The following is a 72,089-nucleotide window of genomic DNA, read 5'->3' as shown; positions in this document are numbered from 1 at the left end:
TATTCCGATCAATTTAAAAAAGATATTTACTTTTTATATTAGAATAAAAAAAAATAATCGCCACAGAAGTAAAATTAACGAATGAGATTTGAAAATTTAAATTCAAGCTCCAAGTAAAAAACTACGAATAGTAGTTCAGGAATTAAATTTAAAAAAACTATCTTTTGATATTAGAGATTGTAGACACCCATTTGTGTCTCCCCAAAACCAAACCCAGTGATGAATACCTTTCGCGTCGAACCACAATCGAATGAAGTGAAAGTGTGAAAAGTCAAGTGTTGCGGTTAGTTTTTATTAAAATCCTTCTTTCTGTTTTCGAAAACCTGCTCTATTTTATAAAAACGTCCAATCCAGTTTAGTTTGGTCCTTGATAAGGGTCCAATAATAGTGTAGTTGGATGGGGCTTGAAAAAACCTTTCCAACGATATATTATAAGCCCAATTCCGATGAATAATGAGGAAGTTATGGCCAAAATACTAAACCGGACCCAAACCGGATTTTACCTACGACCCAATGATCATGCGGAGGGTCCAAAGGTTTAATCCTATTCCTAAACTAATTAGGATTGATTAGAATCTTCTATAAGATTCTAAAGGATCTTAATTATCCTTTTTTGAAAAGATAAGATCTTAGAGTTTGAATTTGAATAAAACTTTCCTTTTTTAAGTCCTAATTCTATTTGAATTTAAAGATATACAAAGACATTCATATTTTATTATTTTTTATCCAAATTTTATATGGTTGTATAGATCTTGAAATTATCTTTCCAATGATATATTATAATATTAATTTTGAGGTATAACGAAAAAGATATGAAAGAAATACGATACTCTATCCAAAACTGACACCCTTTTACTATTTCGGCCATATCTTTTTATCTAAAAAAATTTAATCTGATTTTATTTGCATTAAAAAGTAGACTTCAAGAGCTTTCTAACGACATATTATATGCCTTATTTGGACTTCTGGATCAAAAAATATGATAAAAACAAAATCCGCAAAAACTGTCTTTGTCGCCAAACGATAGGCTTGTCGCATGGCGACAGATGGCGACAAGTTCGGTTTGTTGGCTGATATGTCCATTTTATATAGTATTTTACCCCCGTCCCTTGGTCATAATTAGTAGTGTTTTTGGCTCTTTAGAGCCACTTTTATTACTAATATGCGTTTTCTAGTGTTTTCGTAGTGTTTGTTGAGTTTTGTAGGGAATTGCACCTTTGGAGCACTTTTCCGGGATTTTATGAAGCAACTACGAGCATTGGAGGAACATGACCGTCGTTGGAGCCCAAGGCCAGCTAGATCCATCGAGCCGGTGATTAAGGGCTCGGTATTTGGAATACCGAGGTTTGGACCGAGCATTCAAGACCCGAGGAGGAGATTTGGATTGGGCCGAGGAATCGAGCCCAATCGGAAGTCCAAGCCTCGAGGAGCCACAAGGGCCCGATCGGGCAAGCGTAGCCACGATCGGGCAAAGCGGGGCATTAAGGAGCTACGAGTGCTAGCTAGGCGCGCCCGATCGTGCGATGCTTAGCACGATCGGGCGTGGTGCACAGCTAAGGAACATCGAGCAAAAGGCGCGCCCGATTGGGCGACCCTTAGCCCGATCGGGCGCGTGTTTCTGAAGGAGTGTGTTTGACGAGCACTTAGTTTTTGTTTAGGAGTATTGTTTAGAAGTTGTTTAAGTACGTTTTAAGATAATTATTTTTACTTACTCTTTCCTTTTCACTTTCTCTCTCTACTTAATATTTCTCTCTCTAGACTTTTCTCTCTACTTTACTTTTGATCTCGACTACTTTGTAATTTCGCCGTCTTGGTACGATTTCTATTTCAATTAATTTCAGTAATTTCTTCCTTTCAATTTCCTTATGGCTTACTTTATTATTATGCATGTTTTAGATTTAATTATGCCCGAGTAGTTTAATTCTAGGGTTTATGGGGATCCATAATTAATATGAAGGGATAATTAATTATTGTAGATTGTTGATATTGCATGGTAATTTCTTATTGAATTGTTTTAATTCTTTGCAATTAGATTATGAATCGAGCAGATGTAATTTGATTGTGAATGTTTAGCAATATCGAATTGATGAATCGAGCAGATGTCAATTTGATATTAAGGGTTATTTTCAATAGGGACTTAGATCTAGTAAATTGCGAGAGCCTGTTAGATCTATGTTGGTTAATAAATTGCGAGAGCCTGTTAATCTTGTTATCTGTGCAATGTTGATTAATTGATTGTTATGTTTTATCCCGGAATATTAATTATTGGTGAACCTACGACCCTAGGCCTTCTTATTATCGACTTTCTCCCTAAACTTAATCTTCGTAGTATAGTTTCACATTAAAAACAACAATTCGTCACCTTAATAATTTAGATTATATTAATTAATTAGGAGTAGAAAGACCAGTTTCCCTGTGGATTCGACCCTACTTCCCTATCTACTTTAGTTAGAGGATTTAGGTAATACTTTTGATTAGGTTATAAGACTTTAGCCTGTCAAAATTTGGCGCCGTTGCCGGGGAAACGGTTTTATTTTTATTTCTAATTATTTTTTTAGTCTAGATTATTTTTCTTTTGCCTCAAAGGACATTAGTTCTTTGGGGTAGTTCTAATATCTGTCTTTTTAGTTCTTTGTTTATGCCCAGGTGTTCCAGATCAGGTTACATCCCATTCGATCCTGAGATCGAACGCTCGTTTCATAGACAGAAGAATTTTTATAGGCAGATCCTAGCAGGTTCTGGGAGTAACAATATTCCTGGAAATCCAATACCTACTTCTAGTGATTCGGAGCATTCTTCTGATTCAGAACTAGAGATGGGTACACCACCACCACCTCCACCTCGCAAGCTTAGCGATTATTCGCAGCCATCTCTGACGGATTTTCCGCATCTTTCTCCTACACCCGATCTCGAGGGAGTCCAGTTCGAGATCAAGCCCCAGTTCATAACGATGATAGAAAGAAAGCAGTTCAGTGGAGCTAAGGGTGAAGATCCTAATCTTCACATTGCAGATTTCTGTCAATATTGCAATACTATTAGGCAGAATGGGGTAACGCAGGATCAAATCAGGGAGATTCTTTTTCCCTTTTCTTTATGTGGAAAAGCTAAATTGTGGTTTAATGGTTTGAATAGAGCTGCACTTGGTATTACTAACTGGGAGACTCTTGCTTTGAATTTTTATAATAAATATTACCCTGCAGAGAAAACAGCTTTATTGAGAAGTGCATCCAGAATTTTGCCCAGGAGACAGATGAAGCATTATATGAAGCTTGAGAAAGATTCAAGGATCTGCAGAGGGAGTGTCCCCACCACAACTTAGCAAAGTGGCAGCTAATTCAGGCTTTTTACAATGGATTAGGAAATGCATCTAGGACAATTTTAGACTCCGCAGCTAGCGGTAGATTTATTAATTTAAATGTTGATGATGCAGGTCGGGTTATTGAAGATATGGCAATTCATAATTCCCAATATGGGAATGCTAGAGGTTATGCTAATAAGGGCAAGCATCATGTTGATTCAGTAACCCTTATGCAAGCTCAGCTTACTTCTATTTGCCAGAAACTAGATAGCCTTACTACTAACAATTCTAATTCTGTTGCTAATGTTTCTGCTGTTTCTAATAATGCTAATGATGCTTTCTGTGAAAATTGTGGAAGTGTAGGTCATTATGAACAAGATTGCAGGAGTTCAATGGAGCAAGTTAATGCTTTCCAGACTTATAAGCAAAATAATCCATACTCGAATTCCTACAATCCTGGCTACCGGAACCATCCCTACCTATCTTACCGTAGCACTAATGTTCAAAATCCTCCACCTCCACAACAACCACAACAAGCACCCCCTCCACAGCAGAAATATTACCACCCTCATGCTAACCAGAAACCCCCATCACAAGCCCCTACTACATCTTCTGACCCTGCTTTATCAGAAATTAGGGCAATGCTGACTAGTATGCAAAAACACATGGAGAGTAGAGACCAACAGATTGACTCTATTATAGCCCATAATAAAGTCATGGACACCCAAATTGCCCAATCGTCCTCTACCGTTCAATCTCGTCAGCAGGGAGCTTTACCAGCACAGGGAATTCAACCTACGGATCATGCTAATGCAATCACCCTAAGGAGTGGTTCACACTACGATGGGCCCCAAATGCCCAAAGAGGATGAACCTGATTTAATTAATATTGCTAATCCTGATTCCGTTGTACCAATTTCTCCTGCAGGGCTGCAGGGTAAAATTCCTGATACTAATATTTCTGATGTTTCATTGCAGGGTACAACCTCAGGGAAGGATGCACCCCAGGAGAAGAGTAGGGAAGCACCACCAGTTATCAAGCTACCTTTCCCCAACCGTCACTTGAAAACTAAGTTGGATAAGTAGTTTGGTAAGTTTTTGGAGGTAGTAAAAAATTTGCAGGTAACAGTTCCTTTCACAGAACTTATTACTCAGGTTCCTGCATATGCTAAATTCATGAAAGACATATTGACTAGGAAAAGGGCCTTTAATGAAGTAGAAACTGTAGCATTCACTGAGGAATGTAGTGCACTTTTACAAAATAAATCCCTTCCTAAATTAAAGGATCCCGGTAGTTTTTCTATCCCTTGTCATATTGGAAATGTTTTCATTGATAAAGCATTATGTGATCTAGGTGCTTCTGTTAGTGTGATGCCATCGTCTATTTGTGCTAAATTAAATATGGGTGATTTAAAAGTTACTAATATAACATTGCAAATGACAGACCGTTCTGTTAAATACCCCTTAGGTATTTTAGAGGATGTACCTGTTAGAGTTGGTAAATTTTTTATCTCTGTTGATTTTGTTGTTTTAGACATGGCTGAGGACACACAAATTCCCATTATATTAGGTAGACCTTTTCTCCATACTGCAAGAGCCATTATTGATGTAAAAAATAGTAAACTAACCCTTTCTGTTGGCGATGATAATATCACTTTTAATTTAGGGAAAGTTTTGAAAGGTCCAATGCTTGAAGAAAATTGTTATTTAATTGATGTGCTTGATGTAATGGATGATATTTGTGAGGAGAGCTTACCACAGGTTCTTGCAAGGGATCCCTTGGAGGAAATTCTTTGTGTAAATTTGTCTGCAGGTGACATGAGCATATGGAGCAAGGAGGTGGATGACATAGAAAGAGCTCTTGCCACCGAGGAATTTGATCCTAATGATTGTGTGAAGGTAGAAAATTTGGTTCAGGAATCAAAACCTGCAGAGGTAAAGAAACCTGAACTAAAACCTCTCCCTTCTCATTTAAAATATGTTTTTCTTGATGAGCAGGAATTGTACCCTGTGATCATTAGTACTGCACTGGATGACCCACAAACTTCCCAACTTCTAGAGGTTCTAAGAACCCACAAAAGGGCAATAGGGTACAGTATTGATGATCTCAAGGGTATAAGCCCTGATTTTTGTATGCACAGGATACACTTAGAGGACAACTACAAACCCTGTATTCAACCTCAGAGGAGGTTGAATCCTAATATGCAAGAGGTAGTCAAGAAAGAGGTTATGAAATTACTTGATGCAGGTATTATCTATCCTATTTCTGACTCTAAATGGGTAAGTCCTGTACAGGTGGTTCCTAAGAAGGGTGGGATGACTGTTGTTAAAAATGATAAAAACGAATTAATTCCCACTAGAACTGTTACAGGGTGGCGTATGTGCATTGACTATCGTAGATTAAATATCGCCACTAAAAAGGACCATTTCCCTCTCCCCTTTATTGATGAAATGCTTGAGAGGTTAGCAAATCATAAGTTCTTTTGCTATTTGGATGGGTATTCGGGATTTTTCCAAATCCCGATCCACCCTGATGATCAGGAAAAGACTACATTTACATGCCCTTATGGCACTTTTGCATATCGTAGAATGCCTTTTGGTTTATGTAATGCACCTGCTACATTTCAACGTTGCATGATGAGTATCTTTTCTGAGTTCATAGAGTCTATCATGGAAGTCTTTATGGATGATTTTAGTGTTTATGGTTCTTCATTTGATGCATGCTTATCTAACCTTGCTAAAATCTTGAAAAGATGTGAAGAATGCAATTTGGTTTTAAATTGGGAGAAGTGTCACTTTATGGTGACAGAGGGAGTAGTCATGGGTCACATTGTATCTGATAAGGGCATATAGGTAGACAAAGCTAAGATTTCAGTGATTGAGCAATTACCTCCCCCAGTTAATGTTAAGGGAGTTAGGAGCTTCTTGGGTCATGCGGGGTTTTATCGCCGTTTTATCAAAGATTTTTCAAAAATTGCTAAACCACTAACTCAGCTTTTGCTTAAGGATGCCCCTTTTGTTTTTACTAACGAGTGTCTTGAGGCTTTTGATAGGATTAAGCAGGCTTTGATATCGGCACCCATCATATGTGCACTCGATTGGAACCTTCCATTCGAGATTATGTGTGATGCGAGTGACTTTGCTCTAGGAGCCGTGCTTGGACAAAGGAAGGATAAAGTTCTGCATGCTATTTATTATGCAAGCAAGACTTTAGATGAAGCCCAAGTCAACTACGCCACCACGGAAAAGGAGTTTCTTGCTGTTATATATGCTTTAGAAAAATTTAGATCATATCTTGTTGGTTCTAAAGTCATTGTTTTTACTGACCATGCAGCTCTGAAATATCTAATAGCTAAGGCGGAATCCAAGCCAAGGCTACTCCGGTGGGTTCTTTTGCTCCAAGATTTCAATATTGAGATAAAGGATAAAAAAGGAGCAGAGAACGTAGTGGCAGATCACTTGTCACGTATCAGGTATGATGAGGGTAAGGATTCTCTTCCTATAGATGATTCGTTCCCTGATGACAACCTGTATGCAGTAGTAGAGAATCACCCTTGGTATGCGGACTTTGCTAATTATTTAGTGGGTGGTACTCTACCTCCTGACTTGTCCTACCAACAGAAAAAGAAATTCCTTTCTGATGTTAAACATTATTTTTGGGATGATCCTTTTTTGTTTCGTGAGTGTGCAGATGGATTATTTCGCAGGTGTGTTCCCGAATGGGAGGTTCACGGCGTTCTTACAAGTTGCCACACTTCACCCTATGGTGGACATCATGGCCCCACCAAAACGGTGGCTAAAATTAACGAGTCAGGCTTCTTTTGGCCTACCATGTTTAAAGACGCTAACACTTTTGTGCAGGCTTGTGACTCTTGCCAGAGGACTGGCAACATTTCGCGGAGGCATGAGATACCCCAAACTGGGATTCTTGAAGTTGAAATATTTGACGTTTGGGGTATCGATTATATGGGGCCGTTCCCATCTTCCAATGGGAATTGTTACATACTTGTAGCCGTAGACTATGTGTCCAAATGGGTTGAAGCCATAGCCTCACCAACAAATGACTCTAAGGTAGTCATCAAGCTATTCAAGAAGATCATATTTCCCAGGTTTGGTGTTCCACGAGCCATTATTAGTGATGGGGGTACCCACTTTCACGAGAGACAACTGGACAACTTACTTAGGAAGTATGGTGTGTATCATAGAACCGGGCTTAGTTACCATCCCCAAACTAGCGGTCAAGTTGAGGTCTCTAATAGGGAAATCAAGGCGATCTTAGAGAAGGTAGTACCCAAGTCTAGGAAGGATTGGAGTATGAAGCTAGATGACACACTTTGGGCATACCGAACAGCATTTAAGACATCGATTGGTACTTCACCATATAAACTAGTTTATGGTAAGGCATGTCATCTTCCCGTAGAGTTGGAGTACAAAGCTTTTTGGGCAATCAAGGAGCTTAATATGGATTCTAAGGCCGCGGGTAAGAAGAGACTTCTCCAACTCAATGAGTTGGATGAGTTTAGATTGTCGGCATATGACAGTGCACGCATCTACAAGGAGAAGACCAAGAAGTGGCATGACAAGAGGATCCTACCGAAAGAGTTTGCACCGGGCGATAAGGTTCTTCTCTTTAACTCTAGATTAAAGATTTTTCCAGGAAAGTTGAAATCTAGGTGGTCCAGTCCCTTCACTGTCACAAAGGTGAATAAGTTTGGTTCGGTGGAGTTGGTGAATGACAAGGGTGAAGAGTTCAAGGTAAATGGCCAAAGGTTGAAAGTGTATCATGAAGGTGCTACTATTAGAGATGTGGAGGAGACTCTCCTAACTCCACTTCCTAAATGAGCTCAAGGGTGGTAAGAAGGTCGTGCGGGATCTAGATAAACCAGCGCTTTGCGGGAGGCAACCCGTATTTCTTGCTTTCTAGACTAGTTTCCTTTTCTCTATTTATTTTTATTTTAGGAGGTGAGAAGAGTGATAATTTTACCATTTACAAGTGTTGTTGTACAGGTATGAATTTGACAGGTAAAGGACTTAGAAAAATTTGAAGAAGAAAAGAATTCGGAGTGCCCAGGGCTAGGTACGGGCCCGATCGGGCGAGGCTCGCCCGATCGGGCGCGGCTCGCCCGATCGGGCGCGCAAGTGAGGCGAAAATCGGGGCAAAAATTCGCCCGAACGGGCGAATAAACCCGATCGGGCGCGCAAGAAGAGCTGATTTCGGGGACAATTTCTCCTGATCGGGCGAAGCTTGCCCGATCGGGCGCATTTTTGTGGAAAATCGAGTGAAGGAAAAGAAATGTCGGGCAAAGCTCACCCGATCGGGCGAAAATTTTGGCGAAATTCACCTTCGAGTTCGCGCCCGATCGGGCGGAGTTCGCCCGATCGGGCGCGCATATATCATCCAAAAAATATGCAATTTCGCCCGATCGGGCGAGGCTTGCCCGATCGGGCGCGCCTCCAGGCCGTCAACCTTATTTCCCCTTCCTCTTCTTTCTTTCCTCATTTCCTCCTTACTTCATCTTCTTCATTTAACTTTCTCTCTCTAAAACCTCCATTTTCAAACCTTCAACTCTTACTTCAATCTTAGATCTTCCCAAATTCCTCCATCAAAACTCAAAAATTCTTACATTTTCCAACTCCTCTCATCTTCCTCTACAATCTACACTAAATTTTCAACACTTTCTCTCAATTTTCACCCAAACCCTAAGAGAGAGAAAGCTTCAATTCCTACCAATTATCAAAGAAAAATGGCATCAAAGAGGTCTAGAATGCAAAGGGGTGAAAGTTCAAGGCAACAAACACCAAGTGTTGACCCGGAGCTTCAAATTCCGGGGTGGGAGAGGGTGGTCATCACCACCCAAGAGAAAAGGCTAAGGATGCTCAACCTCATCACGAGGCAGGTAATTCCTACCCGTTTCATTCACCACCCTACATTATCTAGACTAGGAATTGATAAATATGTTGAAAAATTGTTTAAAGGAATAGGCATGAGTGGTTTGTTCAAATTACATTATGATACATATGATTATTTGACCTTAGAATTTATTTCTAGTTTCAATGTCATTAAATCAAATGCTTTAATCTCTCATTTTCAATTTCGTTTGTTCAATAATGATATTAGATTGTCTTTGAAAGAATTTGGAAAATTGTTTGATTTAAAATCGGATAGACCAATTGAACCACCCCAAGATAACATCACCTTTGTTTATCATGCTTTAACGGGGAACCCCAATCTAAACCTCCAACATGCCAAGGGCACTTGGATTCAACATCCCGTGCCAAAACTTTGGCAACGGTTTGTTGGCCTCACCATTTTTGGGAGGCATGAACCCGCGAATGTTAGGAGAGATGAACTAGAATTGTTAGGGTCTTATATGATCCCTAGGAGTGACAAGTTGAACATAGTTCATAGAATGGCCCAACATTTCCAACGGGTGGCCAATGCGGCCGAGTCGGGTAGGTCTAGGGTCCCGATTTACTTTGGAGGGTTAGTAACCCACATAGCGGTCAAACACCTAGGTTGGACCCCTAGCGGCGATGGTAAGGTGGCCGGCCCAACCCTTATGGACGGACTTTATTTAGGAGGGCTTAACTGGATAAATGTGATAGGGGGTGAGACTTGGTGGGTTATTCATAGGGAGTCGGGTAGACGGGAGAATGCCTTCACTTTGCCTAACCCGACCATAACTAAATTTGAGAAGGGTCTTCCCTCCTACACCTTCGAATTAGGAGACCTAGGAGAAGCCCATCCTCACCACCAAGCACCTCCCTCACCACCACAACATTTCCACCAACCATCACCCCAACACTACACACATAACATTCCCACTTCCTCAACCAACTACAACATCGACCTTAACGCCCCGTATGACTTCTCGGCTTTTAGAAGCCAATTAGACCGGATAGAGAGTGGGCAAGGGAGGATAGAGGGTATGGTTAGGAACTTGGACACTAGGGTAGGATCCCTAGATTCTAGAGTTGGGGTGGTGGAGAGGAACCTAGGGCGGGGTTTATACCCCATATATGATGATTATGCCCGTCGGGGGGCTATTCCACCCCGAATCACTAGTTCCCGATTGGTTCCAACCTCCCCAAGGGGGGTACGCGGACCCAAGTGCCTATGGTACCTATGTGGACTATTCATCGGTCCATGGATATGGGACCGATGCTCCTTTTGGTGGGCTTGGGGGGAATGTGGACCCTAACTAATTTGCAGGTGGTTCGGGTTATGGTGGTGGTTCGAGCTATGGAGGGGCTGGTCCTAGCCATGGTGGGAGCGGCTATTCGAGGATGGATGAGGATGAGGAGTAGGTTACACTCCCAAGTCAATGAGGGCATTGCTTGATTTGGCTTGGGGGGTAATCTTTCGCTTGGTAACTCTCTTTCCTTTCTCTCTTTTTACCTGCTTTTTAGTGTAGTTTTATTTGCTTTCTAGGTTAGTTTTATTGCTTTCCTCATATGAAAAATACAAAAAAATTGAAAAAAACAAAAAAATCAAAAATACAAACCAATGAACTGTAAATCATGCTTCCCTGTGCCCCATACTTGAGAAAAATTGTTTTGATTCTTGGTATTTGATTTTGAGCATTGTGGATTTGTTGATCATGATTTGAAGTTTAATTACTTGGATTCCTAAACATGCGTCAATTTTGTCCAACTACATGTGAATATGGTGCTTGACTAGTTGATTTGGTTAGGAATGTGTGATTAGTTCTTGGTATGTCAATGAATTTGAGTATTGGTTTGCAACGATGAGTAGTGTTTCATAACTTACTATTATGCACATGTGGAGGACGAAGGCATTTGTTCTTTTAGGTAGCCTTCAGATTTATTAGATACATTTGTTCCCTTCTTGCTACCCATGTTGTTGCCTTGACTTTTTATTGTTTTTAGCCACATTACAAGCCATTTTTGCCCCATTGGTTACTAGTCCCAAGCTTGGCTTGGGGGAGCTATTAGTGAGTGAGGTGAGGGAGTTTGTAGTGTGCACATTATTTGCACAGTTTGGGTGGGTTTGAGAAGTTATTTGTTCTTGATCATATTTTTGTTTTGATGAGTTTTATAGTGTATATATTTGAGAAAAAATAAAAGTGTGATGAAAAAAGAGAAGAAGTTCAAAAAAAAAAAGTGAGAAAATAAAAAAAAAAGTGAACTTCTGAAAAAAAAAAAAGGGAAAAAATGAGAAAAAAATGAAAAAAAAAGAGCAAAAAGAAAAAAAGTTTGATGTTCAAATTGTCTAAGTGAAGGTTTATGAAAAGGAAAAAAAAATTTGAGTTTCAATGTAAATATTTGAGTTTTGAGTTTAGAGTTTGTTTATTCACTCTAGTTTATATTATCATATTTTTATGAGTGAAATTTTGTAAGTATTGGGTTGGTTTATATTGTTTGGAGTATATTTGGTGGTTTGGGTTGGAGTTAGTTTTGTTGGAGATGATTATGATCACTGTTGGTCATGGGTTTATTAGGATATGGCTCCCTTTTTGCAAAGCTTTTCTCTCACATATTTCCCAAATATATCCTACCCCTTAACCTAGCCTTACATTACAAGCTTTAAAGACCTTCTGACCTTGTGCATAGAGTTGTGTAAATGTGAAAGTGTTGTTTATCAATGCAAGTTATGACTTGACATATTCCGAGTCGACTATTAGGTTGAGTGTATGTCTTTTTAAACACACGAGTGTTGTGAGTTTGGGAGGGCATTGTTCACATTAAAGGGGTTGGGACGGAGAGCGATCGAGTACATCTTTTACTCGCCACATAAATGAGAGTAGAGTGTGTGAGCACTAGTCTTGAATTCTATATGCTCTTGTGGTTTGCTTTACTTGACAATTGTTGGGGAGGAAGGGTGATTAGATGAATAAGATTGGTCGATTTTGAAGCATGTTCACTTGATTTGCCTTGAATCGTTTGTGCTTGATTTTTATATTGGGGTGAGGCATGTTTTATTGTTCATTGAGGAGCTCTTTGCTTAGGGACAAGCTAAGGTTTAGCTTGGGGGAGTTTGATATGTCCATTTTATATAGTATTTTACCCCCGTCCCTTGGTCATAATTAGTAGTATTTTTGGCTCTTTAGAGCCACTTTTATTACTAATATGCGTTTTCTAGTGTTTTCGTAGTGTTTGTTGAGTTTTGTAGGGAATTGCACCTTTGGAGCACTTTTCCGGGATTTTATGAAGCAACTACGAGCATTGGAGGAACATGACCGTCGTTGGAGCCCAAGGTCGGCTAGATCCATCGAGCCGGTGATTAAGGCCAGGGCTCGGTATTTGGAATACCGAGGTTTGGACCGAGCATTCAAGACCCGAGGAGGAGATTTGGATTGGGCCGAGGAATCGAGCCCAATCGGAAGTCCAAGCCTCGAGGAGCCACAAGGGCCCGATCGGGCAAGCGTAGCCCTGACGGGCAAGGCGGGGCATTAAGGAGCTACAAGTGCTAGCTAGGCGCGCCCGATCGTGCGATGCTTAGCACGATCGGGCGTGGTGCACAGCTAAGGAACATCGAGCAAAAGGCGCGCCCGATCGGGCGGCCCTTAGCCCGATCGGGCGCGTGTTTCTGGAGGAGTGTGTTTGACGAGCACTTAGTTTTTGTTTAGGAGTATTGTTTAGAAGTTGTTTAAGTACGTTTTAAGATAATTATTTTTACTTACTCTTTCCTTTTCACTTTCTCTCTCTACTTAATATTTCTCTCTCTAGACTTTTCTCTCTACTTTACTTTTGATCTCGACTACTTTGTAATTTCGCCGTCTTGGTACGATTTCTATTTCAATTAATTTCAGTAATTTCTTCCTTATAATTTCCTTATGGCTTACTTTATTATTATGCATGTTTTAGATTTAATTATGTCCGAGTAGTTTAATTCTAGGGTTTATGGGGATCCATAATTAATATGAAGGGATAATTAATTATTGCCGATTGTTGATATTGCATGGTAATTTCTTATTGAATTGTTTTAATTCTTTGCAATTAGATTATGAATCGAGCAGATGTAATTTGATTGTGAATGTTTAGCAATATCGAATTGATGAATCGAGCAGATGTCAATTTGATATTAAGGGTTATTTTCAATAGGGACTTAGATCTAGTAAATTGCGAGAGCCTGTTAGATCTATGTTGGTTAATAAATTGCGAGAGCCTGTTAATCTTGTTATCTGTGCAATGTTGATTAATTGATTGTTATGTTTTATCCCGGAATATTAATTATTGGTGAACCTACGACCCTAGGCCTTCTTATTATCGACTTTCTCCCTAAACTTAATCTTCGTAGTATAGTTTCACATTAAAAACAACAATTCGTCACCTTAATAATTTAGATTATATTAATTAATTAGGAGTAGAAAGATCAGTTTCCCTGTGGATTCGACCCTACTTCCCTATCTACTTTAGTTAGAGGATTTAGGTAATACTTTTGATTAGGTGATACGACTTTAGCCTGTCATTGGCGACAGCATGAAATTTTATTCCTTATCAAATTCTACCTATTTTCGGACTATTTTTCTTATAAATAGGGTCCTGAACCTCCGTTTTTATTCATCAACAATCAATTCAACAATCATCAACTCTCATCAAGAATTACTTGATTCTCTCTCTCTCTTTCTAAACCAACCCTTTTGCAAACACAATTCCGCATTCACAAGATCTAGACACACCTAGCCAAGTTCGAAGTTGCCTTCGCCCTAGACGTGAAAGGTTTATACTTTTCTGAGGGTTTGGTCCCAAATCTAGTCTAAACTTTATAGCTCTTTCCTTTAATTATTTAATTTAATTCTTTGATTTTATTATTTACATTGAAGTTTACTAACACGTGTATTTTGTTATTAGAAAGAGGTACGAGGCATCAAAGTATGTAATCTTATTGTTCTATTCTTGTAGAAAGCAAGCTTATATTGTTTTAATTCCTAGTATCATGTTAGGATGTTATTTATTGCTTTTTAGAATCATGTTTAGGGTGCCTTTTATTCTATCTAATAGCACCATGTTAGGTTTAAAGCTTTGATCTTTATTGCTTAGTGACATGCTAGGATTTGTTATTAATCTTGTTAGTATTATGCCTAGGATCTTGCTATTATTATTAGGCTTTAATTTTAATATGATGATTAACATGATTATTATGATTATGATTATTATTGTTATGTTGCTTGATATATATTTAGTGTTATTGCTCGATCACGCCTTTTATGCATGTTTAAAGGGAATTTGTACTTGAAATCACGCCTAATAAGATAATTAATAATTTAATTTAGGCTAATATGATTTTAATTCAAGTGCTCGCCAATAATAGCTTTATTTGTGCATTAATATTCAACCAACAAAGTTTAAACAGGTTTAGGATTAACCTAATGATTGCATGTTAGTCAAAAAGCGCACATGAATACGAGTAGAATAAAGTAGAGGCCTATTTTATAGGGCGGATCCTTTCTTTTGTAGATTGGATTCGTACCCTCATCCCCGAACCCTATTTGGTTCAAGACCTTATGGAGTTGACGATCTCATGGATCGTTAAGGGGTGTAACCTTCACCTCGTGAATGGTTTACAAGTTCCTAAAAGTTGTTGGCGACTCTTTTGCTCTCTTTTCTTTCCCTTTGCCACCATACTTAAGTGTATGATTACAGTGGGGTTCAAGCTTGGGGTTATAATGCTTGAAATATTCCCCACAGAGATATTATCCAAATATTCGATGAATGTAAAGGTATTTTTGAAATTAATTTTAAATTTTATTTATTCAAGTGTCATCAACGAATGAAATTTTATTTTTTTCTTATATATATATATTGACGCAATTTAAATTACTTATAAAATACAAATTATACATTATTTTCATAATGCAAAATCTACAAACCTTAGCCCAAGTTTCTCTTATCGTGACCACAGTCCAAAACCGAGCAAATCTGATTTACATGGCCCATTACTTTGATTCAACTCTTATTTGATTGGATGGGTCATGAACAAGCTTTTTAACGATATATCATAAGCCCATTTCTGTTTTAAGACGAATGACATATGAGCCTAATACTAAGTCCGGACAAAAACCGACACCCTTGCACCCAAACGGGCATATCTAGAAATTTAAAAAAGATTTTGACCTAATTCTAATTGGGTGTAAAAGTACGCTTCTAGAGGTTTCCAACAATATATTCTTCTGTGTGTATATCTTATTTCAAATTTTGCGTAAATACTGGCAAACTACCGTACATCGGTAACCTTGTCACGATGTGATAAAAGTTGGCGTGCCCCGACAATTTCCTACCCTTTTTTTTCCTTGTCACCTAATGTTTTATTGCTAGTATCATGATAGGATTTTTTTTATTTACTATTCTCATGCTCAAATGATTTAATTTGTGCCTATTAATATTTATTCGTTACTTCAAATATTAATGTTGTATGTTTTACTTATTTTGATCACCTCTTACATTTTTAATCAAGAATATGTAATTGAAAATCCTGCCTAATAAGATTAATTGAACAACTGGTTTCGGTTCTCTTGTAATCTTGTGGACTTAAAATGTGATCACTATATTAGAATTATGTGACATTTACATCTAACCAATTTAGTAATATTAGTTTTTTGGAGCAAAGTGAATGTTGTCTGTATGTCAATTGGATTGCAAATTTATTAATTTCTTGTCGCACTAAGAATCCGGTAGGGGCCGATACAGACGAAATTGTCTCCTTGCCTCAATTTCGTACCATTTTCCCCGATCCTCCGTTCGTGGCTCGTTGACCATATGAAGTTAGCAATCTCGTGGATTGTGAATGAGGTGTAACCTATGGATTAATATTCGCGGCTACCTACTTGCCTTTGTCCCTTTCATAGTTACCATGAATGGTTTACAAATTCCTCATTACAAACTTGTTAGCGCCTCTTTACTTTATCCCTTCTCAGTCTCATCCGTGTAATAATTAGGAGGTGGTGACACACAACGACCAATCCTGAAAGTAGATGCACTTCGAGCGACGCCTACAAGTACAACACTGTCAAATTTTAAACCAAAACCATTTAACTGCCCGAAACCAATCGACCCGAATGAAACCGAACCGATTAAAAACTGTTTTTTGAAAACGAAAACTGACTCGAACTGTATTTTAGTAAACCTGAAATCGACCCGATCCGAAAAATGTTAAACCGTATATATAAGAACTGAACCAGTTTTAAACCGAACTGAAATAAAACCGAATCGTTTCTAACCCAAAACTGTTTGAACCGAGATAAAAAAACATTTATACCGAACCGTCAACAAATTGCAACACGTTTGCACCGAACCGTGTACAAATTGAAATGTTTATAAATCAAACCACTTACTAACTAAACTGTTTATGAACAAAACCGAGATAAAGTGCTTCATAATTTGCTCAAAATTTTTAGAATGAGATGATTGGATCCTTTGATTTTTCAAAAACAAATAAAAGTCAATACAAAAATTATAATAAAGAATATTTATAATCAATTTATCAATTGAAAAAGAAACTCGAGAAATTCTAGCTTGAAAAATGAAACCCGTTAATGGACAAAAAGGTTAAACAGCGTCAAATTTCAAAACAAAATCGTTACCGACCCAAATGAGAACAAAACAGATTAAAAACCGAAAACCGGCTCGAATCCTATTTTAATAAACCCAAAACTAAATCAATCTAAATAATGTTACACATATAAGAACCGAACCCGTTCTAAACAAACCGAACTGAAATAAAATTAAACCGAAAAAGAACCGAACCGTTCCTAACCTAAAACCGTTTCCAACCCGAACCGTGTGAACCAGGATGAAAATCATTTACATCGAACAGTTAACAAATTGCAACCCGTTTGCATTGAACCGATTACTACCTGAATCGTTTACAACCCGAACTGTTTACAACCCGAACCGAATTAAAACCGTCTAAGAATAAACCGAACCAAAACTAACCCGTAAGGCACTTAAACAGATTTCCAACCGAATCCATTTTAAAATCGATTAATATTTAGGAAAAATACATTTTAATAATCCCAACTATTGGCGATTTACTTTTAATAATCCCAACTAAGGTTTATTTTTTAATAATCCTAACTATACTATGAGTTTGCTTCCAACAGTCCCAACCGGTCAACGACGAGCCAACGACCTGTTATAACAGGTAACTAGGACACGTGTTGACAAATGATTGGTTCAAAATAAAAAAAATTAAAAGTTAGTGGAGAAAATGCGAGGGAAATGCGGCGGCGGCGACATACGGGGTTGCTGGTTTGGTGCGTGAGATGATGAGGAAGATGTTGTGGTTATTGGCCGTGCTGCTGGTCGGTGTTTGAGACGCGGGCTGTTGGGTTTTGTGTAAGAAGCGGTGTGGTGGTGTACTGGTGTGTAGTGGTTTTTCGTGGTTTTGCGCGTCTGTTTTGGTGGCTGTTGTGTGGTTTAATTTCAAGGGGCGAGGATGGATGGTAAAGGCCGGCCGGCTGCTTAAGGTGGTTGAGGGGCTTGGCCGGCCGGTTTTCAGCGAGGTTGGGGGCTGGGGTTAGGGTTCCGGTGAGGCTAGTGGGCGTGGAGATGTGGCTGGAATTTTGGTTTTTTTTTTGTTTATTTTTTGTATGTTTAATTTTTGAAAAAAAATTCTTAATTTTGGACCACTCATGTGTTGACATGTGGCAATTAAAACAAAAAAAAGAAGAAAAAAACTTTTTCAGCAAGTCACCGGTCATTGGGACCATTGGAGGCAAACTGACCCCATAGTTAGGATTATTAAAAAATAAACATTAGTTGGGATTATTAAAAGTAAATCGCTAATAGTTGGGATTATTAGAGTTTCCTAATATTTAATGCAATTGATTGTAGATGTAGAATGAACCCCCATGGCTCTATCACAAAACTGCACAAATCTTAATTAAAAAAAATAATAATAATAATTTTTCATGTAGCATTAATAAACATAGCCCCAAACTCTCACAAAGAGAGAAATCAAACCCGATATACGAGTAGATATATTATCTAATAATTAGGTATAAAAACTATCTAATAGAGAGCGACATGAGATTTATTAAATAAAATTAGAAGGGAAAACAAGAGATCTAAAGGCGTAATCTACCAAAAGGTTGGTGGTAGCCCCCAGAACAACAAAATCTTGTAGGGTTTTTGAGGAGGAAGAGAGACAAAGGAGGGGAAGGCGGCTTACTCCATACATAACTTGGTCCCAGTGCATTTTACAAAGGACAAAAATCACAATTAAAAAAAAATAATAATAATAAAAAAATAAAATTTTAAAAAAGAGAGAGAGGGTCTAACAGAATCCAAAATAATCCTTGTGTGAACCCCTTAGATTAATTAATCTGAGTTTTCTAGCAGAAGCTTACATTAGCAGGAGCTGCATTAGGTATTTACTTTTGTTATTCTAATGATCAACATACTAAAGTTTTGAGTTATCACCATATTACAGTTAGAGCAAAAACTTGCACCAAAAGGTGAGTAGAAAATCACATGATTCTGGAGCATGGTTAAGCAACAAGAAAAGTTCTTAATCTATGTGCAGCCCATTCTCAAAATACTGTATTACTTCGTTGTAGAGACTAAGCAACAGGCATCTGGCAAAGGCACTCTATCTTTTTCACTCTGGCCTATCTTCCAAACTTTGAACTTTGAAGCATAGCTAGCAGATATTTCATTCCATTGCTTGAGCATAGACATTTTATAGGGTCCCCTAACGTCTCCACGTGGGCCTATGCAATACCATTCATCAGGATCTTTTTCTGTAGGTGCATGCCTTCTGATTTTCTTCTTTTCTCGCTCATCATCATCATCGCTTAAATCAATGATCTGCACCACCCCAGTCTTTGGTTCCACTTCTTTCGTAAAATTTAAGTGATCCGATCCTTGTACCACCCCAGTTTTTTGCTCCACATTTGTCTGATGTTCAAAGTGATCTGATCCTTGCACTTCTCCAGTGTTTTGTTCCACATCTGTCTGAAATTTGAAGTGATTTGATCCTTGCACCACCCCAGAATTTTCTTCTGCATCTGTTTGATATTCGAAGTGAACTGATCCTTCACTTTCCATCTCTGTATCAGGATCATGTTCACTTTGAGCTGCTGCAGAATGGAGCTCTTCTCCTTTGTAAGGTGACACAACAGGATTCTCTTTTTTACACGCTAACAAAAAACAAAAACCAAAAAAATCAAACTATTCCCCGACATTGTGCTAGGCAACTGGATTGCAATAAGAAATCTAGTAGACATTAGTTATCTTGAAAACAGGACAAATGAATGAACCATATATATTTCCCCACACAACAGGCTCCAAAGTAGTTTATCTATCAATCTAGCACCAGAACAAAAAAAGACAGGTTTGAAACTACTCCATAGTATTTATGAGCCAACAGAAACCACAATATTTGTTGTTGGTACCACCTGAATGACATATCAACTTCAAACTCAAAGCATATGCAATTTGAGAAACAATTGGTAGCTCGCAAATCTCAACAATAGATAAAAATGTAAAAAGCTTGCAAAACAGCTGAATTAAAATTTATTATATTGGTATTTTTTCATTGATCTACGCAGTTCACTTATGCAATGTACTAGAAAAGACACAACAGATGAGTGCTAACCTGCAGCATCTACTCCATTTAGATTTACGCCAGAGGAAAAAGTTCTTTTCCTGCTTTCAATTGCACTCATGGAACATGTTTCAAGGTCTACATCATCAACTATTACTTCTGGAATATTCTGTATTAGTTGTAATTGCTCCAATGGACATTCAAGCCGCCTTCTTCTTTCAGTATATTCCGCAAGACTAATCAGCTGTTAAGGTTGCAATGACAGAAGAAAGACGAGAATTAATTAGATTTTACCTAAGGTTTGGGAAACTTACAGAGCCAACACCAGGTTTTGCACCATCAAGTCAGTGAATTTCAATTTCATATGCTTTTATAAACAATCAGCCACCTTAGACACCCAATTTTGGAGGTAACATTTAAAATCTATGTGACTGTGCACCAGCTTACTTCAGTTAGCTGTTGCTGCTTATTTGGACAAGCATTTACTTAAAAATAATTGCACTGCCACTATAAACAACCTAATAAAACATTTGTAGAAAAAACTTCAGAATGACAACAGGAGAAGATGACACCAAAGCATAAGAATAGGTGTCAATCACTGATCATTTCTTTTTCTTTTTTCTCTTTTTTTTTTTATTTTATTTTATTTTTTTTTTTTTTTTTTTTTTTTTTTTTTTTTTTACAGTACACTGATCATCTCAAGGGCTCAATCGAGTGAGGTCAATTTCCACCAAATTTCAATCCAACCCGAATCGGATAAAAAAGATATACAGAAGGGTTTGGATGGCAGTAAAAAACTTTAAAAACAAACATGTTTTTCATCTAACAAAGCAAACTTATAGTTGATTCATCAATTTTTGCAAAGTTTGACCACTTACCGAATATAAATCAAGGATGTTAGTATAAATCAAACAACAGTCTTCCGAAACTATCTCCTCCGTTCCAAATTAGTTGACACGTACTTTTATCACATTTTCCAATACACATTCTTTGATCATAGCTCTAATTATCAAAAAGTAAAAGCTATAAAAAGTTTATATTTATAAATCACACACATTGAGATGAAACTAAAAAGATCCCACCAGATTGTTTTTTCTTTTTTATAAATCACAAAAGCTAGTTGAAGTAAAATTTGTAAATAGTGTCTAAAGTCAAAACATGTCAAGAGGAAGTATTAACTTTTCCAATCCTATAGTAAAAACAGATGATAAGCTCATTAAACAACAGAAATGATCAAAGCCACAAAGGATACTCTTTTCTCCATCCTTTCTCATTTGCCTTGTCAATTAAATTCTTCAATAATGCACGTTCCTTCACAATCCACTGGACAAAACAAGAGGTTTGTTCAATAGGGGTTGGAAAAAAAAGACAATTTATGGAATATGGATGAAAATATTGCTCAACTATGTATTTTGTGTCATGGCGTGTATATTAAAGATAATCTGATATAGGCATACACACTAACCAAGAAAACACTCTTTCATAGCAAGTCATTAATAAGTATTGTTTACTTTTTGCCCTTGGTTTCTTTCCCTTAACTTATCATTAGCCTTGTTTACGTTAAGCTCATGAGATTGTAGTTTAGATAATAAAGTGAATAAAAATAGCTCACTATAGTTGAAGGAGTAGTTCCCTAAAAGTAAGCTAAATGATTCTGTTGACAATTTAGTAGTGCACTCTAAAAGAAAGAAAGAAAGAAAGAAAGAAAGAAAATAAAGAATTAATGAGGGCATAGCCTTCCATCGTCAAGGTTTCAAGTTCCTTGAGACAATTGTATAATATAGTGCCTATTTCAATTTGCAAGATCTTCAAGACATACTTCTGAACATCAATATCATTAATTACATATTAACAAATAAATACAAAAAGTTATTTTTTGAAACTACACATCGAGACGAATCTAACCGTATCCAGATACCTATATTTTTTGTTTATATTAATGACAATATTTTGTTAAAGTTTAAAAAGCTTAACCATAAAGGTAGAAATAGGCACTATACGATGCGACAAAAAGAATAATTGACATGTATTGATATTGTAGATAAACTTCTTAATGATAGCTTAAGGGTAGGAGGATTTCTAGCTATCCTTTTGTAAATGGGTGACAGCGTAACACTCCCTTTCTTCTATAGCTTTGTATTATCAGCTATGCTACTCGGAGTGTGATGTGGATTCTAACCCCTTGTTTAGTCAAGTTTTTGGAAAACCCACAATCTTGAAATAAAGATCCAACCTTGAAAGAAATCTTTAAGATTGAATAAAAACGAACCAAAATTTCTCCTCACAAAATTACTCCTGAAACTTATGATTCAAATCCCCAAATTAATTAACCCACTTCTGGACACTAATTATTTTGAGAACTCTTAGCCTACTCCTAGACACTAAGTGTTCAATGTTTTAAAATTCAACCAACTCCTTAAATTAAAAACTAGCAAAAACGTTTGAGCAAAAAGCTAAACAAGGAACTTTTATTCAACTGAATTTTTGTGTATTTGTTGTAAGTCTTACAAAGCCACGAAAATCCCCTATTTATAGACTAAAAACTAACTAATTCTAAGCCTAATAGAACTAGTACAAGCCTTAGCCTTTAGCTCCAAGTAACCTAAACAAAATAGGAAAACTAATTCTACTTAGATTAGGAAACTAGTAGTAAGACTAGTTTACTTGGTCTATAATTCCTAAAACAAATCCTAATCAACTAAGGAGCCTTATTAAGCTAAAATAACATAAATTAAAAGGAATCTTAAGTTCTTAAACCAAAGTGAAAGGTAAAAACTTACAAGCAAAACTCTAGAAAAAACAAAGTAAAACAAGAAATCATTCATTTCTTCTCAGAGCCGAAACCTGGTGTACGCACCACCAAGGTAGTGCACGCGCCTGACCACCGTAAAGGTGGGTCCAAGCCGGAGCTAGGAAGCCGGCGTGTGGTTTCTGAGTAGTCGGAAGGAAACTGCTCCGTTTCTTCTTCCTTAATGTTCAAGCTTTCTTCTTTCACAATTGATCTACTAAACCTTTCCATGTTTATTTCTTTGTTTGGGCAGCCTCTAATGGAGTTATTTAGACCTTCTAAAAGTGTATCAGATCCTTCAAAAGAATTAGCCTCTTGATTCACATTAGAGTGTTCATGTTAGCCTCTTAATTCACATTATGGTGTTCATGTTGGATACAGGCGACCAAAAATCCAAGTGATTATTTTTGGAAGGGATAAAAATAAAAAATAGAATCCATGAGATAATCTCAGCTCTTGTATATAAAAATTCCATGAATTTGGATTAATAGTCAACAAGGATTTAACAAGTGAACTTAAGAAGAAATATATTTAACAAGTGTACTTAAAGAAGAAACATAAATTTTCGCTACTTCTTATTCCTGTCTTAATAGGTGCTATTTGTTATTAATTGATTTTAAAGTAAGAATCAGTACTGCCACACCAAATTTGCAGGTAGCATTCCACAACTAGGATGCTCGGACTCGGGTACGGGTGTCGGACTTGGGTAATGGGTCTAAGTGTCAGACTCGAAAAAATATAAAATTAAGGATCCGTGGACACATCTTACAAGAGTCCAAATTCAAATTTTGGACTCGGGGACACGACAATAAAAAAAAAAAAAAAAAAAAAAAAAAAAAAAAAAAAAAAAAAAAAAAATCAAAGTAAGAAAATTAGGAAAAGTTAATGTAGAATTAAAAAGTTTTTTTTTTTTTTTTTTTTTTTGAGGTAAAAAAATAAAAAGTATTTCATATTAACTATTTAGATTTAAATAAAGATTTTTTTTTTTTAAAAAAAAAGAGAATAAAATAAAATAAAATAAAATAAAGAAAACATCAAGTAAAGGAGTCACGTGAGCTCCTCCACCTACCCCCACCCACATGAATACTGAGTATATTCCCTACCAACCCCACCCCTTATTATTATTATTTTTTTTAATATGTCGAAGAAGCTTAAGAACCAGCCTCCCATCGCCGAGAATGAAAACCGGCAACCTCTTAGTGTCGGGCTACTCGCCTTTCACTTTCAAACAAAAGCCCCAAGGTTTAGACTCTTTTTTTATTCCTTTCTTCTATTTTAGATCTAGGGTTTATGAACGATGGGTCCACTTTTTCTCCCAAGCGTCCGACCCGGATTCCATGTCCACACCCGGGTCATGTCGTGTCGACACCAGTACGGTGGGGTGGTTGGCCGAGTTTGAGCTTCGCAGCTCCACAAAACATACATGGAAATTTGAAGTAGAAAATTAAACATATCGTTAAAATATCTTCAAATTTAGTTTTATTAGTTTATGATTAATCTAATCATAAGGAGATGCATGAAAAGAGATTAAATAAGTTACAAATGTTATTCAAAAAATAAGTTACAAATGGAAAAGGTAGAAAACCATACATGCTTGATGATGTCTTCGCGCAATTCCCTTGCCTTGTGCTCAAGCTCCACCTTTATAAGAAAAAATAGGTGTCACTTCATATAGTATTTCAAATCTCTCTTGTATAATCAAGGACAACAACAGTTTAAAATGGGCCTAGGCCACACCCGTCACGAATGTCCAAGTCCCTTAGTCTTATAAAGTAGACACAATTTCTTGTCTTTTTAAATGTATGGTCTATATCCTAATACTCGGTTTCACTTTTTACATTATTTCAATGTGGGATAACACTTTTGCTCACATGTGGGTTTGTTCATTGGCTAACACTGCCGTCACATGTGAGTTGTCCATAATACTAGCCCATCACAACACAACCCAACCCAATATGGGCGATATCATAAACGGGCTGGCCACACCCGTCACGAGTGTCCACTATACAAGTCCAAGGAGGTTGCACCTCAAAACCAAATGACAATGAAGGGAGTAGTCCCGTAGCCTTATAAAGTGGACACAACTTCTCTTTTTAATTGTGGGATATACATCCTAATACTCACTTTTACTTTTTACATTCTTTCAATTTAGGACAACACTTTCACTCACATGCAGGTTCGTTTATGGGCTCAACAAATATAAAGCATTAATAAACCTTTTATAGACATAGAAAGAAAACCTTATAAAGTATATTAATAACCATGAATTCCAACGTTTTAGACAAGAAATATTTTGCATCCATCTTTTAGGAATAGGTTTTAATATAAAGATCCTTTTCATTAGAGATAATAAGTCATAAAATTAATGAAAGGTTTTTTTTATCGAAAGGTTCAAAACTTTTATAGGATTCCTTTTATGAACTTATTTTTACAATTGTCAACATTCTTCCTCTTGTATCAAAAGTTAGACTCTATACGTTTTATAAGTCATAGATCATCCTAAATTTGTACTTTAATTGTAGAATGAAAAAAATTGTCAAATGTAGAATTATCAAATAGAGAACAAATAGGAGAACCGAGAAAAGAAGATGTTAGCACTTTGTAATCACATTACAAGGATTAAGTAGAAAACTTGTATTCTTATAGGTTTTCAAAGTTCTTCCCAAATCATGTCAACCCATGAAATTCATTCATTCAAATAAAAATATCTACTTCATAAATTCAATGACAATATTCAATTTTAACAAACTCGTAAACATCCAATATAAAATATCAAATTGATTACACATTGATGCATAGGAAATATAGGAGAGAAAAAAAAAAACTATATATATACATAACCTAAGATTAAGCTATATATCTTGTATATATTGCTATACATCAAAATACCGAGGAAAATATTCTAATATGGTATCAGATTTCTAGGGCAAAACGATTTTTGCCCTTTTGAAACACGCCCTAGCCTTCTTCTTCTTCTCCATTACACATTGATTACACATTGACGCATAGGAAATATAGGAGAGAAAAAAAACTATATATATACATAGCCTAAGATTAAGCTACATATCTTCTATATATTGCTATACATCAATGGGAAACGTTTTTGTGTAATTTGATGGTTTTGCAAACCCATCATTAACAATTTCCCATCAATCTTGTGTAATGCCGCTTTTGTGTCATTTGATGGTTTTTTAAACCCATCATTAACAATTTCCCATAAATCTTGGGACCAACTACTGCTTTCATTTTGATGCACCAATCTTCATATTGGTCTTATGAGGGGTACTTGTGGTTGAACAAAGTTTGTAGACATTTTGACTAGGGTTGGCAATCCCTGACCCGATAACCGATAACACGACCCGAACCCGACTTGAAGTTACAGAGGGAAACCAGAACCCAAACAACACGACCTGATTTGACCCAAATTCATATTTCATAATAACATTAAGTTTAACAATATTTTTGATAGTTTCTAAGCATCACGTGGCTCTATTACCATATGTAGGAATTACACAACTTACGAATTGCTAACTCAAATATTAAATGATAAAATAAAGGAGAAACAAACATGGGTTACAACCTGTTGAATAATTTAGAGTATTGTAGACAATAATCAAGTTGTTAATTAATTACTTAGGTTATGGTGTTGAGGAATTAAGCAATGGTTAAAAGGTTGAAACCATCACGTTGGAAAGAAAACAAGCAATGCCCGGTTAACCGCTCGGTCTGGATGGTGCTCGTCCGAGGCGCGAGGGTGGTTTTAAGATCTTGCTCCACCGCCCGGTCGAGCAGCTGGGCGCGAGGAGAGGAGAGAAATTCGAAGGTGTACTGCGTGATTCATTTCCATATAGGGTGCAAGAGCGATCTCTAATTGCGAAGGATTTTCAGTTCCGCCGCACGGTAGGGCCATCACTGCCCGAACGGGCGCAAGAGGATATTCATATAAATGACAGTTTTCGTCGGTTTATTTGTACAGTTTTAGCCGGTTTCTTGTTTTCATATAAATATGATGTTTCACATGTTGAAAAGCATATTCAAGAAAATAACCAGTTTATTATTTCTCTTGGAAAAGCAATTGCAAAGTTTTATTTATCATCATCATAAAATCTGACCACAAATATACTACACACAATTGTGGTTGTCTTCGTTGATACTAGACACAATTGTGGTTGTCTTCGTTAATACTACACACAATCATCATCAGGGTCGAAATAATATTACTTTGGGAAACTGATGGCCTCGAAGTGGAAACTTGTTCAATTTCATTGCGATTTTTGTAACCTAGTACATATTTTCTCAAATAATGAAAAGTAATATTTTCCTACAAAGATGGCAACGGTGAAAGAATTGATGTCAAACTTTCAGAAGTTGGACAAATTTGAAGGAGTTGATTTTCGAAGATGGCAGAAAAAGATGCACTTCTTCTTGACGTCGATCGGGGTGGCTTATGTTCTCTCAACTCCAAAGCCTACGGAGGAGGAGAATGAATCATTGGATGAAACTAGGAAACGCAACAAATGGGAGAATGACAATTACATTTGTTGTGGCCACATTCTCAATGGTATGTGTAATGAACTCTTTGATGTTTAATAGTTTAATGATATTTGTAATCCCCCGTAATTTTATGAAATTTAAAATTATATTTTAATATGTTTATGTGAGTATTTAATTATGATTATTTATTTACAAAATTTATTTTATATAAGCAAATAAAGTTAATGTTTATAAAGTAAATGAAATTATTGTTATTAAGTTATTTCTCTACCCATATTTTCAATCATGAATGATTATTCAAGTCCAACTCTCCTTGTTTATAATATTGTAGCCCACTTTAAAATTAAGAAACCTTAAACTTTTATTCAAGCCCAATTCTTTAATCCTACTCTTACTAAAACTTGGAAACCAAGCCCATATAAAAAAAAAAACTAAAAACCCTTTAATTCTCCCCTCTCTTTCACGTAATCCCTTTTTCTTTTTCTCCTCCTCCTTCTTCCTTGCTGTTCACGATCAACACAAAAAAAAAAAAAAAAATGCATTGAATGTTGCTCCTGCCACCAGCGCACCACCATCGGCGACTACCCATTGCCGCCCTTGAACCACCGCAGAGCAGCCACCGTTTGTTCCATATTCTCTTCTCTTATTTCTTTCCCTCTCTTATAAGTTCTTGTTTTTATTTTAAAGTTTCAATCTTTGTTTAATTTTGATTCTAAATTATTAATAATAAGGTTTGATATTATACATGGGTTATAAAAGATTATGAATTTATGAGTTTTGATATGTTTATATTATGATGCAAAATTTCAGATTATATACGTGTTTTAATTTTTAGATTTTCGTTCGTTAATATTAATCCCGTTTTAATCCCGATCAGATTCTAAACTCATCCGATTTTGATAAAAAAAAAGTAGTGTTTTCCATGTGGAAACAACGTTTTAAGAAAGACACTCACTACCTCTGGTAGTGAGCACCACCCTCTCGTGGCCAAATTTAGCCTCTAAATATGATTTTCGGGCAGTTTTTGATTTTAACGAAGTTCTTTTTACTTAAAATATTATCCTTGAGTTTGATTAATAAAATTAATTATGTTTAAAGTTAATTAAGCATAAATATATGTTTTTATTGAAGTTTTAAGTGTTGGAAATAGTTTCTAAGTACTACTTTTGATATTTTATAAAGAGGGTTTAATCACCCATTAAAAAGGGAGATTTTTAGGGGTTTTTATATAATTTTCAAATTTTTATTAGACTTTGAACTTGCTGTAATTTCATGTATAAGAGTGTATTTTAAGGTTTTTATGAAGAAAAATTTAAAGAACTATATATAAGCCTTTAATTTTAACTAAAGGGAAGGTTTTAAATTGTTATTTGATTTGGAATTTGAAGGTTTAAAAGTAAGTTAGTATTACTGTAAATTTGATTGATTGGGTATTGATTGAGATGTTATTATTTGGCTTAGGAGAGGACTTTATTGAAGGTGATTTCTAGTTAGTAAAGTGGCATACCAATTCGTTTACTCAAGGTACGTACAAGTTACGAAACCTTTCTTTTAGGTGCATGTTTAAGGACGACGGATCGAGAACTTAGTATCATGTATAGGGATGACTGAGTTAAATTGTTTGGTTATACAATGTGAATTTCGTATGACGTGCACTATTGTATATTGCAAGTATTATTTGTGCTCTAATTATGCAAGGTGCGCTTAGAGGAAAAGGTATATGATTGGTATAATGATTAATTTATTACTCATTCATGATTATGCAAGCAGGATGAGTAAAGGAAGAATTTAAGTCTTCTAAGACAAGGTTGAGGTTTTGGGGTGCCTTATGCACTCAAGGTGAGGTAGTAAAGGAATAAATAATAAATGTTGCTTGCCACTAATAAATCAAGAATTGAAATTGAAAAGTTGTTTTACTTGATTGAATTAATATTGGACTGATTGTATTGTTATGCACATGAGTCATCACCAAGTTTAAATCTGTAAATCACGTAAAGTGCAAGATGGATGAGCAATAAAACTCTGGATTTGTGCACATCTGGAGTAATGACAACCAGGGGTTGGGGTACATGGGGTATTAGCCGTGTACTTTTCTCGAGGCCGTCTGATCTACGAGTCTCTTATTTCAAATATTTTTCTTAAAACTAGGAGTTAGGTGAGATCTCATACTAACTACGGTCACGGAGTCGCACCCGTGGTCGTTGGATGTTTATTGATGTTTCCAAAAGGAGGCATGGGGTTTTTCTTTCATTGATGTTCCAAATGGAGCATGGGTTGGACAACCTTGTCTATTGCGTAATCCAATGAATAAAAATAATGATTTACCTATTATTAATTAATGGAGTCTTAGTAATATAAATAGTTGAGTCGTGTGTTGAGTCTATAATTTAATGATGCATGATGATTGATTATTAGTAGCATGTTATGGATTTCTTAATTTATTTTGCAGCTTGTATGTACTCAGCCTTGCTGATTGCTTGCTTTGTGTCTTTTTTTTTTTTTTTTTGGTCATGGTCTTCGCCTTTCAATGACCCTGTGACGATCCAATTTTTACACTTGTAATATTGGGGAGCAGAATTAGCACAGGTTCTTACACATGCGGCATTCATCAGGGTTGTAGTTGATTGTTTGCATTTTATTTCTTTTGAAAGTTTGAATTTATTTTAATTCGATTTTATTCGACACTATTTCTTTTGGGTTTGAATTTATTTGAACACTAAATTTAATCACTTAATACTTTTATTGGGTTTTGAATAAGGGCCTTAATGGTTCCAAGTTATATGACTTAATTTGGTTTCATTCGTTGGTTTTAAAACTTATTTATAACTGATTTAGTTTTTCCGCTGCTATTTTCTGATAAAGCCTTAACGTTTGAACACGTGGCGGTAGCACGCCAGTAATTCTCTTGAATATTGTTCAGGGTCCTCACAGGTTTAAAGAGAGAATTATTGGGGTGTTACAATATTGCTATTTGGGATGAATTAGAGGATAAATATATATAACTGGGAAGAAATAAATTTCTTGGTAAATTTTACAATTACAAGTTTGTTGTTAGTAGACCAATTATGGAACCGTTTCATAAGGTTTAAAGAATATTAGGAAAACATGACATAAATCTTGATGAGACCTTTATATTGTCATCTATAATAGACAAATCACCTTCCTCTTGGAGCCAGTCTTTAACTCGAAAAAGTCTTTTTTTAAGAGATGTGTTGTTTGCTCCTAAACTTAGGAGGAATCTTGTATCCGGTGCGATCTTGAATCGATTAGGTTTTAAAATGGTTTTTAAGATAAGTTTATTTTATCTAAAGGAGGTTAATTTGTAGGACTTAAATATTTGTGTAATGGTATGTTTATATTAAGTATTTGTTATACTTTGAATGATGTTGTGTATGTTGCTAATGAGAATTCTTCTCTATGGCATTTGCGACCTGGTCATGTTAATTATAACAAGTTATATTTTATGCCTAAGCATGATTTGATACCAATGTTTGATCTAAAAATAGAGAAGTTTAAGACATGCATGTTAACCAAAATCACAAGGAAACCATTTCCTAAAGTTGTTGAGAAAAATACTTCATTGCTTGATTTAGTGCACAATGACTTGTATGATTTTCCAACACACCTTCTTTGGGGAATAAGAAATATTTGGCAACATTTATCGATGATTTTTCAAGGTTTTGTTATTTTTATTTATTAATCTCTAAAGATGAAACCCTCGACAAATTTAAAATCTACAAAAATGAAGTAGAATTGCAAACTAATAGAAAGATTAAAAACCAATAAAGGAGGTGAACACTTTGATCCAAGTTATTTCCAATCTTTAGGTTTAGTACATAAAACTACCGCACCATACACCACAACAAAATGGTGTAGTGGAAAGGAAGAATAGGACACTAGAAGAAATGGTTAATTTTATGTTGTCAAATTCGGGTTTAAGTGATGGATTTTGGGGTGAAGCCGTTTTAACGGCTTGTTATGTGTTAAATCATGTTCCCATAAAAGGGAAAGATGTTAACCCATATGAGCTATGGTATAAAAGGAAACCAAACTTGAGGTCATCTCAAAGTTTGGGGTAGTAGGGCAATTATAAAAGTGCCAGAACCTAAATGTAAAAAGTTAGGTGAAAGAGGAGCTGCAAGCATTTTTATAGATATGCGAAACATAGCAAATCCTATTGGTTCTATGTAATAGAGCAGAATGACTTTTGGCCGGTTCACACCACCATTAAGTCGAGGGATGCATTGTTGGATGAAAATCGATTTTCTTCAAAACTTAGACCAAAGGATATAACTCCAAATTCCAATGCTCAAAGTTTTGATCAAGTTTTCATTGATCAAGAGGTGGATGACCAAACTCATTTAGAGAAGGCATCTACATCATCATCGTAACCTAGGAGAAGTAAGAGGGCAAGGAAAGAAAAATCCTTTGGCTCGGATTTTTATGTGTACTTGGTTGAAGGATCATGGGATGAAGTTTCAATACAATATCCATACATTTTTAATGTGGAAGATGATCCTTTAACATATGAAGAGGCTATGAAGTCACAGGATGCTACATTTTGGAAGGAAGCAATTAATGATGAGATGGATTCCATCACTTGGGTGTTAGCTAATTTACCGCCTAATTTTAAACTAATAGGGTGCAAGTGGATCTTCAAAAATAAATTGAGAATTGATGGAACTTTTGAAAAGTTCAAGGCCTTGTTAGTGGCACAAGGTTCTACACAAAAACATGGTATTGATTATTTTGATACATATCCACCGATAGCTAGAATCTCAACTATTCGATTGTTAATTGCACTTGCGGCAATTAAAAATCTAGTGGTCCATCAAATGGATGTCAGCATTCTTGAATGAAGATTTGGAAGAAGAGGTTTATATGCAACAACCGGAAGGGTTTGTTGTGGAAGGCCAAGAGGCAAAAGTTTGCTAGTTAATTAAATCATTGTATGGGCTAAAACAAGCACCTAAGCAATGGCATCAAAAGTTTGATGAGGTTGGGTTGTCTAATGGATTTAAGTTGAATAATTCCGACACATGTGTGTATAGCAAATTTGATGACAACGGTCAAGGTGTCATAATTTGTATGTATGTAGATGATATGTTGATCTTTGGAACGGTTTTTTCACAAATTGAGATGACAAAATCCTTCCTTAGTTCTCAGTTTTCCATGAAAGACATGGGAGAAGCGGATGTCATCTTGGGCATAAGAATAAAGAGAGAGAAAGGGAAGTTGATCTTGTCACAATCTCATTACATTGAGAAAGTGCTTAAAATGTTCGATGTTAGTGAAAGTTCGACCTTTCTTTATTCAACACCTATGGATCCTAGCATTAAGTTGGTACCTAATGAAGATAATGCAGTTTCACAACTGGAATATGCTAGAGTTATAGGATGTTTGATGTATACCATGACAAGTACTAGGCCGGATATCGCTTATGCAGTTGATCAATTAAGCAGGTTCACTATCGTTTGTTGGAAGTACTTGAAGAAAACCATGGATTATGGTTTGTGCTATAGTGGATACCCTTCGTCCCTTCGTTTATTGAAGGTTTTTCGGATGCAAGTTGGATCTCAAATAGAGATCATTCATCCACAAGTGGATGGGTATTCCAATATGGGGGAGGTGCCATATCATGGGCATCTAAAAAGCAAACTTGCTTTGCTGATTCTACAATGTCATCGGAGTTTATTGTATTACATTCCGCTGGTAAAGAAGTAGAATGGTTAAGGGATTTAATGCATGAGATACCTTAGTTGCAAAAGCCAATATCGTCAATTCTAATACATTACGATAATAATGCTACTTTGGCTAAGGCATATAGCCAAGTGTATAATGGTAAGTCAAGGCATATTGGAGTGCGACATATCTACATCCAAGGGCTTATCAATAATAGTGTGATCACTATTGATTATGTTCGAACGAATTTTAATCTAGCCGAAGGCATTGGCTAGAGATGTGAATAATAGTATGGCAATCAATTTAGGATTGGAGCCCTAGTTAATTACTAATAAGGGAGTTTTAACTTAACGCCCAATAAGACGTATGTTGGGTCTTAAGTTCAATAAGATTAACTTTCTTATTTGGTGATCGGGAAAGATTAACTTTCTTATACATCCAAGGTAAAGTTCCGATTTACTGTGATGAAAAGAGGTTGTTTTTAACTTAATAGAATTCCTAATAAAGTGCTTTGGTCACATGAGCATGTTGGAAGTCTACCTATATAAGTACGAAGTTTAGTCGCTTCAAAAAACTATTTGGACATAGTTTTGAAGTACTTACGAAAAGATAGGGACACATGGCTTTACGTGTCAAGTATAAATGTAATCAAGTAATTTATCTTGTGTGTGTAATATCTTCATGAATTCAATATGTATTGCTTTTGGTTCAATCATTTTACAACACCGAATGGATACGGATTCTTGGAATGTGTATCACACTAAGTGGAAATTCTAGTCTTTGTACACTTTCATTTATGCACGAGATTGCCTTTTATGATGATGATGTTTTGCAATGAGTCTACATTTATACTCTAAATGGGCGAGGATAGTAGAATAATTTAGAGTATTGTAGACTATTTTCAAGTTGTTTATTTAATTACTTGGGTTATGGTGTTGTATATTAATTTAAAAAAGGAAATTAGAAGCCATTAACACAGCCAAAGAAATGAACTCGATAAAGAGGAATTAAGCAAACAACCTTGGTTAAAAGGTTGAAACCTTCCCGTTGGAAAGGAAACAAGCAGTGCCCGGTTTACTGCCCGGGGTGGTGCTCGCCCGACTGGGCGCGAGGGTGGTTTTGGGATCATGCTCTATCGCCTAGCCGCCAGGGTGCGAGGAGAGGAGAGAAATTAGAAGGTGTACTGCCCGGTTTCTGGGTTTCATCGCCCTATAGGGCGCGAGAGTGATCTCTAATTGCGAAGGATTTTCAGTTCCGCAGAAGCTACAGAAGACGAACGCTCATAATCGCCCAGTCGTGCAGTGGCCCGGTTGAGCGCGGGCAATTAGCTTTGTAAATGACAGTTTTTCATTTATTTGTATGATTTTGGCTTACATAACTATTATGTTTCATATGTTGAAAAGCATATTTGTTGAAAAGCAATTGCAAAGTCTTATTTATCATCATCATAAAATCTAATTTTTGTTTACATTTGACCATAAATATGCTACACACTATTGTGGTTGTCTTCGTTGTATCTCTTGGTAATTTCGTAGTACCCGGTGTGTTTAATTAGGGTCGAAATATTACTTTGGGAAACTGATCTTGTTCAAGTGCAAATTTGTTCAATTTCGTTGCGATTTTTGTGACCCGGTACTCATTTTCCCCAACATATATAGGTGTGTGATCCAATGAGAAGGATCTTAAAATGAGAAGGATGAGAAGGAATCCTAGCCATACTAATCATTTAATCCAATGGACCATATAAAAGCTAAAACGAGCCCATAATTTTTTTTTTCAATCTAACCGATACCTACTGCCATGAGTGTCATCCATTAACAACTCCATATGCTGCTTTCTTTTTCCATAAATACATCAACATAATTCGCGTAATTTTTTCATTCCTCATCAAATTTCCCACTACTTTACAAAGATTTGTATAACTTCTGGTATTTATCGGGAGCCATTATTTCATATTTCCTAGATTTCTTACTCTTAATCTAATCTGACCATGATAAAGTTCTCAAACTAATTTCGTCAACGACACTACAATAAATTAGAAGATACAGAGTAACTAAATAAATTCACAATCGTAATTAATCGATAATTTTGATATACTTGTCCCTAAGTTTCGCGTATCCAATTCAAAAGGATGCACATTATTATTAACACAAAAGGATGCAAATTCTCATTAACACTTGCAATAGCAGAGGATGAAAGAGAGAATGGAAGGTTGAATGAAAGGGTCTAGCAAGTGAATGAGTAATTATTATTTGATTTAAAGTTATGCGCATGCTAAATTAATTTATTGCATATTTAGTTTAAAAGTTACGCACAAATGCACAGTTAACTTGGGGTTTCCTAATTCTTTCAATTACATGAACACATGTAACATTTTCATGTATATAGAGGATGAGGGAGAGAGAGAAGTATAGTCTCTTTGGTGAATGAATAAGTAGATTAGATATTATGCATATTAAGAAGTGAGATTATGCACATTTTATCCAAAATTTATGCACATTTAGTTAGAAAAAAAATGCACATTCAGTACAAAAATTATGCATATAAAATCCTTCGCATCCTGAACCTTTTAGCAAAGAAGTAAACAACAAAACAAAACTACAAATTAGAGAGAGTAAGTCGACATTTCCTCACAATGTCATCTTGGTCCAAGATCGTGCATCTCTGGAACAAAGCCCATGTCTCCCTTTTTTTCTTTAGAATCCACAAAATCGATACCTACTTTCCTATGTTATCGAAGTCAGATAAGATAAGGATACCTTGCCTACCCTTAGAAAGCGCCCATTTCATAGCTTCGAGACACGCCCAAGCCTCACAGTGGAGGGTAGAGGAAACATCCCCATGCTTCCCCCCTTCATCCAAGTCATAGCTATGCAGGTTTGGCTTTACCGCCCATCCTATCCCTATCTAGTAGTCCTCTTATCCCAGTCCTCTTATCCCGGGAGCCATCCGCTTCCACTATGAAGTCATCAAAACCAACCTTAATCTTTCCCAGATGAATGTAGTTGAAACCCGGGGGAAGAATTAGGGTATCCCTGCTTCTAGCCTCAATAATCAGAATGACTTCCTTGCTGTTTGAAAGTCTCATGATCCTTCATTGCTAGATTTACGAATCCTGTCACTGAACTCGTCGTCCCTATGGCCCCTCTGAAACACCTTTCATTTCTTAACTTCCAGAGGCCGCATAATGTTGCAATAAACAACACACAACGATCACTATACTTACCATCCTCGTTATAAAAAAGCAGTGCTGGATCCATTTCTTCGAAGAACTAGAACTAGGAGAGTCATGGCAAATAGTCGCAGGCAGCCATTCTCCCAAACTTCCTTTGCCATAATACAAAAACTTCCTTTGCCATAATACAAAAACCTGAATAGGTGTTGGCTATCCTCCAAGCCCACCCCGTAATGGTCACAAAACTCATCCACATGTATACCCCTTCTACCCATGGAATAGTCTCCACACAAAAAGTTTCCATTTTGGTTGGATACCCATACTCCAGATGAGCTTTACAAATTTCTGATCCTCCTTCTTCTAGGCCCAAGTCTTTAGACAAGTAGTAGTAACCGGTCTTAACTGTGTATTTACCCAAGGAGTGATATTTCCAGTAAAGGAAATCATCTTCACTTAGCGTGGGAGCTCCATTGATAGAATAGCTTTAGCACTCTCCCATTCAAGGCATTCCCTGACCTTACCTATTTTCCAAGATCCGGACTCCTCATCAATGAAATTCTTCACTTTCCAATTCAAGGCGACCCTTAGTGTCTGGTTTGAGTTGACTAGGGGGTCTCCCCGTTTACTCACGACATACTAATCGCCTTGATGTTATCCCCATTCCCTATCTTCCAAGCAAAACCCTCTCTCCCCATAGATGGATGCCCCTTAAGAGGCTTAGAAAACATACATATGTTGCAAGGTTGGAAGCCCTTATGTACTTTTGATAGGAGAAGCTGTGGTTTGAGGTGCATCCTGGTTGCGTGCTTGAAGAGAAGAGCCTCATTGAGGGTTGAAGAACCTCGTATACTTAGGCCTCCCATACTCTTAGGGAGCTACTCACCAACTGTAAACCTCTATTCACCTCTATTCCCATTGTTAGACCACCATAACCTAGTAATGAGGGAGTCAAGTTATGCTTTGAGGAAGTTTCATGCATTTCATTACGTGGGCAGACATGCTTAGCACTGTGTTGATGAGGATTAACTTAGCTGCTTGAGAAAGATGTAAGGAAGCCCAGGTTATAATCTTTTCCACTACCTTGTCCACTAAGAATTGGAAGCAAGAACTCTTCTTCCCTTGTATATCAATCGGGGCTCCTAAGTGAGTCCCCATATTCCCTATTTCACCCCATATTCCCTATTTCAGACATAGCAAGGAGCTCCTTTACAGCTTGCCTTTTCTCCGTATCAAAACCCGGATAGAACTTTATAAAAGATTTCTGTAGATTTAGCTGTTTGTTGGCCAGAAGCCTTGCCAAACCGTTGAAGGATGTCAGAAATGCACAAACATGACTCCTAATTAGCTTTGAGAAACAACATGACATCATTTGCGAAAAACAGATGAGAAATCGAAGGAGACTTGCGGGAGACCTTGAATTTTTGATTAATGTCCTCCGCCACACAACATCCTTGAGAGGATATCCATACAGAAGATAAAGAGATACGGGGACAAAGGTTCTCTGTCTCAACCCACATTTTGGAGCAAAGTGTTCCGAAGTTCTCGTGTTAATAACTGCTTTGAAACTTACCGTTGAAATACATTGTGAAATCATCTTTATCCAGTAACCTGAGAAACCATAAGCCTGTAAAACCTTAAGGAGAAAAAGCCAATCCTCCCTATCGTATGCTTTCGACGTCGATCTTTACTGCTGTGAAATTCGGCCCCTTCTTCGAATTTATAAGATACATAAGCTCGTGACTTAAAAGAATATTATTCTCCATATACGCTCCTGGAATAAAGGCATGCTACTTCTAATGATACCTGGTAGAATAGTCTTTAACCTGTTGACCAGACCATGCATTTCGAGATGCACTTATACACTGTGTTGCATAAACTGATTAGTGAATTGGCTAGCAAGCTCCGAGACCTTAACCTTCGGAATCAGCACTAGAAGAGACAGGTTCCATTCCTTAAGCATATTTCCTTACCTCAAGAACTGTTACACACTGTCCATCACTAAAGGTCCTACCTCCTTCCAGTAAATCTCGAAGAAGTCCACTATAAACCCATCCGGACCTGGAGACTTTGAACAATGCATATTGAACATAGCCTTCTTTATCTTTGTCTCATTAAAGCCCCTATCAAGCCAAATACGATCTTCTTCCGGAATGGTGGGGATATCCAATTGCCTAAGTAGAAGGTCAATATCTTCCCCATGATCATCATTAGTGATCGGATTGTAAATTTCCTTAAAAGAGGATATGATTACCTCTTCCACCACTTTCTGCCCCTCCATCCAAGTGTCGTTGTTATTTCTTATAGTCAAGATCTGATCTCATTATGAAGCTGCCTTTGCTTCACCTTCCTATACACAGTAGGTTTGGGACAGTCCCCAAACCTAACCCAATTTGCCTTCATTCTTTGTTTCCAGAATTTAAAACTCAACTGTCTTTCTGAGATAAGAAGATTGATGTGTTGGATGTACCCCTCTCCATCTTGAATTGGGCTGATGTTCATCCCCGTGCTTTGGAGATCTTTGGAAAGCTTTCTCCAATTGTTCCCCAAACTTTCTTACTTTCCAAGCACCAGTATTGAAGTTTAGACCTTAGTCTCTCCAGTTTCATACATATGTGACTCCTGAAATTCACACCTCCATGAATCCTTCAAAATATCTCTAATTTCCGGAAAAGCAAGACACTATTTTTGATTTGATAAGGCTTATTTGAAGAAGTAGACATAGCTTGTTCATGATAGGTGATAGCTGCTTGGTCGTAGCAGACGATTGGTTCATGAGTAACCCTTCCATCCAAGGAATGTAGGAACCACTCCTTCATTATGTAAGCTCGATCTAGCCTCTCTACAATGAGCTCATTACCTTCCCTTTTATTGCTCCAAGTGAACCTTGGCCCCGAAAAAGGAAATTTCCGTGACATTACCACTAAACCTTCAATCTAGGAAGCATCAATGCCTCTGATTCGAACCGAACCTCCAAGCTTGTCACTCCCACTTTCCACTTGGTTAAATCTCCTATGACTAAAATATCTCTAAATTCATCAAGGAACCATTGAAGTTGTTCCCAAACTATTTTCCTATGTTCTACTTGAGGCTCACCATAAAAAAACAATACATACTTAAAACTTCCATTAGATTCATTCATTTTACAAAGGATGAAAATCTTAGAAGAAAACAAACGTTCGACTACATCATTAGACCAACCTAAAACTAGGAGACCACCACTACTTCCTTCCGAATTCCAACAAAAAATGGAAGTAGGACCTAACATACTTAACCTAGCCGCCGCATTAGCAAAACCCATTTTTGTTTCAGAGATAAACATACATAAACACAGGTAACTTAAACCGATAGAGTCACACTAGATAGGGAATTGCAAGGGAGTGTGGATCATTTAAGCCCCTGCAATTCCACGCCACAACATTCATATTCCCTTTGGGGGATGACTTTGAGCTGCCTCCTCACCCTTCACATATAATTGCACCGAATCAAGCTAAGTACACTAAGATCAATAACCATATCATCCCTCACTTCCTTGTAAGCCGAAGTGACTTCCTCGCTTTTCTGACGCTTGTAAGACTCGGATGAAGAAGAAGAAATCTCTTGGGGCCTCTTGTTCTTACCCCTCATCCTAATGTCACCATCAATATCAACCCCAAACTCCCTAGCCATGTCGGGATCATAAATAGCCTTCGAAGCAAACCTTTTCCTCCCATTGTCATCGTTGAGCCAAATTGAGAAGCCACCCTTTTCGGACCACCTATGTAACCTTTTGAGCCTCTTTCTTTCAACCCACTCATAATCAGTCTCGCTATACCTCATCGAATCACCTTCACAAGAAAGCGGGAGATGACCAACTAACTCCCTTATGCGCTTCTTATCATTGGCTAGGTGGGGACCCCTATGCGGAATTTATCCATAAGGGTACTCCAAACCCTAATTCGAGCAACACTCGAGTGGCAAGAGACGAGCAGCAACATTTTATGACCCAACCTGTTGCAACTATGGGCTCGATGGGCTGAGCCAGTTAGGCCCGCGGCGACAAGGGCCCAGGAGGGGCAAAATATGAGGCCGCAATTCCTAGCTCGGGCTTTGTTCACAAACTCGACTTTTGAACTTGGAGAATCATCTTCGGCACCGTAAGGAAACACACTCGGAGGTGGTCCGGGTACTATTTTCCATACCTTGGGAATTTCTGAATGGGCTGCTACTTCTACTGAGTTTAAAAGAAACAATGTAGGGTATCGTGGAAATGGTGGAGGCCATACTATGGCTATGGAAGTTCCGCTTGTAGCTAATATTGGAGGATGGTTGGAGAGCTCTTCAATCATGGCTACTAGAAGGGTTGATGAGGTGCAACAACAATCTAACGAAGAGTATGCGTGCATAATGGAAGCTAGCACGATATTATCTTTGGGTTTTCGACATGCTAGGAGGGAGGAAATTCGTGAAATTCATCGCAATGTGAGGTCGACCGCACCACCTTTTCTTCGGCTCTCCCCTTCGGACTTGGGAGGTCTTCCGAACCTCCCTCTAACCGAGTTCGATCCACCTAACACTCCGGTATCACATTTTAGCTCTTTCAATTTTACTGATTTATTTAACCATAATGATAGTGCCAATGATAAGAAGAGAATAAGGGGGGGCATTTGGTCATCTCCCACTTTCTTGTGAAGGTGATTCGATGAGGTATAGCGAGGCTGATTATGAGTGAGTTGAAAGAAAGAGGCTCAAAAGGTTACATAGGTGGTCCGAAAAGGGTGGCTTCTCAATTTGGCTCAAAGATGACAATGGGAGGAAAAGGTTTGCTTTGAAGGCTATTTTTTACCTCGACATGGCTAGGGAGTTTGGGGTTGATATTGATGGTGACATTAGGATGAGGGGTAAGAACAAAAGGCCCCAAGAGATTTCTTCTTCTTCATCCGAGTCTTACAAGCGTCAGAAAAGTGAGGAAGTCACGCTTGATTCGGTGCAATTATATGTGAAGGGTGAGGAGGCGACACAAAGTCAGCCCCCAAAAGTAATATGAATGTTGTGGCGTGGAATTACAGGGGCTTAAATGATCCACACTCTCTTGGAATTCCCTATCTAGTGTGGCTCTATCAGTCTAAGTTACCCATGTTAATGTTTATCTCTGAAACAAAAATGGATTTTGTTAATGCGGCGGCTAGGTTAAGTATGCTAGGTCCTACTTCCATTTTTGGTTGGAATTTGGAAGGAAGTAGCGGTGGTCTCCTAGTTTTAGGTTGGTCTAATGATGTAGTAAAATGTTTGTTTTCTTCTAAGATTTTCATCCTTTGTAAAATGAATGAATCTAATGGAAGTGTTAAGTATGTACTGTTTTTTTATGGTGAGCCTCAAGTAGAACATAGGAAAATAGTTTGGGAACAACTTCAATGGTTGATGAATTTAGAGATGTTTTAGTTAGGGGTGAACATGGTCTGGTTTGGTGCGGTTTGAGTCTAGACCAAACCAAACCGCAAAATTTGGTTTGGTCAATTTTCAAAACCAAACCAAACCATATTAGTATTGAAACCAAACCAAACCAAACCGTAATAATGCGGTTTGGTGCGGTTTGGTTTGCGGTTTTTTATGAGACGACATTTTTTCCTAAAAAATTGTCAAACATTAATAAATTTATAATCAAGTTTAAATAATTAGCCCAAAGGGATTAAATTTTACTACAAAGTTTTAACAAAAATAACAACCAACTAATCAAGTGCTAAGTGCTAACACAACAAGAGCGATATGAGTTATATGACCTATTGATTTTAAGTATTGATATTTGAGAATGAGTATAGAGTATATTAGTATAATGACCGTATAGTCTTCTAATGATTTTTCATGTTTTTTTTTTTTTGTTTTTTAAATTTTTTTATAATATATAATAACTATTTTAATTTAATTAAAAATTATATAAATATTAAAATACGGTTTACTGGTTTACGGTTTGGTTTGGTTTATATTTTTCGAAAAACCAAACCAAACCGCAAACCATATTTCCCCAAAAATCGAAACCAAACCATATTTTCCCAAACCGTAAACCAAACCAAACCGCTAAAATGCGGTTTGGTCTGGTTTGGTTACGGTCCAGACCAAACTGTGTACAGCCCTAGTTTTAGTCATAGAAGATTTTAACCAAGTGGAAAGTGGGAGTGACAAGCTTGGAGGTTCGGTTCGGTTCGAATCAGAGGCACAGATGCTTCCCTAGATTGGAGGTTTAGTAGTAATGTCACGGAAGTTCCTTTTTCGGGTCAAGGTTCACTTAGAGCAATGAAAGGGAAGGTAATGAGCTCATTCTGGAGAGGCTAGATCAAGCTTACATCACGGAGGAGTGGTTCCTACATTCCCGAGATAGAAGGGTTACTCATGAACCAATCGTCTACTCCGACCACGCAGCTATCACCTATCATGAACAGGCTAGGTCTACTTCTTCAAATAAGCCTTATCAACTCGAAAATTGGTGTCTTGCTTTTCCGGAAATTAGAGATATTGTGAAGGACTCATGGAGGGGTGAATTTCATGAGTCACATATGTATAAAATTGGAGAGACTAAGGTCTAAACTTCAATACTGGAGCTTGGAAAATAAGAAAGTTTGGGGGATCAATAAGAATAAGCTTTCCAAAGATCTCCAACGCACGGGGATGAACATCAGCTCAATTCAAGATGGAGAGGGGTACATCCAACGCATCAACCTTCTTATCCCGAAAAGTCAGTTGAGTTTAACTTCTGGAAACAAAGAATGAAGGCAAACCGGGTTAGGTTTGGACTGCCCCACACCTACTATGTATAGGAAGGTAAAGCAAAGGCAGCTTCATAATGAGATCTTGACTATAAGAAACAACAACGACACTTGGATGGAGGGGCAGAAAGAGGTAATCCTATCCTCTTTTATGAAAATTTACAATCCGGTCACTAATGATGATCATGGGGAAGATATTGACCTTCTACTTAGGCAATTGGATATCCCCACCATTTCGGAAGAAGATCGTATCTGGCTTGATAGGGGGTTTACTGAGGCAAAGATAAAGAAGGCTATGTTCAATATGCATTGTTCAAAGTCTCCACGTCCGGATGGGGTTTACTGGGAGGAGGTAGGACCTTTAGTGATGGACAGTGTGAAACAGTTCTTGAGGTAAGGAACTATGCTTAAGGAATGGAACCAGTCTCTTCTATTCTAGTGCTGATTCCGAAGGTTAAGGTCCCGGAGCTTGTTAGCCAATTCAGGCCGATCAGTTTATGTGTATAAGTGCATCTCGAAATGCATGGTCAACAAGTTAAAGGCTATTCTAATGGGTATCATTACGAAGAACCAGCATGCCTTTATTCCAGGAAGGTATATGGAGAATAATATTCTTTTAAGTCACGAGCTTATGCATCTTATAAATTCGAAGAAGGGGTCGAATTTCACAGCAGTAAAGATCGACAAGTCGAAAGCATACGATAGGGAGGATTGGCTTTTTCTCCTCAAGGTTTTACAGCTTAGGTCACTGGATAAAGATGATTTCACAATGTATTTCAATGGTAAGTTTCAACGCAGTTATTAACACGAGAACTTCGGAACACTTTGCTCCAAAATGTGGGTTGAGACAGGGGACCTTTGTTCCCGTATCTCCCTATCTTCTGTATGGATATTCTCTTAAGGATGCTGTCTGGCAAAGGACATAAATCAAATTCATGGGTTGAAGGTCTCCCGCAGGTCTCCTTCGATTTCCCATCTGTTTTTCGCAGATGATGTCTTGTTGTTCTTCAAAGCTAGCTAATGAGGAGTCATGTTTGTGCATTTCTGACATCCTTCAACGGCGGTTTGGCAAGGCTTCTGGCCAACAATAGCAGAGTCTACATAAATCTTTTATAAAGTTCTCTCCGGGTTTTGATACGGAGAAAAGGCAAGCTGTAAAGGAGCTCCTTGTTATGCCTGAAACGGGAAATATGGGGACTCACTTAGGAGCCCGATTGATATACAAGGGAAGAAGAGTTCTTGCTTCCAATTCTTAGTGGACAAGGTAGCGGAAAAGATTATCTCCCGGGCTTCCTTACATCTTTCTCAAGCAGCAAAGTTAATCCTTATCAACACAGTGCTAGTGAGCATGTCAACCCACGTAATGAAATGCATGAAACTTCCTCAAAGCATCGCAAATAGACTTGACTCCCTCATTACTAGGTTCTGGTGGTCCAACAATGGGAATAGAGGTTTACAGTGGGTGAGTAGCTCCCTAAGAGTATGGGAGGCCTAAGTATAAGAGGTCTTCAACCCTCAATGATGCTCTTCTCTTCAAGCATGCAACCAGGATGCACCTCAACCCACAACTTCTCCTATCAAAAGTACATAAGGGCTTCCAACCTTGCAGCATATGCAGTTTTTCTAGGCCTCTTAAAAGAAAGGGGCATCCATCTATAGGGAGGTCCAGGTCCCACAGACGTTTAGAGAGGGTTTTGCTTGGAAGGTAGGGAATGGGGATAACATCAAGGCGATTAGTATGTCGTGAGTAAACTGGGAGACCCCTAGCTAGACACTAAGGGTCGCCTTGAATTGGAAAGTGAAGGATTTCATTGATGAGGAGTCCGGATCTTGGAAAATAGGTAAGGTCAAGGAATGCTTTGAATGGGAGAGTGCTAAAGCTTTTCTATCAATGGAGCTCCCACGCTAAGTGAAGATGATTTGAACATTGGGTAAAAAAAAAAATTTTATAATTTGAGTGACATGTGTCACTAAATAATTGGTCAATTGGTAAATTAAAAAAAAAAAAAACCAACATCTTTTTTTTTGAAAACCCAGCGAGCCCCAACCACCGTCAGGTTCTAACCCAACCTCCGGCAGTCCCTCCTCCACCACCGTACCCCCATCCCCACCGCCGGAATACCCATTCCCACCCTTACCTAGAAAAAACCGGCCCAATTCCAACCCTCACAGAAAAACCATCGAACCCCTTAATGTCAATGAATTCAAAAAAAAAAAAAAAATCAGTGAATCAATTTCTTCAAGGGATGGCTTGAGGTTGAATTTGGGTAAGAGTATCGGGGTTTTACGGTTGTAATCGGCGGTTACTGGGGATTTTCGACTGTTAGAAGGGGGTTTTGGCGGTTGGGTTGGGTTTTATGGTGGTGGCTGTGGTGGTTTCGAGGGTGGGATTCGGGTCAGGGGGTGATTTTGGGGGTTGCTATTGGTCGGCGGGGTGGTTTTCGTGATTCCGAGCGGCCATTTGCGGGGGTTATGGGTGGCGACAGTCGGATTTTGGTGGTTTTGACCGGCCATTTGTGTGGGTTATGGATGGGTTCACGGTGGGTCGGTGGATGGGGGTGGCTGGTAGGTTTTGTTTTTTAATTTTTTAGTTTTTTATTTTTATTTTTATTTTATTTTTTTTAAAAGTTTAATTTTTCATCCAATTAAAAAACGACACATGGCATCTTAACCTATGAAAACAAGTTACCAATAGGTTAAGGACCAATAGAAGAAAATACCCTATAAAGGTGGGATTATTAAATAATAATCTAAAGGTGGAATTATTGATGGCGAACCGGTTAAAGGTGGGATTATTAGAATCAATTTTTCCTTTTATCAAATGCTTATTTTAGTTTTCTAAATTGAAGTTTGAATTTCAACAATATTTGGTGTTATTGCTTTTTTTGACACAGTATTTGGTGTTATTGCTAAGTACACTTTTGATGGTATTTTTTTTAATTAAAGTAATAAAATGCTAATAATTACATATATATTGTTTTTATTCTTTTAATATTAATTATATACTCATATTACCTATATATTATACTACTACATCCGTTAAATGTTTTGTGCAACTTTGGAATATTTTATACCTCAAATAATATCCCAAAGTTGCATAAAACATTTAACGGAGGTAGTACAATAAGTTCCAACATTGTCAAATAATGTCTAATAAGGTCTTATAAGTTTTAATAAAGTCAAATAAGTGTTAATAAGGTGTAATAAGTTGATAAGGGTTTATTTGATATCTTTAGATAAATTCAGTTAAGTTTAGATAAGTTAATATAAGTAAATATCAAGTGAACAGAATACACACTACATATGTATCATCCGAGAGTTAACCATATGCAAGCTCTATATTCAAAAGGTACACTTACACATGATCTACATCTTTATTCATCTTGGAAATCATCTCTTATTTCTTATACTAATGCTAATTGGAGTGGTTGTCGGATACGAGACGATCTACTTTTGGTTATTGTGTATTTTTGGGTGATAATTTGGTGTCTTGGTTTTCTAAGAGGCAGCCTACACTCTCGCGGTCTAGTGTAGAGGCTGAATATAGAGGCGTGGAAAATGAAGTATCCGAGCCTGATTGGTTAAGAAATTGCTTTTAAAGTTGTTGTCCAGTTAAAAAGGCTACACTAGTTTATTGTGACAATGTGAGTGCAATCTATTTACCGGGTAACCTGGCAGAACATCAACGTACCAAGCATATCAAAATGGATATTCTTTTTTGTATGGGAAAAGGTTGCACGTGGTCATGTTCGTGTTCTTTATATGCCATTAAGATATCAGATCGTTCTTTTACAGATTTCTGAGAGAGTCCGTCTACCTCCCGTTTCAACTGCGATATATATATATATATATATATATATATATATATATATATATATATATATATATATATACATTCAGTTAATATTTTTGTTATTGTAGATATATTTAGCTCCTTAGTTTACGCCTAAGATTAGGCTATGTATCTTGTATATATTATCGTACATCAATAAGAAACATTGAGGAAAATATTCTAATAATGAGAACTTACCACAGTAAGCTTTTTATGTAGTCCATCATTCATTTGTTGGCGTAGTAAGTCACACTCTTCCTACATATAAGACACAAGATTAGGCAATTAGCAACCCCTAATATTACTTTTTCTAACATCAGACATATAATTTGAAATGCTAATAGATCTTATCAACTATTTCAGTTAAGTTAATATTGCACACAATCCGGCAAAAATAGAAAGTACCTCTCAAAGGAAAAGGTTAGAATGCTGTCATATTACTAAAGAAAGGAAAAATAAATAATAGTACAAGGAGTGCAACAGATGTTTTGACAACAATCATTTTGTAAAGATCCATTTACTGAATGTAAATTTCCTGTATACTGAATATGCCCCAACAATAGTGAGCACTTTAAAAGCATATTCAAAATGACCCAACAATAGTGAGCGCTTTAAAAGGAGCACTTCGATCTAGTTGTGGTTCGAAAGAATATTTCATTGCAAAGCATATATGTACATATAGATTTTAGATGCACTTAAAGAAGAGTCTTTCTCATGTGGCTCCCCATCCAAATGCTAGTTAAAAACCCTACTGTCAATAAAACTAGATCTTAATATTCTCTCTCCTTAAAGAGCTCATTCAAGAGTTAATTCAAGTACCCCAATACATTTTCTTACGTTCTACATTTTTCTTGTCTCTTCTTCCTTTTTCACCCAATTTTCTCGCTATACTTATTTTATGTTATTCGCGCCATTGCTAAGAATAGGCATTAGAATTCAAAATCAAACAACGGAAAACGTGTGAGTGAGACTGTGTGCGTGTGTTTTTCCGTCCATGCTCACAAGTGTGCGTGCGTGTGCGTGTGCACTTTCAATTTATATTACTGGTGCACAAGTGTATGCATGTTCGTTTCACGTACTAGCTTACGTGTATGTGCGTGTGCATATGTGCTCTACGTTATTATCCTCCCTTCTCCCCTTTTCTCTTACCTTTCTCTCTATATATTTTTATAAATGTTAAAAACAATTCCCATATGAGAGAAAATGTGTAAGACATGTCCAAGGCATGCATGTGTCTCTAAAATAAATTAAGTAAAGGACAATTTTTCTCAAGAAATGCACATGAAAGCTAGGTCTTGGCTACTCAACTTAAAATTCCATTTTTTAGCACACCTTAAACGCAACATTCCAATCCAACCATAAAGGAAAAAAATGTCTCAATCTTAAAATTTTATCTTTATGGACATTTTTCCTTTTTCTTACTAGAATTGCCCCATTAGATAGTTGATGTGTAAGAAAATTGGGGTGGGACCAAAGTAATGTATGTGAGAGTAAGATAATGGTCCTTTATGTCATGTGCGGTATGGAGCAAAATCAATGGGGCATTGGGGCAATTTGTGTTTGATGGACTAATGTAGGGAGTATATCACAACAACAACAACAACAACAACAACAACAAAAACAAAAAATATTTTGGAAAAATCATTGTCTTGGAACAACATGCACATAACAATTACTAGAGAAGAGAATTTATAACCATATTGAATACCTTGGTGAAGTCACTTTCAGACAGCATATGGATGCTAATATCTAATGGCACATTTGAAACATGCAAGATAATTTCCATATTCTCTTCTCGTCGTTGCTCTTTGATGTCTGAAAGTTGACAATAAATACAATTGAGTCAGTCATAAGAGATCTTAGAAGTCATTGACTAGCTGGTTGAGATGTAAAGGTATGTAATCTGCATTTGATACTTGATAGTACCCCCCTTCTCCTCCCTCTTTAAGGCGAGCATAGAGGTAAGATGATCATATACATGATAAAACCAAACAAAAAAATTATACACAGTTTCAAAATGTCAATACTGCTTAAGCCACCCCCCCCCCCCCCTCCCCCCCTTTAAGGCGACGATAGATGTAAGATGATTATATACATGATGATACTCACCTACACACAAAAAAAAATCATTATACATAGTTCCAAAGTGTCAATACTGCTTATGTTTGCAGATCATGCGAGAAAATTATGAGAATACAAAAACAACCACACAATATGTTGAAAAAAAAAAAACCCACACAATATGGATACAAATGAATATGGTATGTGCAATAGTATACTACACAGCCTTACCCTTGAACAGTTGCAAGGGTACAGAAACATTTTTCAGAGCTCAAAAGACTCACAAAAGAATCAAAGCATGTAATAACTATACAAGAAGATGAGTAGCAAACACTAATAGAATCAGTTTAATTAATCACAAAATGCTCTTTGAGCTCGATACATTCTTTCATTGGACTTAATATGAGATTTTACAACTAGATAAGCTAGCAATATACACCTTAACATGATTTTTCCTTTTTGATGAGAGTATTTCATCAGGAACAATGTTTGAAATATGGTGCTTTTGAAACAACCATCTCAATCTAACTTTACAAAAAACTACCTGACTTAGCAACATTCAAATACTAAAGCCAGCACATGGTGAATTCTTGCCAAAAATACATTATTCGGCAATTCTTTCCTTCACATCAGTTACACTTTTTCCACTGTGAACTTCTAATTATTGATAAAAACTAGAAGTGTTTCATGTAATGAAATAATTCTTAGGAAACCAAAAATATACCGAATGAAATTACGCATACCTAAATACATTTCGGATGATAAAATAACAACTAAGAATACAAAGATATAATTGGAAATATCAACAACAAACAAAATCCAGTCTCATACAGCTTTTCCCATGAGGATGCAAAAGGCAGAACGAAGAGAAGGTTCTTGCTCTATAAAAGATCAATCATGAGAAAAAAGGTGATATCCAATTGCAAAAATTACCATGAAAGTAAGTTGGTCATATAAGGTAATTTTTGGGCATAAAGTGACAAGAGGTCACTTCATTATATGATTAAAAATAAGTTTAGGTGGCTTGTAATTAATTAATCTTTCAGCAACTCAATACAATCAAGAAATATAGTCTATTTGAGGTGAAATACACCACAATAATAATGAATGATTTAAGAAAACCAAGTACAATAACTAAGTTGATATATACCAAAATCGACAACAAGCAGGTGCTTAAATTAATGTGTGTCTCATTAATGAGAGTGAATTAATGTGAAATAGCAACGCTGAAAGTTGATCATTTTTACAAGAAAAGGGCTTATACAGAGTTCGAGAAGAAATTAGGACCCTTCATTTAACAAAAAATTCCTAAGACGAAGGAAATGGATCATGATATGTATTTTGTACAGTTACATCTCAGTAGGGAACGACAGAATTGAGAAGTAAGAGGACAATGAAGATACAAAGAGCATTACCCTTGCCCTATCATCAAAAAACTTATGAGACTTACCAAAAAACTATCACATTAAAGCTCACTAAAAACTTCTAGCACTTTAGAGGATTTCCTTTCACATCAGTGAATGGTTATGCAAAATCTATATCAGTGTCACATTGCAATCAATTCTGACAAGCAAAGTGCCAATCAACCCAAACAAAGTACATGAACCTACAAAGATAAGCTCTATACGCTGAAGTATTATATAATTATATGAGACTTTCTGTGCTGTATCATATACCAGCTAAAAAGATAATGAAAAGAGACAATAATAAGATTATAATCCAGTAACCAACCTATGCTTCCTCTTGAACAAATTACAAATCTGAGAGTACAGATTTTGTATTATAAAAAGCCGTCTGATGCTTACCAGTGACTTGCACAAGCTGATGACGATTTTTTTGCATATAGTCATCTGGATCTGACTCGACCCGTACAAAGCTACCAGATATTTTGGTGTAAAAAGTATCAGATTTCTTCACTAGCTCTTCCACCAGGCTCCGCTTCAAGTACACAAGTTTGATATTTTCTGGAACAATCGATGCCATGCTGCCACCCCTTGAAATCACTTTCTCCCTATACTGAGGTCCACCTGGATTTCTTTCAGTCTTTTTTTTACATAGCCTTAAGGATTTCTCATCATCTTTTGAGCTGCATGAAAAATCATCTGATGATTCTTCTTGATTAGCAGCTAGATGGGCGTCTAAAAGGTCATATATTCTATGTTTATTCACCCTTTTTTGCCCCAGCAGTGATACTAGGTTTGGGTCACAAACAATTGTTTTCTTTTTCTTTGGATCAAAGAGCCTTTTTTCATTTGCATACTTGGTAACAATGTCTACTACATCGTAATGTGACAATTCAGTGCTTGCATCAACACCTAAGTTTGCAAGAAAATGTACAAGTGGTTTAGAAGCCCAGCCTATAAACTCCTTTTTTTTGGACTTTGCCTTCTCCCTTGACTGCACAGAGACTTTGCTTCTCACGAATGGCTTTCTTTTTTTATTTTTCGCTTTCTTTGAAGGACTATAATCCTCTATAGTCTCCCATTCCCAGTCTTCGAAACTATTCAATTTCAGATCTTGGTCACTATTTGCAAACTCGTCTCTATCATCCAAGTTTCTGTAGTTTCTGCCATTTTTTAACAATGACCGTGCCTTTTGGAGATCTTCCAATCTCAAACCCTCACTTTTCTTGATGATTTCCCAATAATCCATAAAGAGAAATTCACAAGTCCCTCTCTCTGTAAAATCTACCTTCTCCTGAAAATAAGCATAAGAAACACTTCTAGTAAAACAGTAGCAAGACCAAAAACTTACGACAGAAAGAAGCAAGAATGTTATGTTGGAAGTTAAATCCCTCATCAAAGAAATTAACATATCCACCTACCCTCCGGTCCCTCCCTCCCTGTACACCCCAGACACTGCTTAAGCCAGTAGTTCCTAGATAATTCTTATAAGACTGAGAGCTCCAAAACAGCAAGAGTTTTTCCTTCACACTTATTCCTTAGTCATACAATACTTGTGACTAGAATCTTAGCATTTAAACAGCAAGAGTTTCTTCCTTCGCACTTTTCCCTCAGTCATACAATCCTTGTGACTAGAATCTTAGCATTTAGCCTTATTGGAAAAAAATATAATGTGTTAGTATAGGAAGAACCATAATACTAAAGTATCATTCAAATTCAAACATCACCGGGAGTCAGGAATCCCATAGAGATCACAACCTTCTCTGATAGTTGATTAGGAACAAAAGTGCCCATCCCCTTCCCAAAAACCACTTCAGGGAAGTTCAAAACCATGTTGCAAACTCTATGTGGCAAAGAGGATATGCGCAAAGATGAGACTTTTTGCAACAAATTTCAACATATCACTTTACACAGCAAAACAAAACCTCATGACTGATTATAAAAACAGAATAGTAACAAAATTAAGTGACAACTTAATATCATGGTCACTTCCGTAATATTCAGTTACTATACTTTGACTTCCAAGCTTGCCGTCACACAACTTTAACCATTAGAACCTTTAATTGCCTATTTGTAGAAATAAATAAATAAAATATTAAAATAATGATGCTTTGATAATAAATACTTTGAGAACAATTTAACAACATTTTACATAACATTTTTTTTTTCTATATATTAGTACACAATTATGATCAAAATTAGATATGTACACAAAAAGAAAAAGTGTTGCAACTAAATAAAAACATAAATAGTATAATTCTTGCTACTTACGAAAAAAAAAAAGCACATATGATGGTAAAATAATGACATTAGTAGAACTCATAGACACCTTGATAAAACAGTTGTCTATTAACCTTTTTACTATCCAGGAATCCAGATGACAGCAGATTTGATTATGTAGCTAGATAAATCGAATATCAGACCATAATCCATACAGTTAACTATTCTATTAAGATAAATTAGAGAAAAGAGAAGCTGAAATGCCGAAAATCCTGTATTACCCCTTAATTTAATGAAATGATTTAGAAACAAATTTGTACGTATCTACAAAAAGCAAACATACCCCATCTGAGTCGACATCCTTTTTTTCCTCCCATAACAAGGAAAACTTTAGACAATTGCAGCAGAATCCTTTGATGCCTCGAACCAAAACGAATTCTGCTACACACATACACTGTCCACAAACTGCATGTGGACAGCAAAAGCAGTGGAATTTCGCAGCTTTCTTACAATTGAAGCAGAAATGCCAACCTATAAAGAAGGGTATCATCATTAGATAAATTATATCGAATCATGGAAAAACACAGATGCACAACTAAAAATTCTGCAAACCCTCAATGTTAGTAAAGTATGAGTGAATCGAAAAAAAAAAAAAAAAAAAAAGCAGATTCATAACACTTGAATCTTTCTATTTGAAAATTAACTGTAAAACTCATCATCTTAAATGGGTTTATTCTATTGCGACCCTTGAACAGGGACTATAATCGGGGTATCAAACTTTAATCTTTCACTCTTTATTCTGTTAATAACCTGTTTTACTCCTGATGTATTTCTAATTTTGCTTAAGAAAAGTGTGCATTCTATTGACAAAAACAAACAAGAAAGAAGAAAGACTTGAGCAAGATAATAGTTTGGAATGCTTCCATTGAGATCATGTAGACCAACACAAAAAAGTAAGATTAGTAACACTTTGTCTAAGCCTTTTCAGAAACACAACTTTTTCTAAGCTTCCTTAACTTATCCTTTATTATGTGAAGAGCTTCATATTTTGTGCCAAAAGATCAACAGACAACACCATGATAAGCCACAATTCTCTTACCAACCTAGCAAAAAGGAAGGCCACATGTTAAGTTTAAATGGCATTCCTCCCCCTCCCCTTCAAACTTTGTCTTTGTCTGCTCCTGCCATTAATGGAACCTGGCTGCTGTTTTGCAGCAAAAGTCCTTTGGGTCACTTAAGTTTTAAATTGAAGGTTTTGTGAAGTCCAAAGAAAGGGTCTCTAGCTTTATACAGGAGAGGTTTCATTTTACTTTTCTAATTTCCTATAACTAAACATAAATACATCAGAAAGAAAAACAGGAGCCCTTAGAAAAAAGCTAATGAGAATAAAAGTGTGCTCTGAACAACCATCACTTAGATAGAGAGTTGGCTTGGAGATAAGGATAAATCTTCCTATTTTCCTTTTCACTTCCTCAATCTCATATGTTAAATACTGCCTTTGCCCATTAGTAATGCCTAACAAATGCAAGAACAAGTGACTTCTTGCCTCCCCCACAAGCAAGTATGATAAGCCTAAATTAGGATATAAGGTCTTTTTGGCCCCTAAACCTATAAAGTCACAAGGGTATTGACTATCTCCAAACTAGAAACCCACACACAAAAGCTTAATCACTTCAGAACCGTAATTTTAGAACCTGCCCTCTTTTTATGCTTTTTAGGCCCTATAGGCATACTTCTTGTGTAAGTCCTACGTGTCGTCCCTGAAGTGTGGCCTAGTTCTAGCTTAGATGCATTATGTTACTGCTGTTTTAGCGTTCAATAAGAACAAATTCTATTTCCAATATGAAATTCTTTAGGAACCAATGTATAATGAATGAAAATCAAAGCCTTCTACCTTAGCAAAAAAAAAAAAAAACAAAAATGTCGTTGATATTTCCCAAATGTTATACCCCCCTTGCATTTGTCTCTCTTTAAATTGTTAATTCTCGTTGTTGGTCCCACTTGTCTTGCTTTACACAACCAAGAGTTCCAATGCCTCACTCTTGTAACTAACAGGGCCTCTTTTATCATAAGTTTTGCTTGCGCCTACTTGTGCACAGAGCCACAGACCTGGTCTATCCTTGGGTGCTCTAACTGCTCAAGAAACAATGTCCCACTCAATCCAGTGTCAAATCACTCAACACTTAGCTTTCCAAGTAAAGGTCGAAAGTATGGAAAAACTATGACAGGAGATTATTTGCAGATGGCTATATAAAAAGACTAGTGAAGATACCGTAATATCCAACTACAGTCAACTATTTTTGAAAATTACTCAAATGATGTGTAAGATCCTTCAACTCCTACTTCAAGAATTAAAACACTCATTTCCTACCTAGGACAGTAAGAGGGATAAGTACGATTATGTTGGGCCCAAATAACAGGAAACTATAAGGTTGCTTCTTACCAAAAATTACAACCAATAAACAATATGCTCATGCTCTTCTTTACCATAATTGTATTCAGCGATTTCAGCCAAAGAACAAACTTCCAAGGGCTTGGGTTAGGATTTAGGAGTATGAATCTCTCCTAACAGAACCCACCATTAATTGCTTATATCATTAAAGGATAGGTTATTGCTTAGTAGCAATTAAAAGTTCCCAGATGTCTAAGCATTTTTCTTCTCTGATTTCTTTCAAACCCTTCGAATACACTGATACTCTTTAAGGTTGGTCAAAATATGTATTGATGATGTTTCTAAAAATAAAATAATAAAAACACACAAACACGCTATGAAAGTATGTATAATATATGAACCCGGCCATGATATGATGGGTTCATGCTACAAATTTAACCTACAAATATGACATGGAAGGAGTACTGTTTTCACAGTTGACTGTATTTTCTAAAAATATACCGATGTAGTAGCAGATGTAAAATACCAAGTTAATAAAACTCAAATTTATTTGTTTTCTATGCCAACAACATAGTTTATGCATATTTTGCTCAGCAACTGAAAATGTGTGAAGTGTCCTGTCACACACAACATGGAAAGAAAGAAAAATGTTTCTTCACTGAGTAAAGAGAAAGTTCTTTACCACATCTGAAACTCTCATCACAGTCCAGAATTGAATCATCCTTTCCAACACAATGAGGGTGATATGATTTTAAGCAATCCCTAGAAGGAAAATATTCAATAACTTAGAGTCAGTAACTTGAGAAATTACCATCAAGACAAAATCATCAGCAAGGCATGGAAAATAAATGTGCATGGTAATCCATAATGATAGCTGCATTCCAATTTAATTTTATCCATTCACATAAGTTACATTGTAATGCTATTGCTATAATTCAAGAAAGTGTTAAGCCACACGGTAACCGGGTGCAAAATACTCATTGTGCACCCATTTTTAAAACGATAACCCATTCAACATTACACGCAGCAAATCAATACTCCCTCTGTCCCTAAATTACATTCCTATTTCTAACATTTATCCCTCACATAATAGAAGAAAGTAGGAATGTAATTTAGGGACGGAGGGAGTACCTAATACTCAAAACAATATAAACACAATATACAAAGAACATAAATAAAAGAGCACATACCTCATCCCAAAGAACACAATGTATAAGAACATATAACATAATGCATAAGACTATAAAGACATATACTTCAAACCCAAGGAACATATTTTAGAAATATATATATACTTCATCAGTGGCGGATCCAAGATTTTCGAACTTATGAGTCACCATCAATAATTAATCACTTGTTACAATCCAAAAATTATATTTTACCAAAATGATTTCAATCCAAAAACAAGACATAAAATTACATACTAGTACTATAAAACTATTAAATTAAACTAACTTTATGATTTTTTTACTTAATTAGTTTGTGGGAAAATATTAAATTAGTTGCACAAATATAATATAAATTAAAACAAGAATTATTAAAAAAAAAAAAAAAAAAAAAAAAAAAAAAAAAAAAAAAAAGTGGAATAACTTAAGAGACTAGTTATTTAATATAACAGGTCTCTTTAATGAAATATGAAAGTAGTGCAAAAAATTATTCATTATCAATGCCTGACAAAAAGAGATCGGTTATCTAGATAACAGGTCTCTTTAATATTTTTAAAAAATGGCGTGGTGGCAATAGCAGCAACAAAGAGATCGCCTATTTGATATTTTAATAGGCGGGCTCTTTAATATTTGTAAAACAGACAGTGGTCTAAACTCAAATAGAAGCAACAAAGAGACCGCCTATCTGTAATAAGCGGTCTCTTTGATTTTTTTTTTTTTTTTTTTTTTGTGTGCACGTGACTAACTGTGCACCTTAATAGATCCGCCCCTGTACTTCATACTCAAAGAACATATAGCTCTAACCCAAAAAAAACATGTTTATCTACCGTAAAAAAATAAATAAATAAATATATATATAGGTCATAATGAAAAACCACGGAGTAAAATAACAAATAATTCAAATCCGAAGAATATAAAGTTCAAACCAAAAAAATGTTCTTTTCAAGACAAAGTGAAGAATGCAATTTATGTTATCTTTTGTGACAATCACTCGTGTGCACCATCTAATTTGTATCCCTTGACTATAATTTAGAGAAAAGAAAATGCGTTAAAGTTTTTAATTCCAAATAATCCAAATGGGACTACTAAAAAAAAGGGAGAACATGTAAAGCTATCGAGAACCAAATCGGCAATGACTCAAAAAATGGGGTGAAACTAGTGACCAGTAGAACCCTAATACGCACTCTAGCCATATAGAACCCAATATCGATAATAGCCCCACGTAACCTATCATTGTTCCAAATCATAATAAACCGTAACCCGATGTATATGACTCATCATTGTTAACCCAACGTGCTATTGACCAAACCCGAATTAAAAATAGAATCAAATGTCCACTCAACCTATTTTTTTTATCCGAATCGAAACAAGTTTTTTGATGGCAAGTTGATAAGCATGACAAAATTGTAGAATTATTTTATTAATAAAAATTATTATGGCTTACCAACATATAATATTTAATTGTTTTTCTATCTTGTACAATGACTCACCACTTTTAGTGTTGATATTAAAAAAAAAAATCCTCTACCCTTTTCCATCTACACAATAAAACAATTCAATAAAACGACCCCCCACTCAAACTTTTCTTAAACTTTGTGTCAATATATGAGAACGGAGAGAGTATTTACATAGACTAATTTGATCAATGTTTGTGCTTAATACAAAGTATATAGGATTAAAGATAGTCATATTCATATAGCCGATATTGGTACTCGAATTAGCTTTAAATAATTTATACATTTTTTAAATAAAATATATTATTAGTCAAAGCTACGCGCTCTAGTCAAACTAGAGCAAAAACCTAAAGGTAACCCAAATTTAAAAATATAAGGGTAACTAATGCGCACCATATCTAGTCATGTTCAATTACTCTATTAGAATTTTAGATGAGGGCAAATACGTAAATAAATATTTTAGATGGTTTAGTTGTCCAAACACTATTAGAATTATCTCAAACTTTTTAAAAGATATCGATTACACACTCCCTCCTCTATCTCCTCTATCGTTAGACCTTTTCCTAGGTGAGACTTCAGGGAGTTACTTTAAGAGAGAAATAGTATTTTTTATAAAGAATACCAATAACTTGATATCTATTTAGCAACTCCAAAAAAAAAAATTGTTAAGTTTAAATACTCAACTTTGAGTCTTATTTAACAAAAAGTGTGGACCCTTTTAAATATTGTAATATGTTTTATAATTTATTTAAATTCATTTTATTTTTTTTCTAAAAAAACTTATAATATAATGTGGTGGGCCATAAATTGATAGTGACATTAGTATACTTTATAGAGTCTCACCATCGGGAGATTAGACTTCACATGAGTTACTAAATTGAGAAGTGGGTTGAATATCACCATTGGAGGTAAAAAAAACAACTCATTGTGTATTTCAATACTCAAAGTTGAGTCTCACCACAGGTGGTCTTAATTGCTGTGCAAAAACTCGACATTATATTATGAGACAAAGTGAGTAATACGAGTAGCGTAATACGGAGTAAATATTATACGAGTAGTCAACAAGCTTTGAAACCCACACCACTCGGGAAATACCTAGCCTATCCCAGCTGACTTAACCGTGTAACACTAGCCAAAAAAAAAAAAAAAAAAAAAAAAAAAAAAACATCATAAACCGCCATAAATGAAGCACTAATTATACACACCATATCTCACGCCAACCTAGGATGATATCATTGATATGGGGTTCCTCCATTCTTAAACAACATTAAAATAGAACATGTTCTAAACATACCCATTAATTTATTATTGAAAAACCTTGATTAAATAAACAAAAGAAACAATTTAAAATGTGGGTTTACAAAAATCAATCGAAAAATAGTGGGTAATTAAATAATTGTGTTAAAGAAACTTACTTGTGTTCACAAAGAATGAGATTTCCACCTTCTTTGCAAACAAAACACCAATCCTCAGATACTTCTTCTTTCTTCCTCCTGCGATTCTTCCTCACCATTTTCACCGGCGAATTTCGGTGTTAAAGACCGGCGATGATGACGTTGGTGTAAATGTGTAATGGTGTTGGCAATAAAAAGGTTCAACAGCTGTTGTCACACTCACAAATGAGGAGAGAAAAGCACTTTTTGTTTCTTTTTTTATTTGTTTCCGAATTGGTTATTCTCCTTATTTGTCTTTTTACGACTATGATCTCCCCCCGTGTTTTAATTAGTGTTACACTTTGATCGTTACGGGTAATGTAATTGAATTAAATTAAATTAAAAGTATTTTTATAAAAAAAATTAAATAAGAAGTATGTTGGGTAGTTGGACTATTAAAAAATTATAAAAGAGAGATGGTGAGTTAGAGCCTGTTCACATTTATTGAACTGAACTGAATTGAAGTGATTGGCACTGAATTGAAGTGATTGGAATCGAACTGAGCTGAAATGAATTTATGAGAGAAGGAAATTGGGAGCTGAATGAACTAAATTGAACTGAATTGATTGGAGCTGAACTGAACTGATTGGAGCTACACTGAACTGAAATTAAGTAACTGTGAACAGGCCCTTAATAGTTTAATTAAAAGTAATGAATGTGTGAGGAAAGAAATACTAGTAATAAAAAAGTATTTGTGAATTTAGGAGGGGACCATAAGAAAAGAGAGATAATGTACTACATCCGGTCCAAATTACTCGCAACTTTAGAATATTTTATATCTCACAAATAATACCCCAAAGTTGCAAGTAATTTGGACCGGAGGTAGTATTTAAATATAGTTTGTTTGCCTAAAGATGAAACAGCAAGTCTTGTGTGCGATCGGTCACACCGTATGGCCACTTAAAGTAACCCCTGTAACATTAATTAAGTAACTCCTGTAATACCGATCGAGTAACCCCTATAACATTGACCGAGTAACTCTATAACAATGAGAAAGTAACCCCTTTAACACTAACTAGGATCCCCCATTACACTAGTGAAGTAACCCTATAGTGGCTGGTCACACCGTGTGGTCAGCCACATATAAGACTTTGTGAAAAACAAAATGTAACACTTGTTAAAACACGGGGGTAGTACTCATTTTTATTACTAAGATGGTTAACGCGTGAACTATAACACTCCATCCGTGATTTGACTTTCATGGAGATGTAGGGAGATTTGAATTTATTAAAATAATAGGGAGATTATTTGAATTTATTAAAACTAGTCATTTTATCACGCGCGTTGCACGCGACAGTCCGAAATGGAAAATTCTGGAGGTTGTTTTTGTCGATCATATTGTTGCGGTGGAATATAATGACTTATTTGTTGTAATGATATTTCGTGAATTTAGAGTGAATTGTTTTGGTTTATTTTTTTTTCTTTAAACGTAGGAATAATATGTATTCTATATTCAAATAAAGTTTCAAAAAAAAGTGATGTGACAAGCTGACAATAGTTATATTTTGATGTGTCGTTTTAATAATGTGCAAGTAAGTTGTGCGTAATAGTTATGAGTACTTAAAAAATAAAAAGACAATAAAAGTTTTTAATATCTGAGTGACTTTTTTGATGTGTCGGTTTAATATATAACATGTAAGTAAGTGTAAAAGATTCACTAGTTGTAATTTGTTTAAAAGTGGAAAGTTACGAGTCCTTTTTTTTAAGGCAATAAAAGTTTTAAATACCCGAGCGATTTTTTGGCGCGATATTTTTTTGGTACGTTGGTTTTGTACTAATTAGATGTACATAGTATATTTTCAGCTTTTTAATTAGTTATTTTTAGAATGTTCTTATTCTTATTCTTATTCTTGTGTAGTACGTTTGCAGTGTTATTACAAAGACAATATGAAAATACATGCATTGCGAATTTCAATGGCACTAATTCACTGTAGCAAATTGCAGATGAAGAGACACGAAATTGACATAATAGTTTTAATTTGCTATTTATTTCTTCTCATAAGCGGTTTTCTCTGTCAAAATTTACTTCCTAAAAGCGATCTTAAGGAAAAAAACTTTGAGTTCCTCTGAATTTTCATCTGCTGCTTAAAATGGCTGATTTTAATGGTGGTTCTTCGTCAAAGTTTCCTCCCTGTTTCATGCAAACATCAGAATTCGTATTTCCAGTCGTTGGCTAGGAGGAAATTTGAACTTGAAGATTCCTTAGCCGTGAATTTGCAAGTCCGTACGGAGGCTGATCGGAAATGTCATGTTTTACGGCGCGAGTTGGCTGAGTTGAAGGCTGAAATATCTTAATTTAAGGATTTTGAAAAAAAAAAAAAGATCAGGGCATAAGAGGGCTAGGGTTGATAGTGATTGTGTCGGTGTTATTGAAATTGATAGTGATAATGATGATGAGGCGGAAGTTGGTTCTAAGTTAAAGGCGTCTATGTCTATGGGTGTTGTAGGTGTGGTGGCTAATGTTGATTGTCGGGTTGTTGACATGGAGATTTCCTCGGATGATGAGGATGTTCAGTTTATTGCATAGGTCCCTTGTCGAGTTGTTGAAGAGGTGCAAGGGGGAGGTGTTGATCAGGCTGTTGTGGTGGTTCATCAGGAACCACTGGTGGTTCATGAGGAAGTGCAGCCTGAAGTAGAAGAGGAACAGGAAGAACATGAGGAAGGAGATGAGGATGACGCACAAGATGAGGAGAATGAGGGGGTGAACCACAAGAGGAGTAGGTGAAGAGGGAAGTGTTTGAAGAAGAGTGTAATACCCCGTATTTTTATACATATTTTATTTAAAATATGTATTTTGTGAAGTATTTAAATAATTTGAAATGTTTTATTTATGGTATTTTAATTGTTTATTTTACATAAGTTTGGAAATATTTTATAAAAAGGAAAGTTTATTTGATTACTTAATTTATTAAAGTTAGGGTTTATTTTAGGAAAGTATTATTGTAGTAAAGTTTTAATAGGAAAGGGATTAGGAAAGTTTAGGTAAGAAGGGTTTCTAGAGAAAAAAAAAAAGGATATAAATATTCAACACTTGGGAAAATTTCTCTCCCTTCTCCTTTATTTTTTCTTTTCTTTTTCTTTCTTTTTCCTCTTCCCCTTTTTCGGCCTACACCACCGCAGGCCACCACCACACCACCGGTGGGCTGCCGGCCACCACCAGCAATGCCGGCGGCAGCAGTGGCGCCACCGGCAGCACGACAGTAGCTGGCTGTGGTGTCGTGGCTGCTGCCCAAATTCCCGAAAGAAAAAATTTAATCTTTGTTGGTTTAATCAATTCTTGTTAAATCTTAGATCTAATTTCTAATTATGGGTTTTGTGATTAAAATTATGATGTTTGATTATAATTAGTGTAAGCGTCGTTTGAAGTGCGCCTACGTTAAAGCATGTTGTGAATATGCTTGGCACCCATAGGAAGTGGAAATTAACATAATACGATTAGGGACAAGGAAAGTAGGGAGCTGCCAACAAGTTTGTAAGGAACTTGTAAATCGTTCACGGATCATAAAAGGCAACCACGATAAAGGGACAACGAAAGGCAACAACGATTGACCCGTGAAGGTTACACCCCATTCATAATCCATGAGATTACTAACTCCATATGGTACGGAACCACGAAATAAGGGTCGGGGATGATGGTACGAAGTGAGTCATGGAGTCACATTCGCTTGTATTGTCCTCTACTCGATTCTTATTGTGACATGTATTTTTGTAATCTCAAAGGCATGCAAACAGAGATTCAATTTGCTCCAAACTATTATTATGCTAAATTGGTTGAATATTAATGCACACATAATTCTAAAACATTTGTGATCACTCGATTAAATAACGAGATTAAAGGAACCTAAACCGGTCATCTAAATTATCTTATTAGTCATGATTTTCAATTACATATTCCCTTTAAACATGCAATATCGTGATCATAATAACAATAGAATCAAAATTAATATTGGAAGCAATTCAACAATAATAGCGTTAGTCAAATCAAATAACAATAACCCTAATCATGATATTAGCAAAATAAAATAAAATAATTAATTAAATTAATTACTCACATTCCGCGCGTTCCTTTAAATTGCTACATCATGAATAAATTCTTAGTAACTTCAATAAAAAATATAAATGAAATGGAAATTAAATTAAATAAAAGTAGAGTTAATTTGGTCCAAACCCTCAGTTAATTCTACATTTCACGCCTTGGTTTAAGGACGGAACCTCGGGTGTTGTATGGACTCCTTGGAGTGCTTAGAGGAATTATTATGGAAGAATAAGGAGGCTAGAAATTAGGTTAAAGAGGGAGAAGAGAATGATTTTTGGTGTAAAGTGAGAGAGAATGATTATTGGTGCCCCGAAGTGCAAAAATGAGGGTCTTATGTATAGGGAAAATGAGCAGAGGGAACATACGGAACCCTAAAAAGATAAAAACCCTAAAAATGGCTACCGCGACACGCAAATTCTACCGTGACACGGGGGAAATTAGTGTGACGCAGGGGAAATTGGAGTGACGCGGGACATATTTGACCTACGGGAAGTGAAAACGCATGAAGGATTTACGCGGAAAAGACACGAGAAAATTCTGTGACACGGCAAACGTACCGTGACACGGTACAGTAAATCGTGTCACGGTATGGGAAAACGCGGAAATTACACGGAAAAAGCACGGCAACAAGTACCGTGCCACGGTGGATTTTCACGCGAAAAAGCTTCAAAAATAGCACCGTGACTCGATGTAAACTACCATGTCACGGCACCAGGCACCGTGCCACGTCATCAGGCGCCGTGACACGGTGCTTTTATATTGTGCGCGGTAATTTTAGTTTTTTACCCATTTTTAAAATCATCATAACTTTTGATCCTTTACTCAGAATAAGGCATATAATATATCATTGGAAAGCTTATCAAGTCTACTTTCCAACCCAATTAGAATCAGGTAAAAATGATTTTTTAGATTTTAAGATATGATTGTTTTAGTAGAATGGTGTCGATTTTGGGTTGAGTTTAGTGTTTGGCTCATATCTTCTTCGTTTTAAATCGGAATTGGGCTTCTGATATATTGTTGGAAAGCTTATTGAAAGACCTATTCAAAAAAATAATAATTGGATCAAAATTATATATCAATAAAATCATTTCAGCTCGGTTTTGTGATGTGGATACGAAACGTGGAAAATATGTTATGGTTTAGGGAAATGACCTAGAAATTGGATTGGTTTATGAAATATATTGGATAGAACATGGATTTAAGCACTCCAAATATTAAATACTCAACCCGATTAATAACGGCAGTGAAAGGTTATTCATCATCGGGTTTGGTTTTGGGGAGACATTTTTAGGTGTCTAATTTTCAAATTTTAAGTCTATTTAAAAAGGCCCAATTTTGAAACCCTAGATTCATAAATTATTGATTATTGAAGGATTATGATTTAGGGTGGTTTAACCCTTTAATTTAAGTGTTTTAAAGTATAATTGTAGCAAGTTTTATTAATATATAATGCTGGAATTTTTAATTTGGTAGTATGCTAAAAACCAAGTTTCTTTAAGGAATTTTAATTACCCATTGTTTGGGATTAAAGTATGAGGTTTTAATTAAAATTTTAGCTTATTTTAATTGATTTATGAGTGGTTTAATAAGAGTATATATTGCTGGAAATTTGTGTGGAATAGATATTAATGCCTCCTTATAATTTTGGTTTGTAGGAGAATTTCGATTAAGTGATTTCGCATAGTCGTGGCGATTTTAAGATCATATTCAAGGTACATTTGCATACTTGGCATATTTATGAGTGATGTAGTAGCATGCTAGGTTTGGTTAATTGAATTGCAAGTAGTATCATCTAAGATTTTAGATTTATGTTTGGAATTGTGGATTATTGATGTTGGTGATTGATTTTTTTTTTTTTTTACAACAACAAACTAAAGAAAACTAATTAAATCTACTCTGCATTTAGTAGCAATGTCATGTGCTTTAACAACTTGGTCCCTTCCAACTTTCTAGATGAGACATGTGTGAAACTACTCTCCTTCCTGCAATAAGTCTTGTATTGTCCATAGCAACCGCACTTCCCTCCTTTTCGGATGTTGGATTAATTGAACAATGGCAATTGAGTCAGTGAACAAACCAATTCGTTGGTTTCCTTTCATTCTTGCCCACCTTAGAGCAGCCACACAAGCCAAAAGTTCTGCATGAAGAGCAGAGAGCGCCTTTCCATAATTGCCACCACCTTCCATAAATGTTTGGTTATCCATCGAGTAAGCCCACCCCGTTCCTGCAATCCCATTCCTCTTGTTCCAAGATCCATCCACCAAAATAATCATCTCTATCCTAGAATCTGTTGGATGATTTATATCCTCCCTTTCGCATCCTATGTTTACTTTCTCAAAACCAGGGGGCGCCCCGTTTGACATTGTGTCCTTTCCTCCAAAAGCATCACCTCCATCCATCCTGTGCCAGACAGATAAGTCTCGCATTGACATATTGTAATGGAAATTATATTATTTGTGATGGATTATGGAATGGAAATTATATTTTGGTGATTGAATTAAGAAGCATGATTTATTTTTGATGGATTATGGAATGGAAATTATATTTTGGCATGTTTTATATAAACCACACTTTTATTTATGGCATGTTAGAGTGCATGTTTAATTAAACTACATGTTTAATTTGGTTTGGAATATTAAAAAGGAATTTTATCATGGTTCATATAATTTTATTGATGCTATAAGCGTGAAAAAAAGGAGCTATGTAAGTGTAGACACCCAAATGTGTCTCTCCAAAACCAAACCCAATGATGAATATTTTTCACGTCGTATGATTATCGAACGAAGTGAAAGTGTGGAAAGTTGACAGGCTAAAGTCGTATCACCTAATCAAAAGTAATTCCTAAAACCACTAACTAAATACAGATAGGGAAGTAGGGTCGAAACCACAGGGAAACAAATCTTTCTATTCCTAATTAATTATTATAACCTAAATTATTAAGTAACCAAAATATTATTGTAAAAGGGAAGACTATACTACGAAGAGTAAGAGTAGAGACGAGTGAAGGATAAAGAAAAATCAATGAATTAATGACCTAGGGCATTGGTTCACCAATAAATAATAATACTGCAGGGTAAAACATAATAATCAATCATCAACATTGCATAATAACATGATTAACAGGCTCAGCAATTTACTAATCAACATAGATCTAACAGGCTCTCGCAATTTACTAGATCTAAGTCCTTATTGAAAATAGCCTTTAATATTAAATTAACATCTGCTCGATTCATCAATTCAATATTGCTATACTTTTACAAACAAATCATATCTGCTCGATTCATAATCTGATGTAAAACGTTAAAACAATTCAATAAGAAATTATCATGCAATATCAATAATCTATTATAGTCTATCATCAGTGCATCAATTAATCAGATCATAAAGGGCTTTCGCTACGCATTACAATAACATAATTAATCTATCGGTATTAAATCTCATCTCTCGAATCTCGACTTAACCATTTATAAATTAACCTGCCTATTCTAGATTCTTCTGATACATAAAGAACTATCACAAGAATATCTGTAACACTGAAAAGAAAAAACACACTAAATATTTATATTCTGTGTTATGCCACTTTAATGTATCTGGCAAATTATATGGTTATATATATAATTCATATGGTTTGTTTACCATATCTATCATCGTCAACAGGGATGCTTGGAATAGAAGCAAGTGTTTGATATCTGGGGTAAATTGATTCTCCTTTAGGATCCAAAGACCAAATGACAGTCTTGCTTCCTAATGACAAGTGAAATGGAAGGTCATCTTCTCTAGCTCTCCATTGTGCATCCAAGTTCCTTACTACAGCATCATCAATCTCATAATTTCCTCTGAAACTAATAAAATCCCAGTTTGCTTGAATTTGGTCACCAAAAAATGTCATCTTCATTCAGCTCTTCTGTAAAAAACAAGAAGATGTACATTTTTTAAGTGTTTTCATTAATTTGTGCAGATTGAATGTTGAGTTTGATCAAAATGTTTGTAGAATCAAATTGATATACCTTGTCATCATAAAAAAACATACATTGATATTGTGTAATTTTTTTTTCTGGTGTTTGTGGACGACTCTTTTCTGCAACTCTTACTTTGACCTTAAAATTTTTAGTAGTTGTATCGATTTCATCCAGGAATTTTCGATGTGGCGCCATGAAAACGTTCTCTGTGGGATATTTTTGAAATAATATGATCAAAGAAAAACATATTTAGATTGTTATAAATGATGATATTTACATAGGAATATTACGTTGTCACAAATTTGAAATTGAAAAAATAACACCGGAGAAAGAGAATTACATGCTTTAGCAGAAGTCAAAATTTCATACATGCTTAGTAGATCTATATATATCATAAGAACACAAACTATAAACTATAACACAAGCCCTAGGACCAAAAAAGCACCTGCCCCACCATTAATTCAAAAAGATCTGCCCAAAAAAGCATCTTCCCACCCACCCAAACAAACAGATGCCCCAAACCAACCCCTCCCTACCCAGACTAGTATTAATACCTTAGATCTAGGTTTTTTGAAGCAAAATACTCCAAAAAAAATCACTGCACCTACAAAAACAGCCACTCCTGCTGAAACCTTACAACCCTTAGGTGATGATGATTATGACTGGCTTGATGATAGGCCTGATAGTCCACTTAGGCTAGACCAGCTGGTTGATGGTTTTTACAGTGATGAGGAAGATCAGAGAGACCCTTTGTATAACCCTTTAACAGATAAAGGGAAAGGTGTATTAGTTGAGAGTAGTCAGGTAGGGAAGGTTGTTGGAGGTGAAGGTTCTGTTTTTGGTGAAGTGTATACTGATGAAGACAGTGATGAGGATGATAGTGAATTAGAAGCTGAGAATTTTAAAAGTGGATTAGATGGATTAGATGCAGAACTGGAGGAAGAATATAATGAGGCAATTTTTGAAGATGGGGAGTTGTATGATTCTGATGTGAGTGATGAAGAGTATGACCAAGCTAGGGAAAGAGTAAAGGCTTGTACCACACAGCTAGTTCAAGCTGCTGCTCAGTTGGCTAAAGAAGCTGTTGAGGGGCGCAAGGCACCTGAAGTTGAGGAAGTACAAGATAAAGGCAGTGAGCATGAAAGTGAGTATGATGAGAGTGCTGAGGAAGAAAACACACCACCACCTAGTGATGATGAAGGAGTGGAGGGGAACCTGAGAAAGAGATCAAGCTTGCTAGTGAGTCCAGACACAGATTTCTCACAGTTTAGTTGGAGAGTTGGTTTGAGGTTTGCTAAGAGGGATGACTTTAAAGAAGCAGTTGCAAAGTATGCAGTCTTTCAGGGCAAAAATTTAGTGATTTGTAACAGCAACAAGAACAGGGGTCAAAGAATTGAGGCAAGGTGCATTAAAGAATGCCCTTTTAGATTGTATGCATCTTGGCATACTGGCAAGGCAGCCTTTTTGGTGAAAAGTGTCTGCAACAAGCACACTTGTTACAGAAACATGAAGAAGAACAGGAAGTTGAAAGCAAAATGGGTTGCTGAACAGTTTCTGAAAGTGTTCAAAACAAGGCCCCACTGGCCTGCAAAAGAAATAGTGGACTGTATTAAAAGGGCATACACGATAATAGTGACCAAAGTGTTTGCATATAAGGTCAAGTATGCAGCCCACAAGCTGTTACATGGATCCATGCATGAGCACTACACTAAAGTGGGAGGCTATTTAGCTGCATTGAACAAAACCAGCCCAGGTAGTCACACTGAGTTAGTGACTGTTATGCAAAAGATCCTTCCACCAGTCTTCCAAAGGCTGTTTATGTGCTTTGAAGGTCTTGCAAAGGGTTGGATAGAGGGTTACAGGAAGGTTTTAGCTGTTGATGCTTGCTTCTGGAAGACCTTTCTGGGTGGTCAGCTCCTCTGTGCAGTAGGCAGGGATGCTAATGACCAAATGTACCCAGTGGCATGGGCTATAGTGGAAGGGGAGAACAACTTAAGCTGGGAGTGGTTTTTCAAACACATCCAAGCTTGTCTCCTGTTGGGTGAAGGTGAAGAGGTTGCTATTATTTCAGATGAGCATCAAGTAAGCTCTTTTGTTCTGTTTTTATGCAGTTTCAATCTTGTGCTATTAAATCAAGTTGTCAAATTTGCTGAAAATCTGTTGTCTTTGGTTTTGCAAGGCCATATTGAATGTTGTCTCCACTGTGTTGCCCAAAGCTGAACATAAACACTGTGCAAGACATGTTTTTGCACACTGGAATAAGACTTACAGAGGAGATGAACTCAAGTTGCAATTTTGGAGGATTGCAAAGAGTTACAGCATGGCTGATTTTGAAGAAAGATTGCAGGAGCTGGCTGTAATCAACAATGATGCAGCTGAAGCTTTCAAACGCTACAATCCTTCTCTGTTTTGTAGGGCTTATCTCAAAACTTCAATTAAAACAGATGCTATCACAAGCAACATAGCTGAGACCTTCAATGGGTATATAATTCAGGCTAGGACAAAGCATCTTCTGCATTGCCTGGAAGACATCAGAGCTATGCTTATGCAAAGGATAGTGAAGAAAAGAAGTGAAATGATGAAGTGCACAACTGCTCTTTGCCCAAGAGTTCAGTCTAAGTTGAACAAGGAGAAGAACAAGGCTGCCTATTGTGAAGTGTTCCTATCTTCAGAGACTTTGTTCAATGTCTCTCACAATATGGATCAGGTAGTTGTCAACTTGGAAACTAGGAGTTGTTCTTGTAGGAAATGGGATATGCTTGGCATTCCCTGTTGTCATGCATGCATGCATATTCTTCCTAATGAAAGAAGCAGAGCACTATGTGGATCCCTGTTACACTAGGGAAAACTACTTGAAAGCTTATGCAGGTAAATTTCCCTATTTACAATCTTGTCTTTTTCACATAAATAGCTGCATCTTCAATTGAGCACTGAAATTACATGTATACTGGTTTGACTTGTCACAGGTTCTATTCCACCTCTAGAAGGTGAGAGATATTGGCCCAAAGTGTCTTGCCCCCTAGCTCCACCTCCAATTAAGATTGGACCAGGGAGACCTAGGAAGAATAGGATTAAGGACCCCTATGAGAATCCTAAAAAACCAGGAACTTTAACCAAAACTGGTATACAAATGTCCTGTTCTGTGTGTAAGTCCACAACCCACAACAAAAGAAAGTGTCCTCACAAGGATACTGCAGAGGCCCCACCTGAACCACCCACAAAGAAACCTAGGGGAAGACCTAAGAAAGATTGTCAGCCACCCCAACCTAGTGTTGCTGATGCACAGGTTGCCCCACCACATCATGACATATCTGCCCAACCCACTCAACTTAGGAGAGGGGGAAGGGAAATAAGAGGGGGAGTGGGTGCAAGAGGTGGTCAACAACCTCAGAATGGGAGAGGTCAGTCACAGACTTCTGCAGCAGCTGCATCACAGTCTACATCAGAGGATAGGGGTGGCAGATCTGGTGGGAGAGGACAGACAAGGGGTGGCAGAGGTGCTGGGAGAGGCCATACAAGGGGTGGCAGAGGAAGGGGAAGAGCTCCTATAGGGGTTGGAGTCCTATTTGGTGCGGATGGGTCTGTACTGCCCAATGTAAGTAAGCTAGACTAACTTGGATCTCTGTCATTACTTATTTATCACTGTCAAATTTCACTAACCACACTTGTGTATTTGTTTTCTAGGTTAGAGGAAAATCTGCTAAGGAGCTATCTGGAACAACTATCACCATGAAGACCAGAGCAGCATCAAGTCAGCAAGCCTATGATGTCATGACTGGAGATAGCTCAAGCCACAAAACAACCAAGCATCATCAAACTCAGTAGCATATGTAGGATGTGTCTGTATGAAACAATGTCCTTTTGTGTGTCCTTTTGTGTATGGAACAAGGTTTCTTTTGTACTTGTAATAACCTGTGCATGTTGGCTAGTTATTTTGGACTTGTTTGACTTTAAATGAATCTACTACTTTACTCTAACATGAATCTATGTTTGTGTATGATAAGAAATGAAGCATATATTGTTCAAATGTCAACTTTTATTTCATTGCATAAACACTAACAAAATACAAAGTGAAAACCAAACCACAATGCTGATCTATTAATGCATCACACACTAAAGTACTCTCAATTGACATGAGTACATAATGTTTCAACAAATACTAAGCTACTTAGTTCAATACTAATCAAGAACCCATCTTCAAAATAAAAACAACAATGCCAAAGAACACCCATGAAGAAAACAGAGCCAATGTCAAATTGGATTCAGTCCTAGAACAACGCATGAGTTCAATCCTAAGTTGGGTAATTTCAGCTTTCATTTCTTGCAGCTCGTCCGCGAAATTTCCCTTCTTTCCTTGCAATCTCTTGACTTTGTCTTCTAACATAGCCTTCTTCATCTCCAACTCAGCTATTGTTGTTTCCCTTTTAAAGATCTGAAACCTCAAGTCATCCCCATTGTTACAGTCCACCCACTTCATGAAATTGCAATCAGTGTCTTGTACATTTGCAACAAAACCTTAATTTCAGCATCCTTTCGAAATTAAAGAACAACAGCAACCTCAACATATGTTCATTACCCAAAAATGCAATCACAACATAAAAAACTTCAACCAATTAACTTAGGAATTAACTTATTGGCCATTTCGGGCAGCCAAAGAATTTACAACCAACATTTGGTCCCTTCTTCACTGTACGAACAACAGCATCTAGCCCACAGTTGCAATTCATGTTAGCATATAACCCTCCTCTAGAGCTTGAAGAAGAAGCAGGGGACCCACCAAGTGAAGTTCTTCCACCAGCCATTGATTAATTGAAGGAATCGCAAAAAAAAAAAAAAACAAAAAAAAAATAAGAATTTTAATAGCAGAAACTGAAGGAGTTATGTCTTCGTTAAGTGCAATTACTAGATATATCAAAGGATCACAGTTATGGAGATAATAAGTTCATACTATAAGGTTGCCAATGTCTATTGCTAGATATGACAATTGGTCTTTGGGCTTGTCAAATGGTCCAAAGCCTTATAGGATGGATCCTACAAGGTCACACACTAGAGTATTGGGTTAAACAAGTTGGAGGCCCATTATTGGGCCTCATAAGTATATGACACACCTTATGTCTGGGCTTGGATTGTAAGTAGAGTTTAATTGGATTTGGACATGGTTTTATTTCTAGATATGATCTATAAATATAAACCATGCCTAGGGTTGCATGACATAACAATTTACACAGTGTGAATTGTCAGACAAGCAACCAAGAAATCCCAAACCCTAATTCTCTCTCTCTCAGTTTCGGCCCTCTCTCTCCTCCCCTTGTCCGTGCGTTCCTCCTCCCTTGGTGGTGCGTGTGGTGGTGCGTGGGTGGTGTTGTGGTGTGCTCGTGACTCTAATCTCCGTTGAAGGTTGATTGAAGCGTTCGATCACAACTAACTAGCATTAGTGGAGGTTTAATCCG

General features: G+C 36.5%; 1 protein-coding gene across 1 annotated transcript; it reads right to left on the bottom strand.

Annotated features, from left to right (window-relative positions):
* Window positions 1-18,474: 18,474 nt before the first annotated feature.
* LOC145602885 (uncharacterized protein At5g08430-like) lies at window positions 18,475-58,760 on the bottom strand. Its single transcript, XM_081659036.1, has 10 exons — window positions 58,627-58,760; window positions 55,274-55,353; window positions 52,543-52,730; window positions 50,382-51,273; window positions 48,224-48,330; window positions 46,714-46,773; window positions 24,186-24,236; window positions 21,060-21,130; window positions 19,859-20,043; window positions 18,475-19,400 (listed from the first exon to the last, which is right to left on the bottom strand). The coding sequence occupies exons 1-10, from the start codon at window positions 58,722-58,724 to the stop codon at window positions 18,805-18,807; spliced, it is 2,328 nt and encodes a 775-aa protein (XP_081515162.1). The 5' UTR covers window positions 58,725-58,760; the 3' UTR covers window positions 18,475-18,804.
* Between the last annotated feature and the right edge of the window lie 13,329 nt (window positions 58,761-72,089).

The sequence above is a fragment of the Chenopodium album genome, chromosome 21 (genome assembly GCF_948465745.1).
Source record: "Chenopodium album chromosome 21, dcCheAlbu1.1, whole genome shotgun sequence".
Taxonomy (NCBI): domain Eukaryota; kingdom Viridiplantae; phylum Streptophyta; class Magnoliopsida; order Caryophyllales; family Amaranthaceae; genus Chenopodium; species Chenopodium album.
The sequence above is the reverse complement of the archived record's forward strand: the minus strand, read 5'-3'. Positions and strand labels throughout refer to the sequence as shown.

What these genes read in the sequence shown, in the direction of transcription:
- LOC145602885 (XM_081659036.1), bottom strand. Translation starts at nt 58,724, where the DNA reads ATGGTGAGGAAGAATCGCAGGAGGAAGAAAGAAGAAGTATCTGAGGAT. An exon ending in TCAGCTTGTGCAAGTCACTG is followed by an intron (nt 48,331 to 50,381) that starts GTAAGCATCAGA and finishes GTCAACTTTCAG; the next exon opens with ACATCAAAGAGCAACGACGA. An exon ending in CTGAAAGTGACTTCACCAAG is followed by an intron (nt 46,774 to 48,223) that starts GTATTCAATATG and finishes TCTTATATGTAG; the next exon opens with GAAGAGTGTGACTTACTACG.